Raw genomic sequence first — 72089 nt, forward strand, 5'->3', positions numbered from 1 at the left:
CAGAGACTTCACCCGGTCATGGTGAGTTGGATGCTCCTGCATCAGGCTCCCGGGGTAAAAAGAAATCATGGCTCTGGTCCATGAGCTTCTCGACTGAATAACCTGTCTGTTCAATTTTCCTGGCATCAAGCCACAAACTGTCCTCGATAGGACGATTCTTCCACTTGACCAGGTACTGCACATAATCCTTCCGCCGAGTTCGTTTCACCACCTTAGTGTTGAGAACGCTTTCGATCTCGGGAGGTTGAACGTAAGGCATCTGTCTCTTCCAAGCTTCTCCTTCATCCTGGGTATTCCGTGTAGGTCGTGTGGTTCCATCTTCTTCCTTCTCCTCTGGGTCAGCTGTGTAAGGGAACAGGTCTGCTACGTTAAAGATAGGTGAAATGCCTATTCCGGGTGGCAACTGTATCTCGTAGGCATTCGCTGAAAATTTCCGAAGGACTTTGCAAGGTCCTATCTACTTATACTTCAATTTATTGTATGTACCTTTAGGGAAGTGTTCTTTGCGTAAATGCGCGAGGAATTCATCCCTCACGTCAAATTTTACTTCCCTTCTCTTCAAGTCTGCTTGTTGTTTATACTTTAAGCTGTTGTCCTGTAATTTAATTTTTACCTGTTCATGCAAATCTCTCATCGTGTTAGCGAAATCTTCTCCGTCTGTGCTTCGCCTTTCCTGTAGTCCAAGGTCCCGCAGTTCATGCACTCCGCGAGGATGCATGCCGTACAGGATTTGAAATGGAATGAAACATGTGCCGCAATTAGGCGAGTCGTTGTAAGTGAACTATACCTGTGCAGGCGCTGGTTCCCACATCTACGAATTCTCTCTGACCAAGCTTCGTAACAGGTTTCCCAGACTCCTGTTTACAACCTCTGTTTGTCCGTCAATTTGCGGGTGATATGCAGAACTGTAGCTTAGTTGTGTGTCCATTTTTTCCATAAGGTACGCCAAAAGTGTCCCGTGAACTTCACATCCCTGTCCGAAAGGATAGATTTAGGCAATCCATATAACTTGACAATCTCATTGAAAAACAAGTGGGCCACGTGGGTGGCATCACTGGTTTTTCTGCAAGGAATAAAATGCACCATTTTTTAGAATCTGTCCACTACTACCATTACTAAGTCGTATCCCCGCTGTGTCTTAGGTAGAACTAAGATGAAGTCAAAGCTGACTGAGTCCCATGGTCTGCCTGGAACAGGTAACGGTGTATACGGTCCTATATTTTGACTGTGACCCTTTGCTAATTGGCAAAGTTTGCATTTGGGCACCAATCGTTGTACATCTCTCAGCATTTTTGGCCAAAAGTAGAAATGGTTGAGCTACTCGAGTGCCTTGTCCATGCCGAAATGTTCGGCCAAACCTCCACTATGCTTCTCTTGAATAATATTCTCTCTCATCGAGTAGTCAGGTATGCACAGCTGTCCTCCCTTAAACAGCAACTTCTCCTGTAGATTGTAGTCCAACCAAGGACTATTATCTCTCACTAAGGGATTCTAACATGCCTCATATGCTTCCTTAAAATCTATATTTGTCTGGTATAAGTCTTGTAAGTGCTCAAAACCGAGCACCTGCACAATGCTTTCCTGCAGAAGTAAAGCTTTCCTACTCAGCGCATCCGCTACCTTATTTGCTTGCCCGCTAATATGCTTCAATACGAAGTTGAAACTCTGCAAATACTCCACCCACTTGGCATGTTTGTGGTTCAGCTTGTGCTGTTGCATTACACACTATAGTGCAGAATTATCTGAAAACAACACAAATTCATTTCCCAATAGATAATGCCTCCAGTATTTTAATGTCTGTATAACAGCATAGAACTCCTTATCATACGATGAGTATTTCTGTCGACTCTCATTCAGCTTCTTGCTGAAAAACGCTACCGGCTTATCCTCCTGATTGAGTACAGCTCCAATTGTTGTCCCGTTGGCATCATAGCGAACCTGAAATAACTTCTTGAAATCTGGTAATCTTAGGATCGACCTCTCAGTAATCTTTCTCTTTAACAACTGGAAACTTCTCTCCGCTGCCTCTGTCCATCGAAAAGGCTGGCTGGCCTTTTTGATGGTGTCTAGCATAGGTGCACAAATTTCGCTGAAATTCTTTATGAATTTCCTGTAAAAACTTGCTAATCCGTGAAAGCTACGTACCTCAAATAAATTTTTCAGAGATGGCCAATTCACTATCGCTGCCACCTTCTCCGGATCCATCTTCAATTCATTCTTTGCTATTACAAACCCCAAATAAATCAATTCCTTCTGCAGAAAAGTACATTTCTTCAAATTTATTAGCAGTTTATTCTGCTGTAATTTCTCTAGCACCTTACGCACATGTTGAAGGTGTTCTTCCCTTGTCCTGCTGAAAATAAGTATGTCATCCAAGTATACTATCACAAACTTCCCAATGTACTCCTTCAACATCTCATTCATTAACCTCATGAATGTACTGGGTGCATTGCTCAGCCCAAATGGCATGACCAGCCATTTGTACAGCCCCTCATTCGTCTTGAAGGTTGTCTTCCACTCGTCCCCCTCTCGTATCCGAATCTGACGGTACTCGCTTTTCAAGTCTATCTTAGAGAAATAAGCTGCCCCGCTTAAACAATCGATCATATCATCCATCCGCGGCAGTGGAAACCTGTACAGGATGGTGATTTTATTAATGGCCCTTGAGTCCGTGCACATCCGCCATTATCCTCCCTTCTTGGGAGCGAGGACCATTGGAACAACACAAGGGCTTAAGCTTTCCCTTATCAATCCCTTGTCCAACAACTCTTGCACCTGCTTCCTAATTTCTTCATTGTCCTTGGGGCTCATTCGGTATGCCGCTTTGTTCGGCAAACTGGCTCCGAGTATGAAGTCAATATGATGACTTATGCTCCATTTGGGGGGTAACTTGTCTGGCAAGTCATCTACAACTATGTCCGTAAATTCCTGCAACATTTGTTGGATCTCCGTAGGTAAATCTGATACCTCTGTATGCAACAATACTGTCCTTGCTTTCTTTACAACTGCATAACCTATCTCACTGTCCTCAACCTGTTTTAAAAACTATTTTCCGCTGACCAACAATGTTCTTGGTTCACTAGTCTCTGTTGTCCCTTCTTCCTTGATGGGCACAAGCATATGCTTGATTCCATCCTTAACAAATTTATAACAGTTCGTCAATCCATCGTGTACCACTTTCCTATCATACTGCCAAGGCCTGCCAAGCAGTATGTGACATACATCCATCGACATGATGTCACAAACGACTTTGTCCTTATATCTGCCTATTTGAAACTCTACCTCGCTCTGTTCATCCACCAGCAACTGATGGCCTTTTTGCAGCCATGAAACTCTGTAAGGGTTGGGATGCTTCAAGCGTTTCAACTCCAATTTTTCCACCATCTCTGTGGACACTAAATTATCAGTACTACCGTTGTCAATAATTAACTTACAACACTTACCTCGCGACTTGCAAATTGTTCTAAACAAAGCCTTCTGCTGCGTCTGTTCAGTGACCTCCTTGACTGGTTTTAACAACACCTTATGCAGCACCAGAGCTTCCCCTGTCTCTGGAGCATTCTCTGCTTCTTGGGGAGGTGTCGCTGCTTCCTCTGGTTGTGCCACATACGCACCCCGTTGTCCAGCTTGATCTGCTTCTGGACATTCAAACGATTGGTGCCCCCATTTATGACACCTATAACACTAATAACCAACCCCTCTACCTCGACCATTTCCCCTGCCTCGCTAGGATGACCTACCGCCTCTCGTGGTATCACCTCTGTCTGCTGATCCGGAAGCTTTAGAACTGTTGCCTTCCTCGTTGCTATTAGTAGTTCGGCCTCTGCCAAAGGTCTGGCCCTTCCCTCTGCCGGCTCCTCATCCTCTCCGGGCATTCTGCCTTCTGGTAATTTTCTCCTTAGCCTTCATCGCACTCTGATACGCTTCCTCAGTGTTATTCAGAGACAAAATATTAATTTCATCCAAAATATATAACCTTAGCCCATTAACATACCTAGTTGTTCTTTCCGCTGTATCTTCTGTATATCCGGCTTGCAAATTCACTCGATAGAACTCCTCTGTGTACTCCCTTACCTTCAGTCCTTTCTGTTTCAGATTTCGCACCTCCCTGTGCAATGCAATCTGATAGTCTCTTGATAGAAATCTGCCCTTTAACTTGGCCACCATCCTTGACTAGGTTTTAATCGGCGTCTTGCTCAATCTTTTCCTCTTGTTCTGGACACTATCCCACCATAGGGCTGCATGTCCCTTCAATTTCGTCACAACGAACTTAACCTTGCAGTCTTCGCTGACTTCCTCGCACTCAAAGTACTTATCCATCTCACTAATCCAATCCAATAAAACTTCAATAGACAGGCTGTCGTCATAAGTCGGGAGTTCTGGCTTGGGTTTACTACTTGCTACTAAAACAGATCTCAACAATCTCACTTCTGCAAACTCACCTTCTGGTCCATCTGCTGCTACTTCAACTTCCTCTTCACTGTCATTGCCTATTTCCGGATCTCTTCGTCTACCTACCTCTACTGCCTCCAAATGGGCAGCAAGAATTCTAATCTCCTCTCTCAGTCCTTCCTCTGCCAATCTTCGAGCACCTGTGCCACGACCTCGCCTTCCTCTCTCCATTTCTCCTACTAATATAAACAATTGCTCTGATACCACTCTAATGTAACCCAACCGACACTGGGCCACACTTCCGCCTGTCCTCACCTTTACACTTGTTGCCAGACTTTATGACGTGTTAGATTTGGGTATTATTTTCAGCAGCTGCATGCAAGGTGGTCAATAGATATTTGTTTGGCAACTAGGAGTGAGTTATTGTGGCATTCAAGTTTAACCTACGAACCTCGGGCCTGGTTCCTCCGTTTGATCTTTGGCCAAAACGCTTTGGCTTCACAGTCATTCGCGATTGTTCTGTTCTGCTGTGAGGTTTCTACGAGGGTTTGTTGGTTATGCTGTATGGTTCTTGCTCTAGCAAATATGGCAATCTCTGGTTTTCCTCTGGGTGTGACTGTGGGTGAATGCCGGCCTTCCAAACTTGGTTATGTGTTTGCTTGTGGTTTTCTCCTGTGTCTCGAATCTGTTCTGGCTCTGGAGGTGTGCTCGCTCGAATTCTTTTCACACGGTAAGCTCCTTGGTCTTGTCCTGTCGTTCTTCTATGGTTTGGGTTTAGAATCTGGTCTCTCGTCCGATAGTCGCTCCTTGTTATTGTTTTATTGCCTCTGTTGTTGTTACGCTGCCTCTGGTCTCTGTTCTGTGTGTGAAATGGCTTAACTTCTGACATTTTTGGATTAAGGTAACAAGATAATAGACTTCCGCGGCTCTGAACAGGTAATTGATCCTTTCCCTGATTCAATTCGACCTTCTTCTGGCGTTGATACTGACCAGAAATGCTCCTTCTGTCTCAGCTCTGTCGATTCATCAACAACTCTGCTCCTCGAACCCTTGGTCTATCTTACTCAGGTAACATATAGAACCCTCCTGTTTCTATGTTTGCTTCGACTTTAGTTCATCACTATACAAATGTATTGACTGTGCTCTGTTTGTATGTGCAGGTCAATGGCTCGACCTGGGTACGCGGGTTCCTTTTGGTTTCAGTCTTCCAAATGTAGCAACTCTCTCTGTCGGTAGGCTCTGGCTCTTAAATCCGTCGATGCACTGTTAGGGTTTTGAGTTTTCTGTAGGGTTTGTAGCTTGCCGTTTTTTGCTTTTCGTATGTAATCTATGTCACTTTCGAAGATGGAGCTTCAGTCTGGTTGTAATTCCTATTCTGATCAACTGTTTGTTTGAATTATGGGGGTTGTTGTCACCAAACCCTATGCTAGGGTTTGTCCACTCTGGACACGACACTTGTTTTTATTTATAAATGAATGTAACACATCTATATCTTGGTCAATAGCAATAAGAACATAGTTTCGTTATATCCATTTTTATTTATGAAAATTATGAAGAACTGTTCGAAAATACCTCTGTTGTGGTTTGGTTTCTCTGGCACTCTGTTTCCGGTTCTTTTTCCTCTTGGTCGTCTTGTTGTATTTCATTGTTCGGACTGTGGCTCAATTTGTTGGTTCTTCGCTCTGTATTTGGACATTTGCATGAATTTGTTGTGGTTTGTTTGTTTGATAAGAACACAAGGAAAACACGACCTTACAGTGGTCGTTCACTGTCTGTTAGCACTGTTCTTAACAATTCGATAAATGGAAAAAAAAAATACAGTAGTACAGTAAATAGGCAATGATACTGATGGACAGTTTTGGAAATAAGATCTGTCTTTGTTTTTTTATTTCTCTATTATGAAATTGCTGAACCTTTCTCTTGTCTTACATTGCTGCTTTTATACATTTCTGGTTACAGTTAATTGAAACTGCCATTGCTTTCAGTTGAACATAAATGATATGGTTGTGTAACTACAGTTCGGTTGACATTATAAGATCTTTATTTAGACAGTTTTTGTCTTTTCTTCTTTAAGTTGACAGATCAATTTTAAACTACCGTTTATTACTGTTCGGACCATAACAGCCCTAACCGACCATTTAACTTTGACTAACATAGCAACTAAAAGTAAAATAAAATAAAATCCTACCTCATGACGTGATAAACTAATCATAAAGAAACAATCCAAATACTCAAACAACCTTCCAACCTGGCAGAGACTTCACCCGATCATGATGACCTAGATGCTCCTGCATCACCTCGATATCCACTATAGGAAAAATCTATGAGGTGGGAATATAGATTTATTACACCTCAAGACTATTACATGGCTGCTTTATACTTTTCATTGAAAACTTTTTTAATTCTTAGAATATCAAATTGTGGCTTGAACTCGGTACACTTGGCCAATTACAAATTGCCATGTTAAATTTTTAATAGGTGAGTTGTGTTAAAAATGACCACGTAAAATATATATTAGGCTCATAGGCGTTTTCTTTGCGGGTTTGGGGTGAGAAGACATTATTACCCCCAACCAATCTAATACTTCCATTTTGTCGTTCAATCAAATAAAAAATCTGACACGTGGGTGGAGGTTTTGCTTTGTTTACCAGAAAAGTTCATGCGACTACCGAGTTGTACCACTTACAACTTGGACTCTGCCTCACGCCTTTGTACCATCGTCGCCGCTCCATTGACTGTTCGTAAGTCAATGTTTTAAGACAGCGGTGCTTCAAAAGAGAGATAGTGCTATGAGAGTGAAAGCCTAGTTTTCTTCATCCAAGGCCACCATTATAGCAAGGTAAAGAATCTTTATGGGTTGTGAAGGGGACGATCCTGATTGGGGAAAGAGCCTGTAATAACAGCGGTGCTTCAAAAGAGAGATAGTGCTATGAGAGTGAAAGCCTAGTTTTCTTCATCCAAGGCCACCATTATAGCAAGGTAAAGAATCTTTATGGGTTGTGAAGGGGACGATCCTGATTGGGGAAAGAGCCTGTAATAACAGAGCTTTGGATAGAAAGTTTTGTGACAAACGATTTTCACATTATCCACTGGTTCTTGCAATTCAATAGTGGATAAATCTTCAACTTCAATCTAGGGAAGCCATAGGCCACCACAGATTATGATCCCCACATGAAATAGGAAAGCTGCAGGCATTGCACTGATTATTATCGGAAGTAAAGCTTCCATGTGCCATATGAGTTCCGAGGTGTGAATCTAAAAGTTGATGTTATGTGTGAGTTGTAATAACTATCTAAATTTTCTTATCTATATTTATCAGAGTAAATCATTTATATCCTATATGTAACTATCGTGATCAATAAAAAAGGTGAGAGAGCCTTAAGTTTATTCATCTTATCTAAATAGATTAGTTGAGTGTTTGATTTTAGTGTTTTTGTATGTAGAATTATTTGTGTGTAGATCTGGAGTCCAAGCAAGATTGTGAGAAGGAACCAGAGTGTAAAATTGTTGTTCAAGAGTATTATTCACGGTCTTCTGTCAAACTGATACAAATGCCGACAAGTTGATTTCTTGGCATGAAAACATCTGCATAAGGAGTTCCACAGATCCAATCATTCACAAATTTCCCTCTCTGGAACTATAAATAGCAGGTCGAGCAGACAGTTTGGGCGAAATCAGAAGTTCATAGGCTTTGGGTCTAACTATAATTTCGCATCAGATACCGATATGAGGGGTGGCAAGAACTCATTTAGAGAATTAAACAAAGATGATTGTTGACTCGACTTGTTTTGAATTCTAAAACTGCAGCATTGTCCGCTTTGAGTCCAGGTGTGGATTCTAATGCACCAAAGACAACGTAAACCATGCTCTCTCATATTTGCAAGGATGCGTGAAGAGGATTTGATGGTGGCTCCAGAGGAATTTGGGATAAGCCCTTCTATGACCGATTATTGTAGATATCCATGATCATGTTAGTCGAGAACTTATAATTCTGAGGATGATTCTTCACCAGAAGTCACGCAATGTTCGCAGAAATCTCAAGCTTGTAAGTTGAGGAGCGACGTGCCCACGTGCTACGAAGCATGAACCATAAAGTACACTATGATTTCAGCCTTCGACGTTCTAACAACCTTTCAATGCGCTTATTCTATTGACTAGTCAATCACATAAGGATCTATGCTAGAGAAAATCCAGATCTTTGCTTAAGTAGATGTCAATGACAAGATCTGTCATGTGCCATTTGAGCATTCAAGGAACCTCTACGCGCGTGTTGGTATGACAAGGCTCGGAAGTTAGCAGCAAATGAGCGGGGTACAATTCTAGTTTCCTGATTTCAAGTTTGGGGGCATCTACAACAATTGTTCCCAGTGCCTTGGGCTAGTAGGCCAAAAATTCAGTTTTGCCAGCGTTGATGGCAAAACGTTCCATGCTCAGATTTATGCAGGGCTCCAAAGCATTAAATTAAAAAGTCTATTATTTTGTGTTTTTCTTTTTCTTCTATTGTGTGAGTTTATTTGTATGTTTGTGGTAGTTTTTTATTCTGGTTATAAAATGGATTAGTGGTTCTTAAACTGGAAGCCTCTAGGTCTGAAACATCAATTATTGTCGTAGTAAGGTCAAGTTGTTTGATCAGCTTTTGAACATATTCAGTATCCAAACCTCCATCTTAGTAACTGACGAATAGTCGAAAGCGAAATATTGCACAGATGGTGGTTGGTCCATAGAATGGTTCATTACTTGACGAAGGGAAATATCCCACAAATGGTGGTTGGTCCATAGGATGGTTCATTGACGACTCTTATCGCGGAAGCTTCGACCAGCCGAGTTGTCAATATTTTTGATCTTGCAAATTTTATCAATGATAGTCAGAGGCGGTTATGTTTTAAATGGAGGTCAAGTGACAGCTCGAAGAAGTGGTGGTGAAAGAGCGATGTTTGGCGGTTATGTTTTAAATGGAGGTCAAGTGACAGCTCGAAGAAGTGGTGGTGAAAGAGCGATGTTTGCGAGTTGGATGTGAGTGTTGATGAAGACCAATCAAACATACATTATCCTTATTATTATAATGTGTGTTTTCTATATTTGTTACATGTAAGCTTTAATGAAGGGTATTGGAAGTAATGCTTACATGTGTCATTGTGAGTTCCGAGATGTGAATCTAGAAGTTAATGTTTCATATGTGTGAGTTGTAATAACTATCTAAATCCACTTTCTTAAGATTTATATTTGTCGGAATAAGTCATTTATATCCTATATATATGTAACTATTGTGATCAATAAAAAAGTGTGAGATATATGTGTGAAATCTCACATTCTCTCTAATCTCTCTTCATATTTCTAACAACTATTTTCATACTCTTCGTCTCCCCCTCCATCGCTTTGAAAGGGACTCAAATTACTGCAGAGGGATTGCAGAGGGGTAGTTAAGTTAAAATCCTTGCACAATGTGTTGACTTCTTATAATGGGGATGTTTAGGGCTTCATCTCTGAATCACATTCACACTACCAAAGGAGTCTGGTGTGGGCACTGACAAATGGACCTATACTTTATGATGGCAGTGATAATATTCGTTCAGTGGTATGCAAGTTCATTCTGAAATGAGCGGGGGAGGAGTAATCAACCAACTACTTAGTTGACAATCAGTTATAAATTTCTCTTGTATCTGGTTATGAGCAGGTGAGAAAGAGAGCTACATAGGCTATATTGAACCCGTGTATGTGGCATAAATATGTATATGGTGATAGATAAGTAGGAAATCCCACTCACTTGTTAGCTTTCGTGGCAAGTGGAAATTGCAGAGAGCCGAATGAGAGGGAACCAATACCCTATGATTGGTTCAGGAACACTTTAGGGTGAACACCCACCCGAGTGAAGTCCGATTCATACAACTATGAAAGGATTTCCTACTAGCTTTACAGACCCCGAATCTAGACCTTAGGCCACAAAAATGACCACCGCATTTCTGGGCGCTCGTTGCTTCTCTTCGCCGGTGTCCGGAAAATAAGAGAAGTCTGCGTAAATGACTATTAGCAGGCGTAAAGGAATATGAGTAGGAAAAAGCTCTCGATCCTACCTTTGAAAGCAAGTATCGTACCTTGGTTGGTTGGGTTGTTAACTTGCATAAGAAACTGCCCCTCAATCAACGGTTGTTGGAATTCTTTGTTAATGTGTCAAGTTAGTTGCATTTGCATTTTTTACTTGGTGAGTCACAAGATCATTCCATTGACCAATTTATAGTGGAGTATAGGATGGGGATTAGCCCTTTAAATTTTGTAAAGCTTCGTAAAAGGTAAGTTTTACTTTAATGTATAAAGTTTTTATCTTATATAATTTGATTTTTAATTTTACATGGTTATTAAAGAAATATATTTAGAGGGTATTTTGTGATTTTATATGGTCATTAAAGAATGAAGATTTATTTTATTATTAAAGTAATAGATGTCATTAAAGTTTTTATCTTATATAATTTGATTTTTAATTTTACATAGTTATTAAAGAAAAATATTTAGAGGGTATTTTGTGATTTTATATGGTCATTAAAATATAAAGATTTATTTTAATTATTAAAGTAATATATGTGAGACATTTGAATGCACATACATATATGGTTTTTCCCTTTTCATTGCTTCTTTCCACCAAATATTATAGTTACAATTCACCATGAAAGTAGTGGATTGAATATTTCAGGTTTAAAACCAAATTCTAGCAATGATTTACCTTTACAGATTTATATAGTTGCGTTAATAATTTGATTTTTATTGCAGATGACAAACAACCATAGTCATTTCTTTACTTTCATTGAATGAGATTATGACACTTTATTTTCAATTGCTCAAAACCATTTCCAAAACCATAGGAAACGTGAAAAAACAAAGTTCTTACTAAATTTGGACTCATGAAATCCCCGCTACCAAAGGGATGTAGGGATGTTCTAACCAATTGACTGAAAACAACAAGAGATGCATCAAAGTATGTGTTGGGAATTTTCTAATGGTGCACAAAGTAATCAAGGACAATTTGAATCAATTGGGTTGATGTCAATGACCGCCCAACATTTATAAGAGAATTAGGGAGGTTGGTTTATTTATTGTGAGTTTTAACTGATTTTTTAATTTGTATGTGAAATAATGTTAAATTTGATGGTTGCTTTTGGAAATATTATAGTATTGGATAGAGAGAAATAAAGTCACTTTTTTACCTCTTATTTATCTAATTGAGAAAAATTTACTAAGTAAATAATCAAAATAAGGATGAAAATTTATTAAGTAAATAATCAAAATAAGGATAACTATGAAATAAAGCAGATTTAAAATAAAGTCTAAAATAAATGCACCATAAAATCATGCAATAAACAAATAAACTTCATTGTATTACATATTTCAAAATTATTCTAAATTATGATGAATAAGGATGAAGGTAACATTTTAATCAAAGTCTTATCTGGCATATTTCTACGATCAAGATAGTTAAAATCAAAGTCAAAACAGAGGCACAATAAATAAAGGCGAATTTGAAACCCACTTAAATTGAAAAGCAATAAAGAAATGCATAATTTGACTTTGAAATTAATAGACACCAATTTGAGGGGTCTTATTTTGGTGAGTAGAATGAATGTAATGAAAAAAGAATGGTGAACACTTATTCATTAAAATCAACACCCATTTATTGAAATTAGAAAATATATATAATTAAAATTAGAAAAAACATAAAAGTATGGTTTGTATTCCATTTTACTTTCAAAATTTTGTTATGAAATTAACAATCTATTGAATCCTCACCATTTAGATAATATTTAACAATGAAAAAAAAACCAATATTTTGATTTTTGTTTGTTTGTTTGTTTTATTATTATTATGATGGTTATATTAAATAGACAGTGTTTCATTATATAAATATTCATTATATAAGTTTTAATTAAAAAAAATAATAAATTTTTAGATTTTATCTATAATTTTATAATAAAATTGGTTTTTGATTAATTCTCAAAATATTATAGAATAAATAAGTGCATTGGTTAGAGAAAATTATTAATATAATTTTAAAAAACATTTTACATTATCCATTTTAACTTTTTAAATTAGCAAAATTATAATAATCTTAAAATGCTTTTATACTTTGCAAATATATAACTAAAATTAAAATGTTAAAATAATTTTCAAAAACTCATTACATTTTCAATTATAATAATAAATCATATGAATTTTATTTACAAATACATATATTTATTTTTTAAAAAGGAACCTTAAAAAACACAACATAATTTCTTAAAAATAACATTACAATTTTTTTTTGGTTAACATGTTGATGAAAATTTTGGGCATGTGGTATTGATAAGTAGTGTATTGCTCCATGATATTATAAAAAAACCTATCTACAATCACCATAGTAAAGTGAGAGAAACTCATGAATATCTTCCATGTATTTTTAAAATGTATATACAATTAACTTATATATTAATTATTTTTTAAAGTATTAATAATAATAGTAATTTAAAATAAAGTTATAATTTTATTAGTTTTTATGATTTTTTAAAAGAGGTGATTAAGATCTTCTTTCACACAACTAAATGTTTTTTTTGTGAACTAATGTTGAAGATTTCTATTAATCAAAAATATTGTATATGAACATCTTGTTTACAAATCTTTCGGAAGATAACATCATGGCCACCAAAAAACTGAGAGACAACTTAGTCTATTACAAAAAATCACCTATTATTAATCTAGTTTTGTTGATAATCTATTATAGAAACCACTTGTTATTAGAACATAATAGGCCATAACTCACTATCCAAAAAAGGCACTCTACTTTCCTTTTACAACATATACACCTTGAGTAATTTAAATTCTATGTTACATTAATTTTTATTTTATTTTTAACTGAAACGGTTATGGATTTTATTTATTTGAAAAGATCTTGGGTCTTTGCCGGAGCGACCCCTATTACATTGCAGAGTTCTAACTGTTGTTGATTATGATCTACTAGGATTTCATGGCATTTGTACAAAGCTTTCATTGTTTACAATTAGCAGTCCTTTCATAAGAGAGCTGCCTTTGTTTGCCATCTGATCAGCTTCACTATTTGACTTTCTAAGAATATGATAAAACTTGCACGTGTCAAAGTCTAGGAGAACTCTCTTCAATCTGTCCAGTATTTTGTTGAGGGTGGCATTGCTAAACAATATTCCCAACTTTAGGTTTTTTATTATTATCTCTGAATCTCCGAAAACTTGAAGTTCTTTGGCACCTTTGTCTCTTGCAATATGGCAAGCTTTGAGAAGCCCAAGAATCTCTGCTTGATTATTGGATTTCTGGCCTAATCCCCAGCTAAAACAGTCTTTTGAAACCCCATCCGGAGAGTAGATGACCCCCCCAGCACCAGCGACGCTGGGATTACCTTTGGACGCTCCGTCGAAGAAAATTGTGGATAAGTTTTGAGACCACCACCAAGATTGAAAATTATCATCTTCGTCTCTTATGCGCCATTCCTGATTGGCCTTTTGAGGAGAGAGGAGATGCTTACGCGGGTAAGGCTCTAGCTGGCCTAGCCATCTTTTTTCTTCAGGCAGTAACAAAGGGTCTTCTTTGAAATACTGTTGTTGGGCCGCTTCCAGGAGAAAGGATTTAGCTTTTGCAGCAACTTGCAACAGAGTGTGCCTCATCTCTCTGAAGATCAGCTGATTTCAGGCCAGCCAAAGCTGCCAACAAACGTATTTGGGGAGTGTTGTCCAAATTTTTCTCCAAAATGATTTGGAAGGGATGCGCTGGGAATAGAGTAGGCTCCATGTGGCATAGAGATCTGCAACAGAGATTTGTGAAGGCAATATAATCTGAAATTCATGTAAAATAATTCCCCATACCTCTTTTGCAAAATTGCACTCCAAGAAAAGGTGCTGGGCTGTTTCGAAATTGCTGCTGCATAACCCACATCTGTGCGGCCCTGCTATATTCCTTTTTTCCAGGTTATCACCAATTAGGAGTTTATTATGGACCAGAGTCCATAAGAAGAAATTCACTTTTGGTAAGGCTAGGGAGTCCCACACATTCTTCCAAAAGGCCAGTGTTTGTCTACTGTTTCTTGAGGCCTGCAATGCTCTATAACCTGCAGCTGTGGTGTAGACTCCAAACTGGCCCCAACCCCAGCTATCTTTCATGGATCTGTTGACAGGGGTTGCTTCCTCCAGCAGATCTTCAAGCAGGGTTTGTTGATGGGATAACCGGCCTGGGACTCCATGAAAATCCCATCCTGCCCAATCTCCATGCTGATCCCAATTTGAGAGGTCGTATATGGTGTTGACTCCTGCTTGCTTCAGCCAGTCCCTGAGATCAGTTATGTCCTCATTATTATTCAAAGGTTCTTTCCCCATAATACTGTCGAGCCACAGGTGGGTGTGTTTGCCGTTTCCAAGCATCCTGTGGACCTGTTTGTTGAAGAACTTGCTGCTTCTACAGTGTAATTTCCACACCTACGTGTTGTTTACTATATTTGCGTTCTGGAGGTTGCTGAGGGATTTGTTGGGTCCGTAGTTTGTACGCAGCGAGACACTAATGGGATGAGAGGGCTCATGGATCAGCTTCCACAAAATCTTTCCTCCCAGCGCTAGATTGACGAGAGCTGGGTCTCTAATTTTCAGCCCACCTTCTGCCATTGTTTTTTTCACCACGTCCCAGTTCACCAGATGTATTTTATTTTCGTTACCCTTACCTCCCTGCCACAGGAAGTCTCTGAGTAGTTTGGATATTTTCTACGTCACATTTCTTGGTGCTAAGAGAAACGCTGCCTGGAAGATTGGTAGTGTCGACAGCATGGATTTTATTAAAATTACTTTGCCTCCCTTCGTCAGCCAATAGCCTCCCCACGCTGCAATTTTTGTTTTAATTTTCGAGATTATTTCGCTCCAAAGCGATCTTTTATTGGCTCCTGATATGATGGGAAGGCCCAGGTACTTGAATCTATCCCATGTTGCTTGACCTTTGAATCCGAGGAGAGTGGTTATGCCAGTGAGTTCCCTCTGATCTATATTCTAGCTGAAAACTTCGCTTTTGCTCTCATTGATTAAAGCCCCAGAGGCTCTGCAATAACTTCTGAGAACTGTGTCAATGGCTTTGGCAATTCTGATGGAGGCTCCGCCAAGGAGAAGGGAATCGTCAGCAAATAGAGCGTGGTTCAGGGCATCAGCTCCATGGGAAGGTTTGAGACCCGGAATGTTGTCGTTTAGTCTTTCAGCAGTGAGTTTACGACTGAGGGAATCTGCCATTATGATGTACAGGAATGGGGAGAGAGGGCATCCCTGCCTGATACCTCTCTAGGCTTGGAAGAAATTTGTGGGGCGGCCATTGACTAAAGGGGCAATCCATGGTTTGTCGATGCAAGCTTTGATAAGATTAACGAATTGGGTCGAAAAGCCAAAGGCGAGAAGGACATTGCTGAGGAAAGAGCGATCAACTCTATCGAAGGCGTTTGCCATGTCTAATTTAATCAACATACCTTTTTCATTCCATTGCTTGCTTGAGTGTATAGTCTCCTGAACTTGGATTAAATTATCCAGAATATGCCTGCCTTCCACGAAACCACCTTGAGGAGAGGAGATCAGTCTTTTTAACAGGGGCTTGATCCGATTTGCTAACAGTTTAGCCAGAATTTTATATGAAGCGTTACACAACGAAATGGGCCTAAATCTTGCGAATGACTCCGGATTGGTGTCTTTGGGGATTAAAGCAAGGTAAGTGGAGTTGGTTCCTCCACCTATCTTGGCTTTTTTCATGAACCAACCTATCATTTTGTGGAGATCAGCTTTGATAAGATGCCAACAAGCTTTGTAGAAATGGATTGTAAATCCATCAGGCCCGGGAGCCTTGTCTGCGTCCATGGACCAGATAACGTTTATGATTTCCTCCTCAGTGATTGGCCTGCAGAGAGTTGCGTTTTCTTCAGGGTTGATGAGAGAAGGGATGTTAGCGATGAATTCAGCGGCTTCCTCATTGTTGTTGTGAGTTCCTTCTCTGTATAGATTCCTAAAGTGGGTTTCGGCGGCAGCTTTGACTTGGTTAAATCCTTTGCAAACATTGCCCTCAGCTGTTTTGATTTCTGCTATGTGGTTCCTTGACAATCTCGCTCTATATTGTTGGTGGAAGAAGGAGGTGTTTCAGTCTCTAGCCTTCAGCCACAGACTTCTGGATTTGAGTCTCCAGTGTTCTTCTTCCTTTCTGAAAGATTGGTATGTGGATCGTGGGGCTTTTATTTCTTTTTCCAGCAACTCCGCTGTGATATCTTTGCTTTCCATCTCTATTTGTAGAGTCTGCAATGAATGGACTGACTCCTTTCTTTGCTCGGTAGGAGAGGGGGCTGGTCTCTTTATCCAGTTTTTCAAAGCCTGTTTTGTGGCTTTCAACTTTTGCTCCCAGACATAGCTTGGGGATACCATAAAAGTTTTGGCCCAAGCTACCTTCACTGTCTCTATAAAACCTTCTCTCTCGATCCATAGAGGGCTGAACCGAAACGGAATAGGTCCCAGGTCTTCTTCATCTTCCAAGAGGAGCTGAATAGGCTTGTGATCAGAAGCGAGTTTAGGCAGAATTTTAGTGATGATTATCTTTTTGTTCATCATTATGGAGCTTTGTACCATGAATCGGTCTAAACGTGCTGAGATGTGATCTGTTCCCACTCTGTTATTGGACCAAGTGTAAATGCCGCGAACAGGATTGAAGTCCAAGAGGTCCCAGCACTGAAAGAGCTCCTCCACCACGTCTAGCATGGGGTCTATATTGGTTGACCCCCCCCCCTCTTCTCTTTTGCTTTCATAATGATGTTGAGATCCCCTGCTATGATGATATTGCTGGGAGATGACTGCTCTAAAAAGGCGGAGAGGGAGTTCCATCATTCTCGTTTTTCATAGTAAGAAACTGGGACATAAAGATTGAAAAGGGAAATAGACAACTTACTTGCTTTGTGCATCAATTCCGTAAAGATCCAGTGTTGTGTTTCCTGATGATTTTTCAGATGAAAAAGGTCTTCGTTCCAAAGAGTTGCCAACCCTCCAGAAGTTCCCCTTGAGCTGACAGCTTTGCCTGTTCTTTTATTCCACTTTGAACTGTTGATCTCTAGAAGGGCTTGGCCTTCTATTTTGGTCTCTTGGAGCATGAGGATATCTGATGGTTTTGATTTCATAAGATCCTTAACTGCTTCAGTTTTGGAGGGGTTCCCCAGTCCTCTACAGTTCCAAGAGACGAGTTTCATTATTTACTTAAGGGAGTGTTGAGGCCTCCCTTGGAAGGCCTTGGTCTAATATTTCGCCCAATAGACATTTCTATTGTAGCTTGGCTTCCTTGTATTTTGAGTCTTTCTGCCTCCTCCTCCCTCTTTTCTTTGCGGGATTTCCTTCCTGCTTTTTTCGTTTGTCACTCGTAGGTTTCATCCTCCGAGGAACCAGAGATTTCAACTGGTTTTTTCCTTGCTATTTCTGCATATGAGGGATTAGAGGGACTGCCTTGGTTGGCCTCGATCTGAATTGCTTCTCCTTCCTCTTTGTTTGAAGGTGGAGTGTCTGCCTGTTCTACATTCTCCTGGGATAGGGTTACTTGATTGTTCTGAGCACTTTCTGTCCCATTTGGAATTGCTTCCGTTTCCTGGTTGGCTTTGGCACTGCTAGGGCCTCCATCCTTGTTGCCTTTTCCTGTGCCTTTTTTGAGGTTGCATTTTTCTAGACTAGAGTCCATTGTTCCCCGTTCTGTTTGTCTACTTGCTCCTCTGCTTTCTTTTTATAGTTCTTTGCAAAGTGTCCATGACCATGGCAATGTCTGCATTTAAAGGGTAGTTGTTCATAGTCCAACTCCTGGACATGCATCCACCCAGCTACAGTGAGTTTGATAGCTTCCGGTAACCCCTCTTCTAGGTCCACTTCTACGCAGATACGGGCGCATGAATACTGGTCTTTTCTCGCAGCTTGATCTATGTATTTTCCCAATGCATTACCTATGATCTGAAGGGATTTTTGGTTCCAGCAGTGAAGTGGCAAATGGGGGAGCCTAACCCAGACTGGGACAGCAGAGGGGATGTCCTGGGAGGGATCGAAATCAGGATACCATTTGTTCAGATAAAGACCCTGGGGTCCCATGAAATATGGTCCATTTCTAAAGATTAAGCCTCTGTCATCTGGGTTTTCGAAGACAAACACAAATAAACCCTTACCTACAAAATAACTTTTGACTCCCTCTTTGATCTGGGGCTTCCAGTTCCTTTGGGTCCATTCATCAACTGACTTGGGAGATGGCCAGAGGCCCATGAACTGACCTATGAGGCCTCTCTCCTCAAGGTTCAAAGCTGCTTTGCAGGTTTCTGCTTCTGGTAGGGCTACTGATGGAATCGTGTCCAGTTTCTTAACGAACTTCTGTTGAATAGTTGAGGGAGGGCGCTTTGGTCCAGCAGCTACCATTGATCTGAAAGCTAGCACCTCCGGAGGCGGCGAAGGAGGGGGATCGGGGTCCCCACTGGCCTCCATTGACTGAGGCTGGACGAACGGAAGGGTGCAGAGGCCAGGGGCGTGCTGGTGCAGTCGACGGATGCAAGCCAGGAGTGCGCGCTCAGAAAAACAAAAGGTGAGAGGGCTTGGCCCAGGAAATGAGTAACACCCGCGACTAGTCAACGCCCTCGCTCAGGTTTGAGCACAAGTCCTGACCGTCTTTACGAGTCCGACTTTACCAACCAGCCGTGTCCGCCGACCTTAAAAGGTGAGCGGGCTTGGCCTAAGAAACGAGTAACACCGCGACTAGTCAACGCCCTCACTCAGGTTTGAGCACAAGACTTGACCGTCTTTACGAGTTCGACTTTACCAACCAACTGCCTCCGCCGACCTTCTATGTTACATTAATTTAACTTAATATATATTTTGTTATTTTATTTTCACTTAATTATTGTTCATTAATTATTTATTTAATTAAAATATAGTTTTTGTTTTTAAAATAATAACTTAAATGTAATTTTAAATGTTTATATATTGATTAATTCTTATATTAATTAATTTAACTGATTATTCATGGATTTTTAATACTTTTGATCAATCATACTTAACCTAATGTTAATTAATGACACAATGACATAATGGTTATTGATTACATGTTAATTAAATATTTATTTATTAATATACGGTTAATTCCAGTGATGTTGTTGGCAATTCGGAAGTCGTCTAAATTCCACTTCCTTTGTTGGAAATGCCACCATTTTTGTTTTGTTACCTGAATTTTGAAACAACTAGACATTAGTTGGTGTAAAAAAAATAGAAGAGCTAATAATCACTGCCATCTTTGAAGATTATGTATTCGCCAATGTAATGAGATACTATAGTTTCTAGTTGTGGAACATCCAATGGTTTTGGCCTAGTTCGTGGGAGTAGTGGAGCATACTAAATCCATGATTAAGTTGATCCACTTTTAAATATACACCATCTGAAGAAAATCCATGGCATGGGTGGAAATGAATGTCGGCAGCCTCACTAAATTTGTTGTCACTACACATCCATGGCACTTGGTTGATTCTTTAGTTTCCACTTTGCAATAAGGATAGCATTATCTGTTGAAGCGTCATTCATTAAATCCACTTGATCTCAATGCAATACATGCTACACCAAGTTTGGAGTCATACATTTTATATATCTCATTTTTTTTTCAAATAATCTTTATATTGTTGGGTATGTATTATATTCTTTCCACGACTAGCATCAGGTGCGATAGCCCCCCTTGCACGGGGTCCGAGGCAGTGCCCTGGGAGTTTTTTTTATGCAGACCCCATAATAGTTGCACAAACCCAAAGATGGTGGGCGGACCTACCCATGGTTTTGTGCATGGGTTTTGCATATGGTTTTGGGCATAATGGTTTTCTTCCCATGGTATTTTGTAGATCCGGTCAAGGGAACTACGATTAGGTTCTAATCCAGGGTTAGTGGATCGGGGTTTGTGAAAGATTCGACACATATTTATATTTATTGTAATATTGAAAGAAATATAATGAAAATCAATTTGGTAGTCCCAATTTTGGGATCTAGGGGAAATCTCTGTGTATATTTGTTTGTAGGAATTTACATGTTAAGTTCCTTAGATAGAACACCAAAGGACACCGCTCACAAACAGATCATCAATCAGTACACCAGTATTCTTGACATGGTTAAAACCCTCAAAGAGGGAAACAATCCACGGACTGAGCCAACACGACAACTTCATGCAATTTATTAATGTAAAAGAAAGAAAATTTACAAAATCTTATCTCATGAACGGTCACCTTACAAATGACCCTCCATGCTCTTTAAATAGAGATCATGGACCAATTAGGTGTTAAGCCACGGATCAAGTGTCGGTAATACTGAGGAGAGAATGAACTGTCGAATCACTTCATGTTTAGAACATATCATGACCGTCAGATTGTAAGTTACAAAAAGTACATACTAAAGGAACACACTTTACCTAACTATACACTAGACCAAGTTATACTTAACTATTTCCTATGCGTCGGAATATCCTAACATCCCCCCTTAAGAACAACTTGGGATAGGATTGAAGGATGTACAAAGATGACACAATAGGAGAAGGAAGGAAGCATTAGAGACTATCCCCCCTTAGTGACAACTTCTTGAACTCCAACCATAAATCGAAGTTTAGTAAATTTCACCTCTGTGAGAGCCTTTGTAAAGATGTCTGCAATTTGATCATCGGTTGAACAATATTGCACTTCAAGAACATGGTCATGAATGAGCTTTCTAATGAAGTACATTTGTAGTTCAATGTGTTTGCTGCGTTGATGTTGGACTAGATCTTTGCATAGTTGAATGGAACTTTGATTATCCCACCAAAGTTTAGTCAGATGTTGCTGCTGAAAACCAAACTCTAACAGGATCTGACGAAGCCATAGGGCTTCCTTACTAGCTTCTATGGTGCCACGATACTCTACTTCTACTGAAGAAAGAGAAATTGCACTTTTTTTCTTGCAAGCCCATGTAATAGGTCCAGAACCAATAGTGAAGACATAACCTGCAGTAGACTTCTGATCATCAGGGTCACCGGTCCAATCAAAATCAGTGAAACCAACCAATAGAGGAGATGCTTCTGCACTGTAATGAATCCCAAACTAAATTGTACCTCAAACATAACGAAGTATTCTTTTAGCTGCTTTCCAATGACTTTCATGTGTGTTTTTCATAAACCGAGCAATATTTCCAACAACAAAGGAAAGGTCAAGACGGGTATGGGTTAGATAAAAAAGTTTTCCAACAAGATGAAGATATAAGGTAGCATCAACTTCAAGGGAAGTACAAGTGACTGAAATTTTGGCTCCAGACTGAAAGGGAGAACGGGCTGACTTACAGTCTTCCATGTGAAAGTGGCATAGAATATCACATGCATACTTGGACTAGGAAAGGGAAATACCTACTTTGGATTGCAAGACTTGTAGACCAAAAAAATAATGCAATTGTCCTAAGTCTGTCATTTCAAACTGCTTTTTAAGGCTAGACTTCACATGGTTTATAAGGTTGGGATCACTACCAATAAGGATAAGATCATCAACATAAAGAACAAGAATTATAAGAGACTTACCCACTTTCTTGGTGTAGACAATATTGCCACAATGACGCCTAGAAAATCCAGTATCCAAAAAGAAAGTTATCCATTTTGGCATACCAATCTCGAGGGGCTTGCTTGAGACCATAAAGTGATTTCTTAAGCTAACATACAAGGCTAGAGTCTGTTTGTATAAATCTAGGAGGTTGTTCCTTATAGATTTCTTCATGCAAGTCCCCATGCAAGAAGGTGGATTTAACATCCATCTGATGGACTTTCCATTTGAAAGAGGCAACAAGGGAAAGAACAAGGCAGATAGAGTTCATTCTGGCAATAGGGGAGAAGGTTTCAGTATAGTCAATGCCTTCAACTTGTGAAAAACCCTTAGCAATAAGACGAGCTTTATGTTTATCAACTTTTCCATTTTGTCGAAACTTGGTTCTGTAAACCCATTTGCATCTAGAAAGTTTTCGTCCCTTTGGAAGAGCAACAAGGTCCCATATATCATTTTCCAATAATGAACTATATTCTTCATTCATAGCTGTATCCCAATCTGGATGGACAGAAGCTTATGCAAAGATATCAGAATCATAATTCGTTGAAGCTTGAGCCAGTAAAGAAGAGGCTCTATCAAACTAAGAATGTGTATGATGCTGATCTGTAGGATCACCTGCAAGAGAACCTGCTGCATCCCGAGTAGCGTGGACCCATTTTTGAATATGAGGAGATGAAAGAGGATCCCGAGAAGGTGGGGGAGGATTTTCATCCTCATTGTCATCATCTAAAGAAGAAATATTTTCAGAAGTAGAAGGGATAGAGAGAGGTGGCACATTCGCCGAACTAGGCTCGTAGGCTGATATATTTTCAACAAACTTTACATCTCTTCTAATGATAAAATTTTTGGATTTAGGTTGAAGAATTCTATCCTTTGACATCTTCAGAATATCCAACAAAAATACATTTTTCACTCTTAGGTTCTAAGGCTTTATGTTTCTCATCTGGAATATGGACCTACGCTTCACTTCCAAAAACACGAAAGTGACTTACATCTAGTTTAATTGATCTCCATGCTTCTTTTGGAGTGATATTATTTAAAACCTTAGTAGGAGTGTGATTTACTATGTAATTTTCACAGCTAATTGCTTTTGCCCAAAAATTAAGACTAAGTCCTTTAGATTGAAGCATACAATTAGCCATTTCCTTTAAGGTCTGATTCTTCCTTTCGACTACACCATTTTGTTGTGGAGTATATGGAACAGTATGTTGCAATTGAATTCCATGCTCAGGGAAAAATTTGATGAATTTGTTGTTAACATATTCTCCTCCATTTTTAGATCTTAGATTAAGAATTTGATGTCCAGATTGTTTCTCAACAAAGGCCTTAAAGGCCAAGAAATACTTCACTCTTGAGTTTTAAGAAGTATACCCAAGTGCATCTGGAGGAATCATCAATGAAAGTTAAGAAATACTTGTAGCCAGAGAATGAAACAACTGGAAGTTGACCACATAAATCACTATGCACAATTTGTAAAGGGGCCGAAGGCATGCCTAGAGGCACGTTTTTCAAAACTATCCCGATGATGTTTTCTGAGTACACATCCCGAACAAACACCATCTCTGCAAGATACAATAGGAAGACTTGTCACCATATTTTCTTTACATATATTTTGAAGGGAGCGATAATTTAAGTGACCAAATCGCTCATGCCAAAGTTTTCTCACTTCATCATTATGAGAAAAAAATACCAAGGAAAGAGTTGATGACCAAAATTTGTTAAACTTATACAACCTTGTAGAATCATCAGCAATGCCAGTAGCTAAAATCTGTCTAGGATCTCTTAGGTCCTTAATTACAAAATCATGAGGTGAAAATTCAACGATTTTACCTTCACCTGAATGAGTTATCTAATATACAGATAGAAGGTTGTAGGATAAGGTAGGAAAACATAATACATCATTAAATTGACCATTGTCTAGATGAATAGTTCCAGTCCCTACAACTCTAAGAGATCTATCATCACAAAAATATAAATTTTTGATGTTACAATCATTTAAAGAAGAAAACATGGCTTTGTTTTTTGCCATGTGATAAGAAGCTCCAGAATCAATGAGTCACTCATGAGAATGAGAAGAAGAAGATACATTTAGTGCATAACCAGACTGAGATGCTTGACAACCATATGCAAAAAGTGATATTCATGAAGATGAAGTTGAAGTTGAAAAGTGCTCCAAATGGATGTTATGCTTCTTCATTGCTGCTTCTAAGGCTTCCATCTTCTTAAAGCATTTGGATTCTAAATGGCCATCATGATTACAAAAGTTTCAATGTTTATCAGTCTTCTTCCATTTGTTTTTATTTTCCTTATCATTTTGTTGAATTGATTTTTCATTTTGAGACTGAAATTGCTTAGGACCCTTGTTTCATTTAGGACCATTCTTTTTAGGATGTTGTTTCTTAGGATTCTTTGAATTTGGTTGCTACTAGGTTGCTAAGGCTTTCTTAGAATAGTTTCCAATATTAAGAAGACCAAGATGTAAGAGTCTTTCTTGTTCTCTTATTAAAGAATCACAAAAGGCATCAAAAGAGGGGGACTTGTAGGCTTGTCCTTAAGAAATAAAGGCTTCTCTAGTAGAATGGAAGGTGGAAACAAACACAGAGTAGGTTGGTCCTAACTTAGTAAGAATGGAATAGATAAGGCTACCATCTTCTTTCTTAACCTTAACACCTTCCAAGAGAAGTCTAAGGGTCTTGAACTTGGACAAAAAATGTTCAATGGAAGAAAAATTATTGGGGTCCAACGTAAGCAACTCATTTTCGAGTTGATGGGCTCTAATTTTATTTTTAATTCCAAAACTTTGTTGAGTTGTTTCATTGCTTCATCAGGGGTATCAAGTTCTGCAATATGGAATCTAAGGCTTGGAGAAATAAACATCCCTATCAACCCACGTGTTTGATATTATTTATTTTCCCATTTGGCTAGTTTATATTCATCTTTAGGTTTAGATTCTTGGCCTGAGGATGTTCTATAAAGACCTTTACTTCTAAGTAAATCCACAATGTAGGATAATCATTGGAAGTAGTTGGTGATGTCAAGAATAACTAGGCATGGAATTTCCATTTTAAAATAAACTGAAGCTAAAGATACTGAAACTAAGTGATCCAATGGAAAGATCTCAAAAAATTAGGCTGATTAAAAAAAAAGACTCTGAAATAGCTTCTAGATGAAGAAGTTATGACTTTTTGAAGAAAATTTGTTGAAGATACCGACGAACCATGTGAAAGTTGGGAAGATAATGTTATATCTCAACCCCCCTCCTTTTCCAAACTTAATCTAATTAGCTCACTTTTAAAAAAAAAATTACTTTATGTGACCCACTTTTATAAATAAGTTAAAATCACTTTTACAATGGTTTTTTATGAACTATCCACTAAATTGTAACCTAAATAAAAGATAAAGTGACTTTAGAATTATAAGTGACTCATTTTTATAATGGGTGAGAACACTTTTACATAAAGTAACTTTAAAACATAAGTTACATGTGCTTTTTGAAACCCAAGACCTTTATTCAAATAAAGTAACTTTGGACCAAGTGAGCTAGTTTAAAAGGTTTGTAATTTTTTGAAAAGAGGAAGGATTTATTTATTTATTTATTTTTATTTTTATTTTTTTTACAGAAGCTTTGGAGTGCACGCTTACTTGAAAAATGACTTTTTGCCTACAACACAAAAAAAACCACACAAACCAAAACCAACATGTAAAAGTAATCTAAGTCTTATGGCTTAAAGTTAGATTTGGCCGGAAACTATACATTTTCCTCAGTGTTTCTGGTTTTCCGAGATCACACTAAGGCGTGCTAGAAAAGAGCATACGCATGAGAAAAATCATTTCTTTATGTTTCTGATTTTCCCAGATTGCACAGAGTAGCGAGGCAAAAAGCATACGCAGAAATGAAAGATATAGATCTGGTAATAAAAAAACAAAGAGATAAATAAACCGAAATAAACAGAGAGATAAATAAATAAAACTATAAATAAAGACTGTATACCTCTAGATCTTAAAAATGACGTAGCTAGGGCTACTAGAAACCTTTTCGCGTGAAATGAAAGGGGTTCCTCACTGGAACAGATACTCCTAACACAATAGAACATTCCTATCAACCCGAATGTGGTCAAAAACAGTAGATCTAGGAAATGACAATCTAGTGTAGTTGTACAGGCTTCAGATTTGGATCACCAACGGATGCGGCCCTCAAATAGATCTGATACCATGTAGGAATTTACAGGGTAAGTTCCTTAGATAGAACACTAAAGGACACCGCTTACAAACATATCACAAATCAGTACACCAATATTCTTGACGTGGTTAAAACCCTCAAAGAGGGAAATTGTCCATGACCTAAACCAACGCGACCACTTTAGGCAATTTATTAATGTAAAAGAAAGAAAATTTACATAAGCTTTTCTCATGAATGGTCACCTTACAAATGACACTCCATGCTCTTCAAATAGAGATCATGGACCAATCGAGTGTTAAGCCACGGATCAAGTGTCGGTAATACCAAGGAGAGAATGAACCGTCGGATCACTTCATGTCTAGAACATATCGTGACTGTCAGATTGTAAGTTACAAAAAGTACACCCTAAAGAAACAGACTTTACCTAACTATACACTAGACCAAGTTATACTTAACTATTTCCAATGTGTCGAAATATCCTAACATTATTTTATGTTCTAGCCATTGTATATCTTTCTGTTTTATGAATTTGTTTGCAGATAATTTCTGTACAGGGTTAAAACCTACATATATAATATTTATTCTATTAGAAATCAAAGTTTTTATATTTAGTGATTTAGGTTTTTAAGATTAATTTTCGAAACTTCTATTCCTTGGGTGTGTCTTTGCACGCTATTCATTATCGATTATTAGAGGGTATATAATGGTGTAATTTTAATAAATAATAAAAAAACAATTGGTAATGAGTAATGGTTATCTACACTATTAATTTAAATTTAACAATTGACGAATTTTTTATAATGTAAAAATAAATAAACAATAATTTTAGAGATGAATATTTTTATGTATAAATAAATAATAATTTTAGATTAAACATGATGTCTCGGAATCTCTTTTAGTTTAGTATCACATGCAATTGATAAATATCATATAAAGATAAACCATAGAGAATATATGCTTCGAGGTTGTCCTTATTAAATCTATTATTTAGAGTCGTTATTAGTTCATATGCTTTGACGTTGTCCTTATTAAATCTATTATTGTGTATCATTATTAGATCTATTATTTAAATTCTTTTTATTATTTTAATGATTTGTATATATTAAATATTTTGTAATTATATTTTAATTTTTCATTTTAATTTTACATTAAATTTACATAGAGACATAAAATAATTAAAAGTAAAAAATAGAATATATATATATATATATATATATATTTTTTTAAGATAAAGAGGATATGTAATTTCGTGTAAAAATAATATTAGTGGGTGTAGGTTTGGAGGGGGACAACTTGTTATCAAGAAATAGCCCAAAGAGGGCACACATGAATGCATTATCGTTTGAAGGTGTTGGATGATATTGGGACCTAATGCTAGGCCCTGTCGAAGAAGATATTGCGCGAGCTAAGGGAGAAGCTTCCATGCATAGAACTCCTCTCTCAAATACAAATGTAATGGTAGAATGGGTGATTGAATCCCAAACACAAGGAAGAATAGGGGTCTTTTCAAACAATAAATGAAAACTATTGACCTTTATTGGCAAATGAAATTCTTATTGGGACCCAAGATAGTGAATCGACAACAACACCTAGAGGGTGTCCTTTCTTTAGAGGACCTTCATCACCATTTGATAGACTTGGACCTCATATTTGACATAATAGAGCAACACCTTGGCATATCCCCTATGGCATGAACAACTCCGGAAGGCTCAAAAGAACACATACAAATTGTAGTCTTGGATTCAAATCCCTTAGCATAGTTAACTCATGTTGATGTTATAATCATCTTATAATATAAATACTTCTAGGTAGTGTATCTTAGACCAAAATTACATTTGTATTTTGAATTTTGTAACCTCTTGTAATCTCATGTACCTTCTGTTTGCAAGGGTTTCTATTATTCTTGGACATTTACGTAACTGTAACTTTCTTCTTAAATTTAACCTCTTGCTACATTCCTTAGAAGACATATAAAAATGAAAATTTTGATTGTATTTCATTGCCCATATATTTTTCTTCAATATTTCCTTCTACATTCCCAGCTCCTCCTATCGACCTTCCTTTGCACCTCTCGGTGCAAATGCTAGTCATATCAATCATATACCTTCTCTCATATCGACTTGATTGACGAGAGAACATATTATTCTTAATCATTAGAACCACATGTGTATGTGTTTATATATAGGTACATGTAAATTTTCTATTTATTTATGAATTTAATTATTCTAAAAAATAATTGGATGCAAATAATAACTTGTAAATTTTAAAATTACCAATATTTAATAAGGAAAAAAAAATATTCATGAAATTTAACTACTAATAAAATTATTTTTAACAGATTTAACTAGTTTCAACTTGTAATATCCATGTTACTTTGATTGTACAAAATATATACAATTTTGGCTCATAACATTGTATGATCCCTATTACTAGCGCTGTCATATGAATTAAAGAGGCAAGAATCAAGCCATATTAAACATCAAAGCACTTCATTATACATATCTAAAATGAAAAAAATCATAAAAACTAATTAAATTATAAATTTATTTTAAATTATTATTATTAATTATAAAAATAAATAATATATAAGCTAAACATATATACCTTTAAAAAAACATGGAGCAATATTGTTAACCATGTAGATTTACCCCTACATAATATGGGCCAATACTATGGTTTATCAATAACTCACTTCAAATGACACTTGTTCATATGATATTTTTTTAATTAATCAATTTAGTTAAAAGGGAAAAAAGAGTGTAACTACTTTGAAGATAAATATCAAACTTTTATTTGTGTATACTATTATGAATATCTTAGAATATTCCATGGAGGTTAATTCACTGCTATCTACCTAAAATTATTGATAATTAAATTAAAATTTTAAAAACCATATTCTAAAATAGACATGAATATAAACTTAAATTAAAGCTTGAATGGAGGATATATCTTCAACTAAATTATTTATCGTCCACAAGCTTATATCAAAATCAATAAATATACATTATGTGTTTTTCATCCAAAATCATTTCACCTCCTCAATTATTAATAATAAGTAGTATCTTTGGCTTTGTGGGCTTATGGATTTCTTTCCCTCTTTGGGTTTAATTGTTTTGGGGGACATGTTTTTCCTCTAGGATAATTCCAATCATCTCTCTCTTTTCTCCTTTATTTCTCCTTTACTTTCCTATCACTTTGGATCTCTCAGTGTTTCCCTGGTTTTTATCTACCTCTCTAGGCTCACCCACTTTCACTCCTCTCTCCTCCCCATTTCTATGTCTCTTCCCTCCCCTGCTCCTCCTCTTCTCTCATACCTTCTAAGCCTATTTTCCCTCCTTGGCCTATCTCTCTTTGTACTTCATCCATTTTACCTACTTTTCTCTTTCCTTTCAGTTCTATCTGATTGAGAGGCTTTCATGTATAGCCCTGACCCCCTATCTTATCCACTTCATTATGGTTAGACGTAGATATATTGGATTGCATTGCAGTGGCAGGTGGGGATACCTTGGTCTCACCCCCCTTCTGATCTCAATACACCCTCTACTCATGGCACTTGATCCCAAGTAGCCACATGAAAGCTACAACCTTTAACATGAAAGAACACTGCTATTTTGTACTCTCAATCAATTTTTCAAGTGAATAGAATAAGGTTGGAGTGGTTTAACAAGGATTCATGTGTCAGACCCTGTTGGTAATTTGTTTTTATATATTGTTAATCATTTATTGTCAGTTCATGCTTTAATACATGTCTTCATGTTTGGTTTAACAAGAAAATATGTCAGAATTCACTACTTGTTGTGCTCTGTTGTATGTTAGTTGAACATTATATGTTTTCTTCTTATGAAATTTAGAATTCATCTTGTAATCTGATGCTCTAGTGTCATCATCACAACGCTTCATTCGCCCTATCTACAACAAATCAGGTTAAAATACCAGCAAACTGCCTATCTTTCCCCTACCTAAATCACCTCATCATCCCTTATTCACTTGAAACCATTAGCATAGTGTGACTCCATGCCCAATGAATGTGTCTTCTCCCACCTACCTGCAAAACATTGAAATAAACCTTCTCTTTTGATCCTCATCACCAGCCTAAGATCAGAAATCATTCACTCATCTAATTCACTGAGAAAACCTTAGTGAGAGAGCCCTCTCCAAGGCTAAAAGGGATAGATTCTAGCCTAAAAGTGGTATTTGGTTACCTTTTTAATCCTTTTTTCAGCCTAAAGGAAATTATAGAGTGCTAACATATGGCTTTTCGATGTTGAACCAAAATTTGAAGCTGAATGTGGAAGCACTTCTAGAACAAGCTCGCTTTGAGAAACACCACTATAATTTTTGGGATTCATTAAATATGTGGTCTTTGTTAAAATTTTAGTAGAGTTAGCCATGAAGCCATGTTTTTATTTTTATTTGTAGTATTCTTAGTGACCAATAATGTTATCAATGATTAGGTAGGATCTCAAAGACCTAGACTCAGCTGATAAAATTATTTTGTGGTTGTATGGAATCAGGATTTGACAGTAGTAATGTCCAGTATGAGGCATGAGACTATTCCAAGATTATGCTATTGGATTCTTCTCACATATAAAGTTGTTTCAACTTCTTTCACTCATGATCATTGTTGTGATTTTTCGTATGTTTGAATTATATCAATTTGGAAGCCTACAACTGCAATTTATAGAAACTGTTGGTTCGAGAAATCCCTATCTATGGCAAGCATTTCTATGGAATTTAGTGAAGTTCTGGAGCCATGTGAGCTATTTTGGAGTTGTGTGGACTATGGAATAACTTGTGCGTATGGAGTTGTTGTAAGTTAGCATGAAAAAGTGAAAACATTGTATCCAAGACATGTTGAGTTGTGTGTGTGTTGTTGAAGGAGCTGTGACTATACTACTAAGTTGTTGCTACATTAGTCCATTAAAATTGAATAGGTGAAGGAAGGTGGGGAGCCCCATGAAGGCTTGTTTTTATCATCAAGTGAACAAAGGTGGGGACTCCCATGAAAGTATTTTGGCATCACCGAGTAGGTGAAGGAAGGTGGGGACTCCCACAAAGGTCTATTGGCATCAGTGAGTAGGTGAAGGTGAGTACTCCTATGAAGGTTTGTTGGCATCACCATGGAGGTGAAGGAAGGTGGGGAATCCCACGGAGGTCTGTTGGCATCAACAAGTAGGTGAAGGAAGGTAGGGACTCCCACAAAGTTCTGTTCGAATCACTATGTAGATGAATGAATGTGGGGAATCCCACAAAGGTCTATTGGCATCAATGTGTAAGTGACGAAAGGTGGGGACTCCCACAAGGGTATGTTGGCATGATCGAGTAGGTGAAGGAAGGTGGGGACTCCCAAATTGGTCTGTTGGCATCACCGTGTAGGTGAAGGAAGGTTGGGACTCCCACAAAGGTCTATTGCATTAGCAAGTACAACACCAAGTAGGTGAAGGGAGGTGGGGACTCCCACAGAGGTCTCTTGGCTTCACCAAGAAGGTGAAGGAAGGTGGGTAATCCCATAATACAAACATAAGAATCATATTGATGGTAGTTTAAAGGTATGAACTAAGGTGATTTGGTCCATGTTGATGAGATAGCTTGTCACTAGGTAATGGCCAGCCTACTGGAGTTGTGGCATTATGTAGAAAATATGGTGAGAATTCTTTGATATCTTCGAAATCTTGAATGTATTGAACCTTATTGAGCCTGCTAACTAAATATAAGTATAGTTATTTGGTTAAAATTAACATCTTTAACAAATTACAGGTGGAGTAAAGAGATCCAAGAAAACAATTAATAAATATGCCAAAGATTCCTAGTGTGTGAGTGAATGCGAAGGAATACCATGTTTGTCATTTATCTCTTACTGGTATTGGATGATGGACAGATGTAGGTAAAGTTGTTTGAAATAAAGTAGAATGGTGACTATGAGTCTCACATGATAGTCATAACAACTACATGTCATGTGTTGATATGATATTTTGTAGTGGTCCTAGAAATGTTTGATGTACCTAGAAACCTCAGAATTTGGAATGTATTGTACCCAGATCTATGTAACATGAAAAGGGCATATCAATCTAAGACTTGGATAGATATGCATACCCCTTTGTCATGTTTTCCCTAGTGACATTATGTTTCTTGTCTAGTTTATATATTAGACAGTTCTTTAACACTCTAAAGAGTGTTTCATGCATTGGATGGATACACTTGGGTGGACCATATTGCTAATAGACTCAATGAGGTGATATTTTATATTCAAGGGGAGTTCATCAAGAAGTTGAATAAACCATGTACATGAAATACATCCTATTAGACAAATGGTTGCAACGGTTGGGTACCCATGCATTATGGTAGATGATTGTTCCTTTATATAGACGTTGACAATTTGATGATGTCTACATGATTGAGTTATAAAGTGTGAGTGCTAGGTTGAATGTGTGATCAATATTGTTGAATATATTGGTCATTATTGGTAGAGTTCTAGGAGTATGTTCCTATTAGTTAGGAGGTTGTTGAGGTCTGGTTGAGATATTCTCTCCAACTAGTTAGCCTCCTAGTTTGGAGTGTGTTTGAGATATTGTTTCAATAGAATAATTGGGTCCAAGATAGTTCTCATAACTTGAGACAAACCTTCTTGTGTTAATATTTATAACATTATTTGATTAAATCATAGTGTTCTCAACAAAGTTATTTTGGTATTCGAGTTGGTCTGGGCCTACTCCCTCACACGTGGCAGGAGTAGGTTTCCCATAGATTTCCTATAGTGAATTTGTGTGTCTTTTATTTGTCCATCACAATTATTTAAATATCTATTTAAACTCTATTTTAATTATTTTATAATAATCTTCTTTCAAAAAAGTATTAGTTTAGGAAAAAACATATCATATATTTTTATTTAGGTATAAAGATCAAATTAATCACAATTTTGAGGAATAAAATTAGTTATTATATTTTTTTAAATAAAAATAAAATTAATTATAAATATTTGACAATCCCTAAACACCATGGGAATTTGGATGCAAAATAATTGTATGGCCCTAATCAAAGGAACGATCTCCTATTATTTTTGTGGAAAGGCTATTACACATTCCTTTTTTGGCTAAAGGAACATATATATCTCAATTATGAAATTGAACTTTATTTTATGGGACCTTGGAAATAACCCCCATCTATCATTCTATTGTTGGAATGATGGATCTATGGTATCCATAAGAGACACTTTGGGAAGATACATAGATAAATAAGAGCCTAGGTATCCCTTATTTACTTGTTCCTTAATTTATGTGGAGGTAGATATGGAAAAATGTATCTTGAATTAATCAATTTCTGCATGGATAAATTTGATCATCTTCAAAAGTTGGATTATGACTACATACCAGTTAAATAGAGAATCTCTCATTAATATGAGTACTTTTCAAATGACTATAAGGTATAAGGCTATGATAGGATTCTTGTTTAACCTCCTCTGCCCCTTCAACTAATATGTTCCCTTCTTTGTGGATAGTGTTGACACTATTTTCGTCTTTTTGAGCCTTTGTTTGGTTGTCAAAAAAGGTCGTGCTTTTGTCTCCTTCCTGAATCCATAGGGTTCTTAATTTAATTATCTAATCCTCCTCCTCCTCTATTGTATTTATTCGATAGATTTTATAATAGAGCTCCTTTTTTTGCGCATAGAGTTATTTTGTCACTGCTTCATTTTCTAGTCTTCATTCCACTTTTTCCAACTCCCATTGAATAACACGCTTTTCCTGAAGTGGCTCTCTGTAGTTATTTTTTGCCCAAATATTGAGAGCAATCTTGACAAGCTTGAGTTTCGACTCCCAAACAAAGCTTGGTGAGCCATCAATTCTTGTGTGACATGCATGTTCAACCAACATTGTCACTTCCTTGTTTTTGGACTAGAGGGGGTTATAGCAGAAGGGGAGAGGATTGAAGTTTTCTCTTTCTTCAAAAGTTATGCTTATAGGTTTTTGGTCTGATATTGTTGTTGCTAATATCTTAGAATAGGTTGTAATGAGTTCAAATATGAGATCTGTGTGAACTATGAACCGATCCAACCATTCTTTGATGTTTCTAGGTCTGAGGCATCTATTACTCCATCTGAACTTTCCATCCCTTAGTTTGATGTCCATAAGACTGTGATCAACCATTATATTTTATAGTTTGTCTCTACTTGGGTCGGGGAGATAGAGACCTCCTCTTTTTTCTTCATTATTCATTACTATATTAAGGTTGACTCAAAGAATAGTTGACTGACCACCATCTAAATCTAGCTTAGGTGCTAAAGAGCTCCAACATTTCTCTTTATCTCTGTAGTATCCTAGGGTGTAAATGTTGCAAACTGAGAAGGTATTCCCATTTTATTTATTATGAAAAACTATCTTTATCCAATGTTTCTCCCGATAAGTATCTTGAATTTCCAAAATCATATGGTTCTATACTGTGCATATACCTCCTGAAGTTCCTCTCATGTTGATTATTATCCCTTTAAAACCTTTTCATATTTTCTTGATTATGGATGTCATTTCTTCCTTACTTGATTTGGTCTCTTGGATTATTAATATAGATGTGGGTTTTTTTTTTATCTTACTAGATCTTTCGTTGCACTTATTTTTGAAGTGTTCATAAGGCCTCTACAGTTCCAGGAGACCAAGATCATTATTTACCTTGAGAAGGGGTGGTAGAGCCCTTGACTCTCAGTAACATCCCTGGTGAAAATTCTATGTAATAATGTAAATAAATGCAAAAATAAGACCACTGGTAAGGGACACTTATTCCAAGTTGAATGTTGGGTGAAGATATCCTAGTGGGCATCAGTGGATGTGTATTTTTGGCTAAGGAAATTGGCAAAGGCATTAAAAGGAAAAAATACATTTTTGGAACATTTATTTATGAAATTAAAGGAAAATAGGAGAAAATGAAGGTGAAAGGTCACATGTTGCATGTGAGGAGGAAATTGAAGGAAAATAATGGAAAATGAAGAAAATAGAAGCCTCATTAATAAAAAGGCTTATGAGGATCAGTTGGCAGGCTTGGTTAGTGAAGTTCTTAGTCAGTGTAAGTTCTTGGCTCAAGCTTGGTTAGTGAAGCTCTTAGTTAGTGTAAGTTCTTGGCTCGGGCTTGGTTAGTGAAGCTCTTAGCCAGTGTAAGTTCTTGGCTCAATCTTAGTCAGTGTAAGCTCTTGGTCAATTGAAGTTTGGAGCTCTCTCATTATTCTCTGTCTCTCTCACTCTTGGTCACTTAGAGTTTTCTTGGAGCACTCTAGCTTTGGATCAAGGAAGGAAAAACAAGCAAAGGGAAAGGAAGGAAAGCAGGATCAAGCAGCTTCAGTAGGAATACTTGCAGGTAAGCTTTTGCATGTGTGATTTTCTAACTGGTTTGGACATGCATGGCTTTGCATGTTGGTGTATGGTTCTCTTGTTGTTGGTGGTATGGTTTTCCCGGGTCATGACAGTGGTTTTCAGTCTAGCCTTGCCTTTTTTTGGATGCCATGGTGTTGGGATGTTTATTTCGGTTTTGAGCTTTGGTTTGCTGGATGGATTTCAGAATCCAGGGCGAAGGTGGTCTCAAGGTTCATTCCCAAAGGCCTAGGAATCCCTTGACCAGATTTGGCAGGATACATGGTAAAGCCCAAGGGAGAAGTCTCGGTTTAGGGCCTAGTTATCTGGGTTTGGATTATGGTAAAGCCTGAGAGACTGGTCTCGGTTTAGGGCCCAGTGATTCGGGATTGGATTGTGGTAAAGCCTGAGAGATAAGGAGACAAAAAATTCCTCAAGGATAGTGATGGATTCTGGATGGCATTCCAAGTTCGATTCGGTTGTGATCAGAGCACCGATTTTGGTGTGATAACGGTTTGGTGAGGGTGGAGGTGGTTTAACATCTGGATTCCATTGGTTGTTCTTGGATTGTTTGTTCTATGAGATCCCACATTCATGCTTGGAATATGGCACGAGGGTGACTTGCTGAAAGAGAGATTTGGTTCAGCCATGTCTATGGTCGAGTGGTACGTGGAAATTCCAAACCTAGTTGGATTTGCCTATGATTAATAAGAGCTAATTTCTCTTACTTTTGTACTTGTTTATATTTGGATTTAATGGTTGTCATATATCTGATATTTATATGATTTAACGCTTGTTATAAGCATGGTTATGTGACTGGTTCATGTCATGGTTATTTCATGTATTTACTTGTAATTGTTAAATGGATGGATTCAATACCTAATTGATGCTATAATATTCCAATGGAGAAGGAGGTGATCCTTCTGGTTATGTTTCATAAGTTCTTTCAGTCATTTATGTTATGTCTTGTATCCTAGACCTATAAGTTGCATTGATGCCAAGTGTTTGATATAATGTCAGTCCCAATTGGGGATGCTCCTAGGCCTGAGGTTGATTTTTGATTTATCATCATTGTTATCATGTCTTTGATGGATTCTGAAGGTTGTAGCAATTTTTGGGCAGAGGCCGTGATTTTGGGCTAGAAAAGTGGCTCAAATCTCGGGGTCGCTAGCATAGGTTTGTTGAGAAAAGTCCACAGTTGCTGGCACAAAGGCCTATGAGAGCGACTTTAGGTTGTTGGTCGCTCCCTTTCCCATAGCATGAGAGCGAGTATGGCCTAAGAGATCCAGAACAATTATCTCATGAGGGTTTTGTTGATGATGTTGGATGACTATGTGTGATGTTCCATTGATTCCATTTCCTTAAGGTCACCAAGGAGATTGAATCCCTTATAGTAACCTCTCTCATCACATGTTTTCCTGGATGGTTGGATGCTTGGGTGGACCTGGGAGGAGGGGCTGTTACACTCCCCTTGCCTGGGTCTGAGGTTCTATCAGTGCTTTCCCTCTCCCTGGGAATGAATCCATAGGTTGTTGGATTCCCATTGCTATAACTTTTTGTGTTGCTTCATCTCACACCTCTTTATTGGATTTTCTTCTAGATTTTCTTTGTAGTGCTTCTGGGGGCATTGTAGTTTCTTTAACTTTTGTTTTGGTTGGAATCCCTACAAAGGTGGGAGTTGGTTCAGTCAGAGAGATCAAAGGTGGATCAGAGAAAAGTAAGATGGTTCCATGATGCAATGACTTGAGCCATTACGGGAATTTCTAGACTTTGAGGGATATTGCTTATTTGTTCAAGGAAAAAGTTTTGGCAATCATTGTCGGGTTTGAGGGGAGAGGTCCTTTTGGAGCCTCCACCACTTTTAAGAATATAGGTATACATTGATATTTGTTTCGATTTTTTTTCCACTTAGGAAACCATACTAGTAACATAAACACAATTATTTTATTTTATTTTTCATATTATTCTCTACTTGAGAGTCTGATAACAAAAAATTGTAATAGTTTATAGCATAGAAAACTAGAACTAAACTTAATAACATAAAAAACAACATGAAGTTAAAGTGTTGTTGCACAACATTGCCTTGTTGACATTCATTTTGTAGGGGTGTCCTTAGGGCCTGATGGTTCTGGATCTTTGTTGGAGTCAAATGAGGAAAGGCCCATGTTTGTTAGGTTCTTGGCTAGAAGTGTGACACTTTTTTTTAAAGTTTATCCACCTTATCAAACAACCCTTCCATGCATATGATTAACTCTTGTTATGTGTCTTTCCCGTCTATGAGAAATCTTCCCATTAATGTTTTTATATGACAATACAGGTTAATAGCTTGCATGTAGGAGGTTGTTCTGGCCCTGGTATAATTCCTAATATTCGGTATCTAGTCTCTTGTCTCCTTATCTACATGTTTGTTAGGAATGAATCTTCAAGATTTCTTGACTTGTTCCTCCATGTTAGAGATAACCCTTTAAACAATTGCACATATTATGTCCCTATATCTTTTTATTGCTACTTTGAAAGCTACTTGGAATCGAGTGCCATGAGTAGAGGGTGTATTGAGATCAGAAGTGGGGTGAGACCAAGGTGTCCCCACCTGCCACTACAATGTAGTCCAATAAATATATGTCTAACCATAATGAAGGGGATAAGAAAGGGGGTCATGGGTATACATGAAAGCCTCTCAATCAGACATAACCGAAAGGAAAGAGAAAAGTACGTAAAGTGGATGGAGGACAAAGAGAGATAGGTCAAGGAGGGAAAATAGGCTTAGAAGGTGGGAGAGAAAAGGAGGAGCAGGGGAGGGAAGAAACAGAGAAATGAGGAGGAGAGAGGAGTGAAAGAGGGTGAGCCTAGAGATGTAGATAAAAACCACAAGAACACCGAGAGAGACAAAGTGATAGGAAAGTGAAGGAAAAATAAAGGAAAAAAGAGAGGGATGCTTGGAATTAGCCCAGAGGAAAAACATGTCCCCCGAAACAATTAAACCCAAAGAGGGAAACAAATCCATAAGACCAAAAAGCAAAAGATATTGCTTATTATTAATAATTGAGGAGGTGAAATGATGTTGGATGAAAAACACATAATGCATGTTTATTGATTTTAATATAAGCTTGTGGATGATAAATAATTTAGTTGAAGATATATCATATATTCAAGCTTTAATTTAAGTTTATAGTCATGTCTATTTTAGAATATGGGTTTAAAATTTTAATTTAATTATCAATAATTTTAGGTAGATAGCAGTGAATTGACCTCTATGGAATATTCTAAGATATTCACAATAGTATACACAAATAAAAGTTTGATATTTATCTTCAAAGTAGTTATGCTCTTTTTTCCCTTTAAACTAAATTGATTAATTAAAAAAATGACATATGAACAACTGTCATTTGAAGTGAGTTAAGGTTTTTTTGAGCATGTGGTATTGGTAAACCACAGTATTGGTCCATGTTATTGTAAGAAAGTCAATTTATATATTAAGAATCTCCATAGTAATGTAGGGGTAAATCTACATGGTTAAGAATATTGTTCCATGTTTTTTTAAAGATATATATGTTTAACTTATATATTATTTATTTTTATAATTAATAATAATAATTTAAAATAAATTTATAATGTAATTAGATTTTATGACTTTTTTTCATTTTAGAGATGTATAAAAAAGTGTTTTGATGTTTATTATAGATTGATACCTACTCATTTAATTTATATTAATAATAAATATCATACAATGTTATGAACTAAAATTATATATATTTTATACCATCAAAATAACATGTATATTACAAATTAATACCAATTAAATCTATTAAAAATAATTTTATTAATAATTAAATTTCATAAATATTTTTTTGTTTTTCTTTATTAAATATTTGTATTTTTAAAATTTACAAATTATTATTAGCATCCAATTATTTTTTAAAATAATTAAATTCACGAGTAAATAGAAAATTTACCCATACTTAAACACATACACACATGTGGTTATAATGATTAAGAATAATATGTTCTCTCGTAAATCAAAAGGATATGAGAGAATGTATAGGATTGATATGAATATGTATTTAACGTGGTCATTTTTGACACAACTCACCTATTAAAATTTAACATGGCAATTTGTAATTGGCAAAGTGGACAAGGCTACAATTTGCTATTCTAAGAATTAAAAGAGTTTTCAATGACAAGTATAAAGTAGCCACGGAAGCTTTTCCCTGCGACTTGATGGTCTCCATCCTATAATCAATCTACAGGTGCGTATTTCTTAAATGAGAAGATATAGAACCAATGCATGCCGCTCATGCTATATTTGTACCACGTTCCCTCATGCCGGCTACTGATTACTTGTCTGGAGCGGTTCCCATGCATGCCTGATTTTCTCTTCATGTTTTTCTTCCCGCTACCACTACTGACATCTGGCTTGCACTGCTAGTTCATCCTGCGACACGTTCACTCCACTTTCTAATCTTTTACTGGTCCTCCATCTTAATCTATATAACCATCACTGTCTTAAGCGGGAAGGTTTTTGGCTCCTCTTTCTTTTCCCTACGCGTTCAGGCGCAGGGGTGGGTCTACTGCATTTTTCACTCGACCATTCTGGTTTTGGAAAGGCGTTCCCTACCCCTGTTTCATTTTATTCCGGAGTTTTGTTTCGCCTTCATTAGTACCAGCCTCAACTGTCTGGTTATGGTATGCTGGCGAACCTTTCAACACTCTTCACTCGGCACGCACGCGGTTTAGGTCAGTGTTTCTGCTTTTTCGTTGAATTCTATATTTATCTCTATGTTTTAACAACACTCCTGAATTTCATAAGAACTTCAAAATACTGCTTTAGTATTTTGACTTGAACTTGTTTTTGCAATTATCTGGAACGTGTCCCTATCTCCTACTGGTTTTAATGGCCTAATATGATAAAGGGATTATCCACATGATACTTAACTGTTTAATTCCTAGTGAGATTGATATCTGGCTTTTGCTATAGTTGATACTGGTGTATCCTTTTGATCACCAATGTTTGGGGTTGTTTCCTTTGAATGGTTCTGTGTTTCCATAAAAAATTTCAGAAGATTTTTTATTATTACCAAACCTTGTGCGGATTTTCGTATTAAAATTGGACAATGGTGGTGCATATATGAATTCTGTTGTTGTTGCATAGTATGCCCGGATACATCCTCATGATCTCTAGGCATTCAAAATCAGATGATCCCTCTGGTTATTCCGGTGCCTTTTTTTTGCTTCCAGGTACTTTTCCGACTAGACGATCTGGCTTTAACATACAGGTTTTGAATTCTTGATCTTTCTAAATTTGATTGTTGCCTTCTTACAACCTATCTGACATATCGGGAACCTTCCTGCTTTAGGTTTCTTAATATCTTTGTTCTTCCTACGCCGTCATTTTCCTTTTCTCCAAGAACCTCCACTCTTCGTACTGCTTTGCTCTGCAGATCCTCGTCACTTTCTTTGACTTCACTTGGCCTTTTTCTTAAATCTTTCCTTTTTCCATTAATACCTGGAGATATCTTGTCCTGTCCTGTATCTTCTCTGTACTTTGACCTGATCTTCTGGGGAATATCGTCTCTATCTTCCATAAATTCGTCAGAGATCTAAATCCTGAGGTAGCTTTTATTTCTGGGGTATGGTCCTTTTCTCCGTTTTGACCCGTGTCTCTTTTAATAATCTTTGTCAAGTCATTCTTCATTTGCTGATATGGAGATTCTCCATGTTGAATCCGACACGTCGGATTTGGTTAAAGCTGCCATTGAAGCAGAAGCTTTACATTTCGGCACCATCCGGGCCACAAACTGGCACTCCAAGTTGGCTAACCACGTGTTTCCCGCTCAACACACTTCTGATTAGGGGGAAGCTCTTCCTTCTGCGCCCCGAAGCAAGCATCACCATCGGCCGGCAAAGATTACCCCTCCCCCGTCTGCTATATGTTTGGATGGTGTTATGTTAGCAGACTGAATAACAAGTCTACAATCGCATGCACTAATTGGTAAATGGCACTTCCCCCACATGGAGGATGAACAGATTAGGAAGTGGCTAAGTTCTAGATGGCGTCCCCTCATTGGTTACACTCCAACCATTGTTCGTTTGATGAAAGACTGGTACAGCTTTCATTTCCTAAGAGACAAGGACCTCAAAACCATCTGGGGCCTCCCTTGGGTGCATGGGAGGAGCTTTCTTGCTCTCCATAAATGGTATATAGGTTTTGACCCTCTTCGAAACACGTTGCAGAACAATTTTATCTGGGTCAAACTACTTGCCCTTCCTGTTGAACTGTGGACGAGGGAATCTCTTTCCTTCATTGGAAATGCTATTGGAAAATTTATCTATGTTGATCCCAGATGTCTAGGGGCGAAAGATAAGCGTGTCGCCTGGATCTTGATAGAAAAAAATTATAGGGGAGGGTTCCCGGATCACATCAACCTATTTTGGGGTGAACTATCATCCCATCAAAGGCTTGATTACTGGGGAGTCCCATTTAGGTGCTCCTATTGTCACAAAACGGGACACCTCAAAGATAAATGTCCTCGACATCCGCATGGAAAGGTATGGAATAAGGTATATAGGGTGAATCATAAATCTCAGAATTTGGGCTCGTCCCACTACTATGAGGAAGAGGAAAATAAAAATTACAATAGTTTTTCTCCTTTGGCAGACATTATCTCCCCCACCCACTCTCACAATTTGAACATTTCTCGAGGCCTCTCAGGGAAGCCATCTCATCGGCCTTTCTTCTCTCCCAGGCAACATAAATCCCCTCCCAATACTATGCAAAGATCGAATTCCATGGATAATATATTAAATGTGGGTGTTTGTGTCATTCCCTCTCAGACACCCCAGCCCCCTGAACCATCACAGGATATTCCAGTCATCCCCCCTTCTCCTATTCCCAAATCCTATTTTCTTCCCCCTCACATAAATGAAATTACCATAATCCCTTCTTCCTCACCTTCTCCTATTAAATCTGGACATGTCCCTAAGATCTCTTCCCCTTCTTCCTCTGTTTATAAAATCCCAAGTCGCGCCTCCCCTTCCTCAAAAGGTAAAGCCCCCATGATCTCGGCTTCCCCTCCGACTTCTCCTCTGCCATCTCCCACTAACTCCATTAGCAGCGACTTGGACATGCTCCTTCAACGAGAATCTCTGAAACTGCTTCCCTTAACCATTCACAAGCCCAGGAAATCTTCTTCTCCTGTCATAAGCCCCAACTCGGCCAAAAAAATCATTGTTCGCCGAAAACAAAACAGGGGCAGTCGTAATTTCAGGGGGAGAAAGGGCATCTCCAATCTGGATTATTAGGAATCATCTCTTATTGACATACCTATTACTAATCTTCCTCAAAACGGGCCTCTTAGAGCAAATTTGCCTGGAGAGAATTACAAATGATGAACATCCTCTCTTAATATAAGGGGTCTTGGGGCCGACCCGAAGTTTCTTGCCCTTAAAGAATTATTTCTTTCTGCTCCTTACAAGATAATCCTAATACAGGAAACCATGCACGCTCGACAGGATACAATCTCTTTTTTCAGGTGGATGCTCCCGACTTGGTACATTGCTGCTACAGAGGCGACAGGTCTATTTGGTGGTTTAGTGGTTCTATGGGACCCAAGATGGATATCAGCAAAAACTTTCGATGTCTTGAAGGTATTTTTATCATAGCTAATTACCGTGGCAGAGCCGATAAGATCCATATTCTAAATATGTATGCACCATATAAGGATCGTTTTTCTTACTGGAACTGTTTCATTTCCTCTGGAATCCTGGAAATTAAATCGCTCCTCATCGCTGGTGATTTAAACTGCACGTTGGGGCCGGATGAAGTTTGGGGAAAAGGGAAAAAAGATGATCAAATTGGAGAGAAAATCAGAGAGGCCATTCTACAATTCAACTTTGTTGATATCTGTCCAAAATCTTTATTGCCTACTTGGGACAATGGCAGGACGGGGAATGCTTATATTGCTAAAAGGTTGGATAGGTTCATCATTCATGAAAAGGTTATGGAGAACTTTGGCCTTCCATCCTCACACACTCTTCCTGTTTTTATCTCCGATCATCGTCCCATCTCTTTGCAATGGTCGTTTCAGTTTTCTCGAAAGAACTATCCCTTTAAGTTCAACAGAATATGGCTTGAAGATGAGACTTTCAATAATATGATCCATGAAACTTGGCTATCTTTTGACCCTATGTTTGGATCTTCCCATTCGGATAAATTAATTGGAAAAATGAAGAGCCTAAGGACGAAGGTAAAGGAGTGGCAGGCTTTGAAAAAGCATTCAAACAAATTAGAACTTCTAGATATTAAAAAAGAACTGGAATCCATTGCCTCTGGTATGAACATGCAGTCCCTCCCATGGAGTGTTCGCTCATAGATTTGGGAACTGGAGAAAAAAAACAAAAGCTACTATCTATAGAGGAAGCGACTTGGCGACTTAAGAGCTGGGCGATCTGGTTAAGGGAAGGCGATAAAAACACTAAATTCTTCCATCGCTTTGCAAACAAAAGACGTGAAGCAAATTCTGTATGGAAAATTAGGAAAGAAGATGGTAGTTTTATATACACTCAAGAAGAGATATCCAAGGAAGCTGTTAACCACTTTCAGAAGGCATACAAGAGGGACTCCCACAGAGAGATAAATGATATTATATGGGGAATCGATCTTTTTCCTCGCATGTTTGAAGAGGTAGAAAACGACCGCTTATTTGCTGCTGTATCGGAAGATGAATTGCTAGCTGTTATGAAATCCTTTAAAAAAGACAAATGTCTTGGCCCCGACAGCTGGACCATTGACATTTTCATCCATTTCTTTGACATGATGAAAAAAGATATTTTGGAGATGGTTGAAGAATCTAGAATGAGGGGGAATATCAATCACATCATTTCCTCAACCTATATTGCTTTAATTCCCAAAAAAAGAGATTCATTATCTTTTTCAGACTTCAGGCCTATTTCATTATGTAACACTGTTTATAAAATCATCTCTAAAATAATAGCTGAAAGGATTCGCGGCATTCTCTCTCAATATCTCACAAAGGAACAACACGACTTCCTAAATGGCAGGAATATACTAGAGGCAGTGGCTATTACACAGGAATGCTTACACTCAATGCATACGAAAAATATTGGAGCTGCCATTCTGAAAATAGATCTCAAAAAGGCTTATGATTGCCTTGACTGGAGTTATCTGAGGTGTCTGCTCATTAAGATTGGGCTGAGTGACCAATGTACAAAATGGATTATGGCATGTGTGGAGGGAGTCAACTACGCCATTCTCATTAACGGATTCCCTACTCCCTTCTTCTCGGCTGAAAGGGGACTCCGACAAGGCTGCTCCCTTTCTCCCCTTCTGTTTATACTTGTAATGGACACTCTCAGCCTTCACCTAAGAAGGGTTGTTTCGATGGGGACTGTAAGACCACTTTGCATAAACAGAGGCATATCTTTTTCTCATAATCTTTTCGTAGATGATATTCTACTCTTTGCTATGCCTTGTAGGCAAACATGGCAAAATCTGCATGTCATATTAATATCTTTCCAAAGAGCTACAGGTTTATGTATCAACGAAGGCAAATCATATTTTCTTTATGGAAAGGTTAATATGGATGATATGGACTATATTTCACAACTCTATAAGATTCAAGTAATTTCTATCAATGAAGGCATGAAATACTTGGGTTATCAATTGAAACCCACGGGCTACTCCTTATCTGACTGGTCTTGGATCCCCAACAGATTTTATAAAAGGATATCAGGATGGGAATTTAAATGCCTATCCTTAGCTGGTAGGATGATTCTCACTCAATCTGTGCTTGCTCAAATTATTGTATATTGGACACACCTCTATTATATTCCTTCTGGTATCATTAAAAAATTAAATAGTCTAATGGCCACTTTTATATTGGGGGGGCGGAAAGGAGAAGAAGAAATTCCATCTCACAAAACTGTCTAATATCACCCTCCCCAAAAAAATGGGGGTTGGGGCATAATGAACCTTCGCCGTTTTGGGACAGCTCTCTTATGTAAATCCCTATGGAGAGTGGTTTTTGGAGATTGTTTATGGAGTAATGCTATAAAAATGAAATATCTAAGAAGTAGAGACTTCATATATTGGTACAGAGACAGATCACTGGGTCCTCCACATGGGTCAGCTATCTGGAGGAGTTTCCAAAAGGTGTTTCATTTCTTCTACAAGAATTTGGTATGGAAGTTTCAAACTGGAAACAATATTCTTATCGGCATTGACCCTATCATGGGAGTAGAAGTGGAATCCCCTTTCTCTCTTCACCTTTTAAACTTTCTTCATTAAAAAGGGTTATTTTTCTAGGCACAAGTTATTAAAGACTGGCAGGGAGCTATCCCGAGATGGAAATCTGCTAGTGAATTGGGTCTAGATGATATAATGACTGCTCAATGGGAAAAAGCTATATGGGAGATAAATCATGCAGGGATATACAGAACAGAGGAAAATGACAGCATGGCCTGGTGAGATGAAAGGGGAAGAACAAATGTTTTGGTTAGAGATATATATCTATCCATATCAGTAGCACAGCATGAGTTTTCTCGGAATATTTTTCCAAAAGCTTTTTGGAAATCAGGATGTCCTTTAAAAATCATACTTTTTTCCTGGTTAGTATTCCATAATAAAAACCTCGCATGGCCTAATCTTCAAAAACGGAACTGGCAAGGCCCAGCAATATGCTCCATCTGTCTATCTGAGACAGAAGATAACTTGCACATGTTTCTATATTGCCCACTCACACTGATCCTGTGGAGGCAGCTGGCTACTTTTTTTGGTTTTACTATCATTCCTCATTCCTCCATTAGGGATGCCTTTGAATGGTGGAGTGCCCAGAAAACCATATGGCGACCTATTCTTCCTATTGTTTGCTGGTTTGTTTGGAAATGGCGGAACAAAAAACTCTTCCAAAATAGCAGGGAGGATTTCAAACTCCTATATGACAAAATCATTTCTTTCTATCTCTTAATCCTTCCATATATTCACCAACGTTTGAAGCAACAGGAGATAAAAGACATCAATCACCAATCTATCTTTCCACGGGCTCATTTCGATGGTGCTGCTAAAGATGGTCGATGTGCATGTGGTTTTTACATATGTATTGATAAGGATCAACATTATTCTGTCTACTAGAATGGTGGCATTGGGACCAACAACAAAGCTGAGGCCATGGCTCTGCATGGTCTACTCACCTTCTGCTCCTTTTTGGGCATGGGTCCCATTCAAATCTTCGGGGACTCCAAGATCATTATTGAGCATGTTACCAACATACAGTCCATAAAAAATGACAATCTTTTAGGATGGCTACACAGGATTTCATCATTATGGAAGCGCTCACTCTATTCTATTTCTCGCATCAGGAGGTCTCAAAATGAGGAGGCGAATGAGCTTTCAAAGAAAGGACTGAAATCCCAATGCAGCGTGTGGTACCTGAACATCATGGTGAAATCCAAAACATACTGCATTCAACCTTTCTCTATGCCCGGTATATAGCTCAGTATTTTAACTTGGTATGTTTCATGAGCCCATCCACTCATTTATATCAGCTGAACAGGTATAAGTTTTGACTTATTTTTCTTCTATGCATAGAGTCATACAGTTTTTCAAACAACCATCTTTTTTGAACAATCATCACACATATGGACAATGAGCCTGAATAGAATGTTTTGTTTTTGATGTACAGTTTCATCTTTTTCCTTACTAACCGGTATATGGTCAATTTCCATAATTGTATTCCACTTATAGAAATATAATCAATATACAGCTTTTTCTTTCTGAAAAAAAAGTATAAAGTAGCCATAACTCTATATTCCCACTTCATTGATTGTGCCTACAATCCCACAAGCCGAAAAGTATATGCCACAAGGAAATATTAGAATTCAAGAACATTGTTCAACATGTATAAGCAAATGCCCAAATTCATTTTGAAACTAAAATATGTAAAGTAGTATAAAATTGCATTTGCAATTGATGTTTCTCCATCTCCACCTGGAAGAGATTCAAACTTCATAAGAAGAAACCATATCTTTTGCTTAACCAGTTTATGCAGAAGTAGGTATGAAACTATGGCATTTAGATACCGTTCAACGGATATATATATTGGAAGAGAGCACTAATACGCTATAATCATTTCGATAGATACTACCTCATCGCCAAAACAAAATTGACTTACAAGCAGGGGAAAAGGTAGGAGCATCCTCTTTGCTCACGGTGTGGTTTTGATCTCCAGGTTAGCCACAGTGTAGTGTTGGTTTCCAGTTTAGCCACATGATAGTCTTAGTGTTTTTTTAGCTTTTTTCCTTTGATAATAGCAAATTAAATACTTTAGTATTCATTCTGCATAGATAGGTACACATTCTACCATTTAAAACCATTCTCTTGGTGAAAAGAGTACACTTTCTTCTCAACAAAAGAATACCATTTCCTTTCCCAGAAGGGAACTAATTTTCTCTACCTGGACATGCGATTCTTTCATCATTTTAGTCAATTTTTTTTTTTTTTTCTCTTAGCCCCCATTATCTCTTCATGCCTTAGGAAGTTTAGCTAGTTTCTATAAGTAAGAAACCTAGCCCACATGCGATCACTGGTCTTCACTTAGTTTTGAGAACATTTCTTTTATTTCTTCTTTCCTCTAAAACACAGAACTAAAAACATCAACGAATGTATCAGTCTAAGGGAAGATGCAACAACTATTTTGACTCTTCAAGACATCTCAAAAGATATTGTATCCAAGATGAAAAGACCTCCAACTCTTGGCCAGATTGAAATTAATTGCAAGTAATACTTCCCCTTCTTTCGAAGGATCTCGTTTCACAGTGTTTAAAGAAAATTAGTATGTGCCTGGATGATAAACATTATTGGAATGCTCAAATGCTTTGGTTGCACATAAATGCATTTCCAGAAATCAATTTGTAGGATAAAAGAATTTGTTTGGTCAAAGGCTTCAAAAAATCCATATGTTCTACATTTAACAACTGAGAGAAAATTGTTTATGTTTCCCCTCATAATTACCTCATTCTTTTTGAGAAGCTATTCTTTCTAGACTGAAAATAAAATGACTCGTACTAGGAAACACCAGATTTATTAGATTTGAATTAGCTAAAGCATATTGGTTTTGTTCTCCTAACCTGAACTGATTGACCCAATTGACTTTCACCAAATAAGAACTTTGAATACCTTTCAAAGAAGCCATTCTTGAAGCAGTTTCCTCATATAGTTGTGATCTATGGAATAAAAATTGCACACCAATGAGGGCTTGCATAAAGTATGTTGCATGTATGTCAAAATTAAAGTACAATCTGAAAATGAAATTATCGAAATTGTATTCTAAAGAGATAAGAAATAAAGCCGTGATTTGCTTCCTTGGATGAAGAAAATAACTTTCATTAATGGAGAATTAAGAGAGATGCCAAGAAGTGTCCCAATAATTTGTAGAATCTGCTGCAACATTGGATGTTCATGAAACTCCTTCAGGAGAACATTAACCCTTTCCCGAAGTCTTAGAAGGGGTTCTACCATTAATCCCATCTCGTATGTATTTGAATCCTGCATGCAACCAAAACTTGAGATTAAGAGAAATATCACATCCTTACACTATATCCTCAAACAAAAGCAGATGTTCTACAATTATTCATGGTAAATAACCTTGTAAATATTGTATTTTGCACAGGATGACTGGGAAAGCTTCTAGTGCTCCAAACACAAACGCAACAAATGGCCTGACAAATTTTTTTCATCCAATCTTGCGGGTAAAGAATACCTAGTCCCTGCTCTCTCCTCCTTCCTATACTACCACCAACCAACGATAGTCGATCCCGTTATGTTAGACACCACACCATGGCATGCACAAAGCCACCTGGTGTGTCGAGCCATGTGGAGTGCCCTTTGTATACTATTACAAACGTCCGAAGCATCTGAAATAAACAAACATTTAATGTTTACATATTAATGTTAGCATTACTTCCATTACTGAAACAAAAATCAATTAAATAAGTCCAATGCATGCATAATATAACCTCTTTGAATACATAATATAACCACTATGCTTCAGCTGCCTCGGGGAGAGGCCAAATAAGATGATCAAACATCTTATTGGCCATGGAAATCTTGATATCAAATCTGATAGGTTATTTAAGAAATAAGAGGAGCGTGAAAGCTAAAAACTTTAGGTTATATGTAAAAGAGACTAATGCTATCATCGAAAATCGATTACTAATAGTCCCTGTTGGCAGGGACTAAAAAGATGTATACTAAAAAGAAAGATCATAATTCAAGAACACTATTACATGCAAATGTCCAAATTCATTTACGAATGCTTATGTTCATTTTTATAGTAAAATAGGTAAAGTAAATGGGTATTCATTGCTAAATGTTTATGTTCATTTTTATATTCAAATAGGCAAGGTGAATGGGTATTTGGTATAACATATGTTTGTTTTGAAATGAGAATTTCTATGATTGTGTTATTTTTAATGGAATTTTGTTATTTGAATGGAAATTGTAGTGATATAAATTTTTTGGAATGTTTGTTATTGAATGGAATTTATGATGGTATAAATTTCTTCGAAATTGTGACTAAAAACATATTATATCAATGAACTTTAACTTGATTTGTTGTAGTTTTTATTATTTTAATGAGGAAATTTTCATATATATTCAATATTTTAATTTGATTTGTTGTAGTTTTTATTATTTTAGTGAGAAAATTTTCATTTATACTCAATAATTTAATTTGATTTGTTGTAGTTTTTATTCATTTTAGTAAGAAAATCTTCATATATACTCAATATTTAATCTAGATCAATTTTTATTAATCAATCTAATTCCGAACCAACACATATATAAAAATAGAATTGAAAATTCACTCTTAAAAATATAACATTTTATTATAACTTTATGTATTTATTAACGTTCCACCATTTACGCATAAACTTTTGCAAATTAAGAGTTTTATATTAAATACAATTTTACAATAATTATTATATCTCAAAATTTAACAAAATATTTATCATTCTACTTTATAAACATTCCACCTCTAACACACACTTTTGCGAATTAATGATATTATGTTAGCCCTATTAATAGAGAAATGATGCTCGGTCAAGTCACTAAATGACCTCGACCTACTTATCGATAAGCAGGTGTCGATGTTTATGTAATGTAAATATTAAGATTATATTTAAAAAATGGTTTTTTATTTACTATATATAAAATGATGGAAGAAAGTTTAAAATAAGTTGTGATTTTTGTATGCTTTTATATAAACAGAAAGCTTAATTTTTGGGTATGGATTATTGTATAGATGAAGTAATTGGAATGGAAATATCTGAAAAAGAAAGGTAATATATGCCTATACACTTTACATTAAGTCTATTACTTAATTTATACACTTTACATTAAGTCTATTACTTAATTAATCAAGTCTATTACTTAATGATTAATTATGTTAGTGATGGATTGTTAAAAATTGTCTTCGTTATACCAATAAAACTTTAGGTGATGTCATGGGCATGTATGAGTGGGTGTGCCATCTGGTATGGTTGGGTGTTACCAATAAAACTTTAGGTGATGTCATGGGCATGTATGAGTGGGTGTGCCATCTGGTATGGTTGGGTGTTAAATTTGATGCCGGTTTACACGCTATACAATTTATCAAATGAACACATCAGCCATAATTTGTAAAAAATTTACAAAAATGTCATAATGAAGGGTTTATGGAAAAATCCCTTGTTTCACATTATATATATATATATATATATAATAATTTATTTTTATTAAGCTGGCAATACCCATCTCTAAAATAATTTATATAATGAAGGGCTTATGGAAAAATCCCTTGTTTCAAATTATATATATATAATAATTTATTGTTATTAGGCTCGCAATACCCACCTCTAAAATAATTTATATACACCAGGTTGACAGTACCCATCCTCACTGATGAAAAATTGGAAGAATCGAGGCCACTTTCTGCTTTGGATTCCCACCAAAGATTTGAAATCAATTCTCGGGCTCTCAGTGGAAGTCAGGTTACTAAATTGGAGATCGTGAGCCACGCAGTAACTGAGAATGATGATGGATCTCCCCAGGGCAGGGCTCTCCTTCGAGGTCTCCAAAGGGAGATTGTAGTGGAACTTGGAAGGAGGTTCTACAACAATGACAAGGCTTTGCGAGAGTGGCGAAGAGTTTTTTCTCCAAAGGATTTAATTATGATGGCTATTTACCACTATTGCTACATTCCTTGTTCTCCAAATCTGCCTCTTTCCATATAACAATTTTTTTTCTCCACGATATAGAGATTTAAAATGGTGTTTAGATGAATTACAACTAGAATCCAAGTCTCCCATCATTCCCGTGTTTTACAGGGTGATCGATCTTCGGTGGACATATGAGCAGAACAAAGGAGTTTATGCTCAAGCTTTACACGAGAAAGCACATGATCGTGAACAACGTTATGCCTCCACTACTGTCGAAGAGAAGAGAAAATCTCTTTCCAAAGCTGCAGATATCAGAGGCATTTAACGAGTGAGAACTCGAACTCCCCCTCTCATTTACATGGGATATAAGATATAATAGGTAAATGCTACTTAATTTTCAGTGCTATTTATTTCTTGTTTTATGATTTTGTATATTACCTTTTGTGAATATCTAAGGACAAAGAGGAGCTACTGCAGAAAGTTGTTGAATGTGTTGAAAAAATTAAAAAGTCATAGTTGGATGTGGCCAAATATTCTTATTGGATTGGATGAGAAAGTACGAGATTTTGAAAAAATATATCATTACACAAACGAAGCGGAAGAGTTCGACCTAGGTGGAGTAGGAAAGACTACATTGACTATGCTATTTTTTATTAGACCTCACAAAATATGTGGAAAACTCTTTGTATCTATGATATTGCACAACTTGCAAAAGAGGGAACTCACAAAGTAAGTTCCTTTAAATTTTTCCCTGTCCCAGTTGCAAAGATCTATATATTCATTTCGATTTTAACATTATGTATATATTTTCTAATGAGTAACAAAGTATTTGTATGATGTTAGATTTATAGGCAATACTGAAAAGTGGTAGAAAACTCTATTCTTTAATTAGAAATCTCAATTTTGTGGTTTGTAGTGTATTTTATTAAGTAATAAGTGACATGGATGATAGGTGTTTGAGAAGTTTGATTTAGTTCAAGTGATTGTGATTAATTTCATACTAAAATAGAGTAGGTTTCAAGTAACTGTGCCGAGTAAAAATAAATATTAAAAGTCATGTGAAGGGCAATTTAAAAATAAAACCTATCATCAAAAAAATTCGTGAGGGATAAAGGCACTCGTCAAATTTAACTCCTAGGTACATTGATGTTCACCTAATACCCACTTCTCCATCACGGTCCAGTTATGAAAGACAAATTTAACTCCGGGGTACTGTGTCCATATATTCTTAAAGTGTATTAAATACCTTATGGCTACACAAATATTGCTGCCCACTTAATACCCACTTCTCCATCACGGTCGAGTTATGAAAGAGACCCTTCTCACACAAATTTAACTGAGGGGTACTCTGTCCATATATTCTTAAAGTGTATTAAATACCCTATGGCTACACAAATATTGCTGTCCACTTAATACCCACTTCTCCATCACGGTCAAGTTATGAAAGAGACCCTTCTCACCCACCCCTACAGTGGAAGTGTTTTGATTTTGATTCATCTTTTAAAAATTATTATTAGAATTTTAGGTTGCATAGACTCTTTCACCTTATATGTTGTAGATATTGTGGATACATCATGAATACAAATATTTATATTATAAAAGCAAAGGAACACCCTACACAACTTACTTAATAAGATAAAAAAGAAAAATAACATGAATAAAATGTTTCAAAAAATATACATTAGAGAAAAACCTTATACAACTTACTTAATAAGATAAAGAAAAATATATAAATAAAATGTTTGAAAAAATACACCTTAAATTATTTAATTGATGGATTCACAAACACCATAGAATTCAATTATTCAAAATTTAGTTACTATTTACTAATTAATAATGTGAAAATTTTATTTTGTCATGCAATGCTAATATGATATGGTAATAGATAAATAAAGTGAATTTAAATGGGGTGAAAGAGATTGATATGGTTACTGTCAATCAAACCAAGTGGCGATGTGCTTTTCTGAATAGGCTTGTTATTATTTATTCGCGGATAAAAAAGAAATGAATTTCTTTTGTTACTCCAAAAAAACCCTTATCCATCTCGCTTCGTCTCCTCCACCAAAATTGTTCATTAGACCCACCTCACCGCCCCTAACGTCGGTTGATATCCCATGGATTCCATGTCCTCCATGTGAAATCTTTTGCTCTCGGGCCGTGAGCGTACGTTGAAGCCGAGACGACTTGCAGAGATAGCATTCAAAATGGGAGAGACATTCTTTGTAATGTTGCAGAGCTAACTGGCATTTAACTGGACGGTGAGTGAGAGAGATATAATTTTTACATTTTGTTGGATCGATATGTATATGATGATTTAGGTAGGCATATGATGACTCACAGGTTATTTTGCTCTCTGGATGAATGAATATTCAGGGACGAAGACGAGCTCTTGGATAAGATTGTGCTGCAAATAATTCTGCCACAGTTGGATGTGCCCAAATGGCAGAGTATGGAACTACATTGGAGGAAAAATTAAAAGATTTTGAAGACAGTGTGCTATTTAAACATACAGATCAACGCCAGGCCACGGTTGTGGGGATTGTGGGTCTGGGCGGAATTGGGAAGACAACGCTGACCAAAGAATTCTTCAAGCTTCGGAGATCAGATTACGCTGGATCCTCCTTTTTATCAGACGTGAGGGAAAATGCAGCTAGAGGGAATGTAACTTCTTTGCAGAGTAAACTCCTCAGCGACCTGCAAGGAAATAGAGACATCAAAATTGGGAGCTGGGATGAAGGTATAGCGATACTTGTGAAAAATCTCGAATCTTGTCATGCGCTCATAGTATTAGATGATGTAGATGATATTGACCAATTAGATGCCTTCTTGCCAATTAGGCATGTCCTTGACCCCAATAGTTTGATTTTGGTTACGTCTCGTGACCTGCATCTCATGCGAAGTGGGAGGATACTAAAAACTTCAATTTACCACTTAAAAGAAATGACAAGACGACCCTCCCGAGAGATTTTCTGTTCCTATGCCTTCTCGCAGTCATGTCCACCCCAAGGATTTGAAAGTTTAGTAGAGGAATTTTTAAAAGCATGTTGTGGACTGCCATTACTTTTGAAAGCGTTTGGGGGTCTTCTATGTGGAGAAAATGATCAATGTACATGGCAAGGAGTACTGGACAGACTCGGAAACAGTCCAGATCGCATACAGTCGGCACTTAAGATTTGTTATGACTCCCTCGCTGAAGAAGAGCAGGAAATTTTCCTAGATATTGCGTGTTTTTGTATAGGGAAAGACAGGGACACGTGGATAGGAATATGGGATGAATCCGGGTGGAAAGGTTTGGTGGGATTTCAAAATCTAATGAATAAGCAACTTGTCGAAGTGGACACTGAAAATAAGATAGTAATGCACGATCACTTAACACGGTTGGGAAGAGATTTAACAGAGTCGGGAAGAGGTATGTCAAGATATAAAGTGCCGCGGCGTTTTTGGAACGCAACCATAGAGGATCTGCGGGAGCAATTATCATCTGTAAGTGCATCCTAACCATCCTAACCTTCGTTTTCAAGTCCACAAGTTCCAAGATTTTTAATTAGAAAAATTCATTGCGTAATATGTTATAGTTCTTCATTGATTCTAACCAACCAACAGGGGATGATCAGAATGTTTCCCAAAGAAACTTTCGACGACAGCCTTGAGCTGTTCGGAATGATCAGTGACTTGCATTTCCTTGAAGCTGAAGGCAGTGTTGTAGAAAGCATATTGACAAAGGTGCGGTCCCCGAAACTAATGTGGCTCCACTGGATTAATTGTCCCCACTCTTCCCTGCCTCCCTGGCTTCCGATGCACGATTTAAGAGTTTTAGAAGTGGCCGGGAAGGAATTGAAAATATTGTGGAAATGTGAATCTCAGGTATGTAGATGTACATACAGTCGTTATGCAGAAAGGATTATTATATTTTAAGATGAGAAGCATTATGGTTTTATCTTCCTTTCTCCTTGAAATACAAACATTGCAGGCACCTATGCACTTGCGAGAATTGATCGTTGATGCTCCACTTTCGAAGTTTCCAAAGTCATTAGAGCAGCTGAAGCACCTTAAAATGATTGAAGCGAAGGATGCGTATCTGGCAACGCTACCAGAAGAATTTTGTTACCTGCCTTTTTTAAAATATTTAAAGCTAAAAGACTACCAGATTCTTCCAGATTCGGACGGGAATTTCAGCAATATCCAACTGACCGACGGAAGAAATCAGGAGAGCATTTCAGATTCCATGGACAATTTAAAGAATCTCAATCTCACCGATCTGGAGCGTTGCACAAGTTTGGAGATGCTTCTCACAGCTATAGTTTGGAGACACTTCCAAAGTCCTTAGGGAAGTTAATAAAGTTCCAACGCATCCATCTGTAGCGGCAGCGGTACAAAAATTTGAACATGTTTCCAAATCTCCAAAGCATGCTTCACATTTGAAGACGCTCCCAGCTTCTTTTGGGAGCTTTATAGATCTGCAACAACAGAGGGCATAATAGTAATGTAAATTTACAGGAGCTACTAGATCGTCAAACTCTGATATTTCTGAAGTTCTTAAAGCTACTGTCTACTCCTGCATCAAAACCTCAGGTAATCATTTTGCCCAAACTCAAGGGGGTCAAGTGGGAGAGATTCTCTATATATTTTATTCCAATAATGTAAATGATGAGGACCTGTTAGGTCCTCAAACTCTGATATTTCTGAAGGTGTTAAAGCTACTGTCTACGCCATGCAGGAGCATCAAACCCCTAGGCAATTATTTTTCCCACACTCAAGGGTCATGAAATTTTCCAAGTGGGAGAGATTCCCTATAAATTTTATTGCAATAATGTAAATGTACAAGAGCTGTTAGGTCCTCAAACTGATATTTCTGGTGGTGTTAAAGCTACCGGCTACCCAGGCAGGAGCATCAAACCTCTAGGTAACCCTTTTGCCCAGACTCAAGGGGTCATGAAAATTTTCAAGTGGGAGAGATTCTCTATAAATTTTATTCCAAGGGGAGAGATTCCCTTAAATAAAATTTACGGATGTATAAATCTAGAAATAAGCAATTTTCATGTATTCATTCATGTAATTATAGGTGTACAGATTTTAGAAAAAATCTAGGTTGTTCTAAAATTTTGGTGAGTTGGCATTTTTGACTATGTGGCACATTGTAAGACAGCCAAGCAAACAAAACGGGGTTTTTTTGTATCTCTTCTAGAAAATGGACAGTTGTAAATGCAACCCCATAAGGTAGAAGATATTTTGATTTGTATTATGCTAGTAGAAGTAGTGGTGTAGTGTAGAAGATAAGATAAAAAGGAACACAGAGCTAGAATGCCGGAGGTAGAGAAGAGGGCTGAGTATGCCCATATTGTGTACACGGTCAAGAATTTCTGTGTAGTTGAATTTGATTTATTAAGAGAAATTTTATATGCATATGTTATTGTGAATATTTCGGTCTATTGTGATGAATTTCTCTGTTGAGCATAAATGGTAAACAGACTGAGCATGTGATTGTATAGTCTGAAAATTGTATGAAATTCTTTTAATGGAATATGGAATATGAAAATTGTATGAAATTCTTTTAATGGAATATGGAATATGAGTACAGGAGGTTGATAATTGGGTGATCTCCAGCAGTCAGTAATTACAGTAGTATGTGATTGTTATGAGGAGGACTTACAACCTCTTGAGATAATGGAACAGTGGTTTCGATTTGAGGATAAGCTGATGGCATCGATCAATTGTCTGTGGTAAGTGTCTCTGTGTATTTAAATGGCATGGACTAACATTGCTCTGTGTTGAGCAATATAGCAGATCCAAGTGGTGAATTAAACCCTGAGAAATGGGCATTGGTAATGGAGGAAAAACCCAGCAAGTAAATCATTGATCCAGATGTGGTCAAACAAAGATGATGGAAAATCACTATCATGAATCGCACTAATCTTCAAGCAGGGTATTAAAGCTGTGGAACGATTTGTTTGGTAATATCCCCAGTAGTATACGGTATATTCAAATAGTCAATCATGTCCAGCTCCTGGTGAGAGTAATACATTAGTACACTCATGGTTATAAATTGTGGATATATACCTGTAGTAAGCAGAGTTATAAATTGTGGATATATACCTGTAGTATGCAAGTGCAGAAACAGAGTGGAACTAACATCCCCTGGATATATACCTGTAATATGCAAGTGCAGAAACAGAGTGGAACTAACATCCCCTGGATATATACCTGTAATATGCAAGTGCAGAAACAGAGTGAAACTAACATCCCCAGGTTGACCTTGTGAATGCTAGAACTTTTACTGTAACAGAGGTGACCTTGATGATTGAACAATCCAGTAGAAATCTGCAGATGAAGTTCAGATTTGGTAAGATGGTAGAGAATTCCGGGTAGCACATGGTATTCAAGTGATCGTCACTTGATTCCTGCAATATTTATGAAGATCTGGTTAGAGAGATCTGAACAGAGGATTCTTGAAGGTAAGCACTTCAAGGAAGAACTGTGAGCCAAATACCCCAATTAGGTAAGGGTTCTGAGATTATAGATTGTTAAAATCCTGTAGCTTACCTTTCTTTTGATAAGCTTCGGATAGTTATGGGTTCAATGAATCTAAGTTTATTCATTAATGCAGTCTGTGTTTTAAACTGTTACCATTTGAAAGAAGGATCTGACGATTCAAACATAAATGATTTTCGGTTCATAGTTATAGGCAATTTAATTGATTTTCAGTTCATAGTTATAGGGAATTTAATTTCTTGCAGTTAACAGTTGAGGAAAGGAGTCGTTCTCCCAATTTTTTTTTTTTTTTTTTTTTTTTTTTACGTTTTAGTGTGGAGTTTTGTGTGAGTTTGTAATAACATAAATTCATTATGTGAGCATTGGTAGATTAATGTTTTTTAATCTAAATTTTTATTATGGTTATATATAAGAGGTAGTGACATGTTTCTGTATATATATCATTTAGAGTAATATCTTTTTAGATTAATATATAGAATTTTCAATTATTAATTATTAATGAGTGAATATTTTTAAAATTAGATTAATATCTTTTTAGATTAATATATAGAATTTTCAATTATTAATTATTAATGAGTGAATATTTTTAAAATTATGTTTAGTTTTTTAAATTTAATTATTATTATTATAATTATAAAATTATGGTACACATTATCAAACGTTACTTTTTACATTTATTTAATATAATTATCAACCACATTAATTAATTAATTAATTGTGCTAGTATTACCTTCCATCCTCAGTCTGGGCAAGCGGCACTTCCACATTACTCGTAATGAAAGCTTTTTTCATATTTTGCATAATAAAAGCTAAACCTTAAGACGTATACATTTTGCAATTGCAATCGTTGTTACAGCAATTGCCCCAACTCACTAAAGATATAGAGAATTAAGTAGGTGGTAGATTATATGGAGGCCATGAAAATATTTGGCAATATTATATAAAAAGAAACTATTGTTATCCATAAATTAAGTAGCACAAAATTAATATATCAATTTTATTGTGCTTTCAATTAAGTTACACAAAATTAATATATCAATTTTATTGTGTTTTTTTTTGCACTTTGCATAACAAAAGTTTTTTTTGCACCTCTGCACTTCGCAAAATGAAAGCTTTTTCCGCACTTTTGCATTCCGCACAATGAAATTAATGTCCAAAACAAGCAAATGCAACAAAATCCTTATGTTGCCAAAATAAGTGGCAGATGGCAGTACAACACACTAGTGACATGAGACTTATTTATTTGTTTTCGTCACGAATTTAGAGTATCTTTTAGAGCTGATAGAGAAAACAACCTAATAGAATTGTTTGCGTAAGCCACAATCTCACATTGCTCATGATGAAAGCTTAGAATTGTTTGCGTAAGCCACAATTTCACGTTGCTCACGATGAAAGATTCTTTTGTACCTCGACATCTTCGCACAATGAAAGTTAAACCCTGAGATATGCACACTTTGCAATCGTACCTTTGCACTCCGCATAATGAAATTAACACCCAAAACAAGAAAATGCAACAAGATGCTTATGTTGCCAAAATAAATGACAGATGGCAGTACAATACACTAGTGACAGTGAGACTTAGTTATTCATTTTTGGCATGAATTCATAGTGTATCGTCTAGAGATTACAGAGAGCGTGACATAATAGAATCATTTGCACAAGCTGCAGTTTCATATTGCTCACAATGAAAGCTTCTTTTCTACCTCTGCACAATCAAAATTAAACCTAGAGATATGCACACAATCGTTATAGAAATTGTCTCAGACCTCTAAAGATATAGATAATTAAGTAGTTGAATAAAATGGAGGCGAGACAAACAATCAACAATATTATATATGAAGCAAGTGTATAGATCGAAATTTAAGTCGCACAAACTTGATATATGAATTTCATTGTAATTTCTCTACACCTCACAACAAAAGCTTCTTCTGCACCTATGCACTCTGCATAATGAAATTAATTCAATTAAAAACAAAAGATTTAAGTATATATTTCTCTTGAAAATAAAACATATAACTACAAAGTTTTTATAATCAAAATAATAAAATGTGTCATACGTTATGTATTTTTATTCTATTTTTTATTAATGACTCTCCGAACCTATAGCAGCTAATATTGATTGTGGTGTAGAGAGCTCCACACCTAATATTAAAAAATTAATTATGGTTTGGTTGTAATATTAACATCTATTTAGTGCTTAATAACATTTATTCTAAACATTATATAACGATTACTAGTTGTAAACATATCAAGTTGACAATTATTAGTGAATCGACCCACTACAACAAATCCATGTGATTAACTCCTTTTTCTCCTTCCAAGCACTATTATAGTATATTTTTCTCCAATTCTTTGAAAAAGTCAGCGTTATTTATCAGGATGACGTTATTTTTGGTGTTGTTTGCGTCGAGAAAAACATTTAGGCATTAAATCAGGCGCTAATAACGCCAGAAATACGCCAAAAAATTCACTAGAAATTATGCTAAAAATAACGTCGGATTCAGCTCCCTTTTTAGCGCCTAAATTAGAGCCTTGGTTGGCTCCCTTTTTAGCGTTAGATTTAGTGTTGAATGTGACTAAATACTTAATTAATTGAAGTGTTGTGGGTTAAGTGGATAGGGGCTTTGAGGATTATGGGATTTAGCGATTTGGGGTACAGGGATTAAGGGTTATCGTTTAAAGGATTAAGGGTCAAGTGCTAAGGTATTTGGCACTTACGGGGGTTACGTAGTTTAATCGTTAATGGATTACGAATTATGGGTTAAGGGATTAATTTTTAAGTGCTTAGGGAATAGGGGTTTATGGATTTAAGGATTAGGGATTAGGGCTTAAGTGTTTAAGTGTTTATGACTTAGGGGTTTGGGTATTTAGGGATTTTGCGTTAAGGGACTGATGATTAACTATTGTTGAGGAATTAAGGGTACTTTAGTGATTAGGGCCTAATAATTTAAAGGTTAATGCAGGCTTAGGGGTTAGGTGATTTAGGGATTTATCAAAATTCTCTTGAAATGTCATGGATTTGTTGGAAAATCAGAAAGGCCATAAAATTTTTCTTGATCTTGATAATTGCTTAGCATGTTTATTATTATTATTATTCTTTATATCTTCCTTTTGTAGTTCATCAAGCAATTACCAAAAGCAGTAGCACATAAAACAATAGAAACCAGATGTAGGCACATGCTAGGGAAAAACCCCTTCGAGGGGAAAACCCAGTCAAGATAATTCTTCCTTTCAATAGTATTCGTTGTGACTCTTCACCCTAGACCAAGATGAAACCTTCCCTCCACACCATGTCAGCCTCCCAAAATTTTGACCTCTTCCCAAAAACTTTGACTATGCAACGACTTACAACAACTGGCAGCTTCTAATAGCAACGAAACTTGGAAGACTTCAATCTCCCAATCTAGGGCATGAAACAGAGAGTGAAACACTAAAATTTCGATTTTCCTTGTCTCATTATACTTCCCCAAACTCACATTCACTTCAGCTTCCCGACAACATACTTCACACCTTTTCCAAGCTACAAGAGAACTTCACACTTCTGCCCAACAACAAGAGAGTTCGAACTTGATGAGAGAATGATGCTTCAAAATGAATTCGATGTGCTTCCTCTTATAGGCTTCTTGTGGGGTTGAGTGGATCCTTAGGCTGACTTGATCTTCTCTTAGGTCGACATGATGTAGAGGTTACATAATTCATATTTGACTCAATACTTAACCTTTTTACATGTTTCAAAAGCCCAAGAAGGGTCTCTTTAAATGTAAAATACTTATATAGACTCCGAATAAATCTTAGAAGTCCTCAATGGGGACTTTGACCTAAAACATGGTGACCCAAGCATGAATCCCATGCTTTAATAAGTCACGATAATAATAATAAAATTCTTTTCTTTATTCTTTTGATAAGTACATTACATAACGACTCAAGTACATTATTGAAGACCAAACATAGTTACATTTTCCAACACTCTCTCTTAACTAGGGAGGTATTCATAATGCACAATGTAAGATCTCAAACTATGTGAACCATGAAGAAATTTAGGCACCACAATTTAATGGACTAGATTCTCGACTAGGGAAATCTATCCAAACAATCACTCAATAGTTTAAGCACCACAATGCCATGGACTAGATTCCTTACTAGGGAAATCTATCCCAACAGTCACTCTATAGTTTAGGTACCGAAAGGCAAAGGACTAGATTCCTGAACAAGGCAATCTATCCAGGTGGGACTAAGAAGGACTCAACCTTTCAGCCCCTTTGGGTACCCTCAGGCTTACTTGCTAACCATCAACCCAAAAATCTAGATGTGTATCCAAAACAAAGCTCAATAATCAACACCACATTTCCAACTTTGGGACTCAGACATTAGCACAAAGTATTAGCCAAATGTCTTCGCATGAAATGCTTCACTTGCAAAGCCTCAACACCCCTTGATCCAGTAGATCAAAAATGACCAATCTCTCCCAATCAAATTGATTGGTAACCAACATGCTATCAAATCCTTCGAGAGATTCCCCTGTACAAACACAACCCCAATCAATAATATGCTTTCACATGTACATAATAAAATACAAACCTTTGGGGTCTTTCAAGCAACAAATGTTTCTTCTCAACTTTCCATAGCAGGACTATCAACCAAATATTTGACAGAGGATTTCTCAATCATACATTATTATTCCTACTTCATATGCAACAACATATTCTTTAATCAGATCCTACTTTCCTTCCATTAGCAACACCTCAAAATTCATTCTCCAATTTCCTTCTCCTACTCATGGCCCTCACTAAAACTTACAGTTGTTAGTCCCGGTCTAGTACATAAAACATGAAGCAAAGAATCATATCTATCGCTCCTTATTAAACAGAGAGGATCTAATCATTCCTATACAAGGAATATTCTCAACCATCCTCTTATCCTAGGGAGGTTCATTCCATTCGATCTCCCTCTTAACCTAGGGAGTTTTTACTTCTTCTTTTCGTCATTGGAGAATCTTTTGTGGCTTCTAACCATTTCATCAGAGTTATTATCATCCTCATCATGCTTTTCGCATCAAGCATCTTCACCAGGTTGAAGATTGTGTACCAACAGAACTTGTTTGTCACATCTAGCATCTTCACCAAGTTGAAGATTGTGTACATGCACAACTTGCTTGTCACATTGAAAATCTTCACCAAGTTGAAGATTGTGTACCTACATAGCTTAGATAGAAAGTATGACCAAATCTATAGAAGCATGATGTTAGCCATATAAAAAACACGGAAGCATTTCAACTCTATTCATATAACATACCCAAACTTAATTACAAAAAAGAGATATATACTCTTCAACATCTTGCTAAGGACTTTATACACCCTAGAATACAACATTCAGTTCATCTAGGGTCTCAATGTGCCTTCCAAAGGTATGACATACTTTACTACAACATATAGAAAACCCTAGAAACAATTAAAAATACATATAGATCTACAAAGCATCTATCATTCTTTCAAAATACATATGTTAGACTTCTCACTAGGGATTCATACAAATCCTAGATTTCATACAAAAGAATCAATCAAGGTCAATCACAACTTAGTCATTAACCTGACCAGCTTTCAGTAGGGTTAGTTCCAAACCCCTAGATTTTTTAATCAACCATCAATCAGTCATTAACATGGCCAACTACTACTAGGGTTAGTTGCAAACCCTAGATTTCTGAGCAATCATCAATCTCAACCAAAAATTAAAATTTCAACAAAACTCTCACAAATATGAAGTTATCATATAGTCAATATTCATCAGATATTCCTACTTCGACTAAGGTTCAACTTCAAAACCCTATAATTCCATTTTCTCAAACTCAACAATCATTACAAATCTCAAATCATCATATTCCAGAGATTTTACTTTGACTAAGGTTTAATTCCAAAACCTTAGAATTCCATTTTCACAATATCAACAATCATTATATACATAGATCTCAGATTGTTACATTTCACACTAGACAATGTCACTACTAGGATTTAACTACAAAGACCTAGATTTTCATTTCCAACAGTCATCTAATAGACTTCATATTGTTATATCACACATACTAGACAATTTTAACTTCACTAGGGTGTAGATATAACACCCTAGATTTCTAGATATCATCATCCTAGAATCAAGGACTTCCATTAAATCCTAAAACAAGGAATTCCATCAAGTCCTAAGACTTATGACCATCAATAATTATGTAAACACACATATCTAGGAATTCATAACCATACATAAGCATATCATATGTCCAATAACATAAATACATTTGACCTAGACCAACCTAGGACTTCAACCAAAAGGACATATCTATATATGTCTAGATTTCATCATCATGCAAATATATATTTCATATCATGTGTTAGTCAAACCCAACTTCGTAACAATATCAAACAAGAGTTAGATATGCAATCAATTTGATTACACTAAGGTTTGATTGGACATACACACCCATACTAAGGAAACATTTCTAAGACAATGTAAGGGTTTTCTCACACATTCCACAAAATCCTAATGAGCTATGATTCCAATGTAGAAATATAGCAAACCCTATATTACCAAAACTTCAAATGTTTCAGGATTTTAGACCTTATCATTGAACCCTCATAAGTTAGGATTTCCTGATCACACTAAAATCCTAAACGTCACATTATCAATAAAACTTCAACTAACATTTTACAATATCCCTTATCAGCTTTAGGATTTCAGAGATTCACAATATCATACCCTTCGGTTAGGGCTTTCCATAACCTATCTAGGGTTCTACATAGTCTATCAAGTATATGAGTGGGGTGGGTAGATTTATCAAAAGGATGAATCACCCAAACAAGAATCACTATGATTCAATACAACTAGTCATAACAAAGTTAGCAATAGATCATCAAATGAATAATCCTGTTAAACAATGTATTCAAAGCATACCTTTGTTTCTTCTAACCTTGTCTTAAGAGATCCTCCTTCATTCAGATGTTTTCCCTTGTCTTGAGAGATCCTCTTCCTTGCAAATGTTTTCCCTTGTCTTGAGAGATCCTCCTTTCAGATGTTTTCCCTAATCAAGACAATAGAGGGAGAAAGGTGATTAGTATTCAATCTAATCAAAGCTAAATGAGTGCATGAGCCCAAAACTAAAAATACATGTAATACTTATCTTCAAAAATAAGGTTGCCACTGTATCCTCTTTAGTCATCTTTGTAGTCCTAAACTCATTCTTCAAACTTTATACTTGACCAATGTTCTTAATAGTGAGCATCTTCGACAAGGTTTCATACATGTCCTGAGCATGATCGATGTTAGCTATGAATGGGACAAGCTTTTATTTTATCCCTTCTACCATTAGAGTCATATCCACCAATTCTAAATCCTTGAATTTTTATTTGTCTACATGAATGGATTCTTCTATAGGCTTCTTTACATTTCCCTTTACCAAATCCATCACCTTGTTCTTCTCGAGGATTAGGTCAATCCTCTTCTTCCAGGATCTAAAGTTAGATGCTCCTTCAAGTTTGTTCTCACCCTTGATTGAGTTAGACACCTTCCTTGAATATACTAGACTCCTTCCCTAAGACAGTACCTATGAATGGATCAAGTGCTTGAGATTGCCTTTTTCTTTCTTTTTCACCAAAGATTTGATACCATGTTGGAAAATCAAAGAGGCAGTAAAGAATTTGTTGATCTTGATAATTACTTGTGTTGTTTCTTATTATTATTATTCTTTATATATTCTTTCTGTACATCATCAAGCAATTACCAAAATCAACAACACATAAAACAATAGACACTAGATGTAGGCACATGCCAGGACAAAAACCCCCTCGAGGGGAAAACCCAGTCAAGATAATTCTTCCTTTCAATAGTATTCTTTGAGACTCTTCACCCTAGACCAAGACCAAACCTTCCCTCCACATCATGTCAGCCACCCAGAATTTTGAACTCTTCCCAACAACTTTGACTATGAAACAACTTCTGGCAACTTGTAACTTCTTGCGACTGGCAGCTTCCAGCAGCAACAAATCTTAGAAGACTTCGATCTCCCAATCTAGGGCATGAAATAGAGAGAGAGAGACACCAAATTTTTTATTTTCCTTGTCTCCTTATACTTCCCCAAACTCGCATTCACTTCGGCTTCTCGGAAACAGAGTTCGCACCTTTTCCCAGCTACAAGAGAACTTCACACTTCTTCCCAACAACAAGAGAGTTCGAACTTGATGAGAGAATGATGCTTCAAAATGAATTCGATGTGCTTCCTTTTATAGGCTTCTTGTGGGGTTGAGTGGGTCCTTAGGCCAACTTGATCTTCTCTTAGGCTGACATGATGTGGAGGTTACATAATTCACGTTTGACTCAATACTTAACCTTTTTACATGATTCAAAATCCCAAGAAGGGTCTTTTTAAATTTACAATACTTCGATAGACTCAGAATAAATCCTAGAAGTCCTCAATGGGGACTTTGACCTAAAACATGGTGACCCAAGCATGAAACCCATGCTTTAATAAGTCACGATAATAATAATAATTATTGTCTTTATTCTTTTAACAAGTACATTACATAATGACTCAAGTACATTATTGAAGACTGAACATAGTTACATTTTCCATCAGGATTATAGGTTATGGGATTAAATTTCAAGTGCTTAGGCATTAGGTCAAGTGTTTGAATTGTTATATATGTTAATTTAAAATATATTATTGAGATTGAATGTTCATGTGTTGAGATGAAATAGGAAATTAAAATTTAGCTATAATTTATTAATTTTTAATCTAATTCTAGGTTATTACAATATTTTATTTTGTTTAATTATTTTATGTTTAGTTCTTCATAAAGCACAATACATAATTATGCCAACCAACATTAAAATGCAAACAATATAAAAATAATGAAGTTAACAAAGTTGCTTATTCAAATAATTGAGAGATATGTGTATTAATATTTTATTAAATTTTATGTCTTCACAAACATATGTTGATACAAAATGAATAGAAGAAGCATTGAAGTAATCCTAATTTTTTTTGCGCAATAATTCATAACACATGTTGAACACTTTAATGATATTGCAATAGGTAATTTGTACTAACAAAAATAATACTGAAGCATTTCAAATTTTAGGCCATAAGAATCATCATTTTTTAAACATGGATTACAAATAATTCTGAAAATTTACGACTCTTGGTCATTAACATCATTGTCTGCAACAATGTCATCTAGCGTATCATTGTCAATGTTCATATGATCTTTTAAGTAGTTAATACTATCATCATTCTCATCTTGACCTGCATCATCTTCATCATCATTGAAATTTGACTGTAGACCATCCATATTGTTAGTAGATGTATTTGGATTATCATTTTCTATACCATCCATATTGTTGTCTTCCATAACACCATCTAACCTTGTATTGTTGTCTTATTGTGCTTGAACATAACCATCTTCAGAATTATCATGGATGTCAATTTTTTTGATGTTCTCTAATCCCTCTCTCTCATTTTGTTGTTCATCATTGTTTTGCTCAGTATCCACTAATGCATCATGAAATACATGTCTTAATCTTGGATCATAATGTATGACAAATATCCATTTCGAGTCAAAAATATCCTCATAGAAAAATACCTAGACATGAATGAGCACATAGATATATTAGATGTATGTTATAATAATTTTATTGATTAATAAACACATGTATAAATTCACAATGAATAATGTATTAATAGATTATTGATCACTACCACTTCTTCTTTGAGTTAAAGAAATACTTGCTCACAATGAATTGGTGGAACATAAGGCTCCTTATCCTCCATTAGAAACTTTGAGGAATCTATAGAAAACAATCCACTATGGGTATCATGTCTTCATGTCCTCTCAAATGCTTCATACCATCTACACTTAAAAATACAACATTTAAAAGAACAGTAATCCAACTCAATAATTTTTTGTATTTTCCCAACATATTGTAGATTCCCTTCAATAATATTCCTATCTTTTGAGCTTGAACGATTGAATTGCTTGAATTCAACCATTATGCCACAATCGAAGGATCATCTCTTTACATCTACACGTTCTACACGATAATGTTGACCATATGCCCACATTGTTAGATATTTCTTTGCCTGTGAAAGACCATTTATTTTGGTTAAAACAAATATAATGACGAATATTAAAATAGTTAATAGTGTCAAAACTGTAAGGAAACAACATTCTATAAAATTCCAACTATACCTTTCTTTCACATCCTCTAGACATGTTGAATTCATCTTCTATTATGTTTGAATATATACCTGCATCTTCTATTTGATTTGGAATTTGTTTAGTAACCCATTCTAGTGTGAAATATTTGCCCCATTCTCCTTGCAGATCAATAGGAAATGGGGTATTCCATAAGGTTGGTCTCTTAAATTATTTCCTTGCTTCTAACATTTCCCTCTCTCTTTTTATCATAAAAATCAATCCATTTGTTCATAAAGTCCATGTGAACTTGTCAAGTATAACACTTTTGTCTACACCTATTACATGTCAACATGTTTATTTCAAAATTCAAATGCCATGTTGTTATTTTGACAAATAAATTATTGAATAAATTAATGATTGTAATAAAAACAACCACAATGATCATGAGTTTACTTACTAATTTCTACTTGAACACCATTAGATTGTGGGTTTTATCCATCAATAATATATAATGCTCATTCTTTGTCCTCGAACTGTGGCCCATTTTCGAAATCCTTACCAAGGAATTCACATAGGAAGAAAAATGTTTCGTTCAATACATACCCTTCAACCATGAAACTCTCTATATGTGTCTTTTGTCGGACATATCTTTTTAGAGTGTTCACATACCTCTCAAAGAAAAAATCCACCTTGTTGATATGACACCTGCCAATTCAATGTCATTGACTAGGTGTATAAGTAAATGGACTTGTAGGTCCATGAAATTTGTAGAGAGCTCTTTCTCAAATACACACAATTTCTGCAATTTCCTTCTTCCATTTTGGCACTTCACATTCGTGGATCTCCTTAGATGTCACCCACCTAATGTAAGAATATTAAATTAGTATGAACCCTTAGGAATAATTAAAATGCAATAAAATATCTCTATGTCTCTCACAGATGAACATCCCATACCACATACATTGCAAATGCTAACAATCGACTTATGGAATTCCTCAAGTCAATGATAAGACATGAATTCTCCCTAGTTGCTAATGACATGATATGTTTTCAAACAAATTTCTCAAAGGTCATTAGTCATTTTTGTCACACAATAGAATATCAAAATATATTTAGTACCTAAATAATTTTACAAATAAATGTTAAATGATGATATATAATACCGTCATAAAATTATGAAAATCATGTGATTCAAACTCTGTGATGTGTCCATCAACTGTAAAATATTTATCTAATGATGACCCATAGCCAATATGTGTCCTTATTGAACATAAGGCATCTTTTAGTTGTTCTAGCTCTTTCTTTTTCAAAATCCATGGAGATTCTGCATTTTTTTTCATTTCCCCTATTTGACCACAAATGTTTTCTATAAAATTTGTATGCAAAAGAGAAATATCTCTTCTTGAAGACAAGGTATCCTTCTTTTTTCCTGCCATATGTTGAAATATTGAATTTGGGACATTTTTGAAGATGTGCATATGATATAATAGGTGAGATATTAATATATCCTTCTAGTATGGGAGCTCATAAATTATGGATTTCCTTTTCATCCCTTATGGCATCTTAATTACAAATTGTTCTCGTTCTTCAATAGAATCTCCCCCCATAAAAAAAATCATGCCAAGCTTTTAATTCAACATCTTCATACTTATTAAGCCAATCAGTTGGACCCATAAACATGGGAGGGACTCTATTTTCATATTTTCTATCAAACTTATCCTTATGGTGGTTTCTGAACAGATGATCTGGTGGTAGGAAAACCTTATTGTTTGCATAAATAAATTTATGTAGATCTTTTATACTACTAGCCTTGAATTTGTTCTGCAAACCTTGGACATGCAAATATCCCCTTTGTTTGAAGCCTTGAAATTCAATAACTAAAGTTAATAAAATAAAAATAATAGTATAAAACTAAGTATGAAGGTTGGGATGACAATAAATTATGAGTGTAAATACATAATTTTTTTTTATCTTACTAGACAAAACACCAAGTCTTGGGAAATCATGAATAGTCCAACATAGCACACCATACAACATGAAGGAACTATTTGATGGAGGATGTGACATGTCATACATTCTTATGTCTTTCCATAGCAGTTGCATCTCATCAATAAAATGGGCAAGATAAACATCCATGCTTTTAATTTGATGTTTTCTTGGATTAATGAGAGTCAACATAAGGTGCTCCTTTCTAACACTCATCCATGGGGGAATATTGTATGCTATCAATCTGACTGACCAAACACTATAATTTGAGATCATGAAATAGAATGGGCACACTCCATCATTTGCAAGACCAAACCTGATACTACGAGGTTCATCTTTGAATTTTCTTGGCCATTTTTCCTTTAAGTGTTTCAATGCTTTGGAGTCGGCCGAAATTCACATGAATCCATCTTTACTCCTATTCTTTGCATGCTAGTCTATAAATTGTGCAAGTGAATTGCAACGAAACATTCATTGAAGTCTACGTATAATTGGCATATGAGGTAAAACCTTCTTTGGAACTATCAGACATTATACATTTGTATGATGTCTCTTCTCTTTGCATATAGAGAATTCTACCTTGTCTTGATATTCATTTTTGTATAAAATGCCATCATTTTTACGTGAATGAATTTTCTTATATTTGATCCCTAACTCGACCAACAACTAACACGTCTCTTTGCAAATTGATGGCAACATATTCTCTTGAGGAAATATTTTAGTTTTTAGTGCCCTGTAAGATGGCCAAAGATTAGATCATTGAATGTTTGACTTATGATGAAAATTTTTGATATGTAAATCTATATTATGAATATTCATATACAATATATGGTTTTAAAACCCCCTTAAAGCAATATAAATGAAGTTGAATAATTTTTATGAATTACATGCACCGATTGACAATGCATTTTAAGAAATATATTTCAACTCACTTCAGTATGGTGGTGAATCCTTTGTCTAATCAACCAAATAGTGACTTGATTTCTAATAATATTAATGTACATGCTATTCTTGAGGTTCTACTTGCACCTGATTTGAACACAGGTGTCTTTTATTCTTGCTTAATGGAGTCTTGTAGATTTTTATCGTCAATGTTACGTTGGTGGTAATTACTATTGTTTTCATCGTTACTGTCAACCAAATGATCATTATTGTCATCATTGTTTCCATCCACAAAGAAACCTGTAAGATTTTCATTGAATCCTTTTTCATGCACTGCATTTTCACTATCATGATCATCATCATTAAGGTTAGGTGGAATGTCATCAATGTATGCTAATCTCTTCAATTGTTCAAATTTCTCAGGAGGTAGAGTTCTCTTTAAATATGCTCTTTTTTCCTAGGTATGGTTTAAAGGATGACTTGGATCATCCCGTCCAAATATTAATAGCCTCGTTGGATCTTGGGTATTAGTAATAATTTTTTTGTCATCATATTCTACCTATCAACAAACACAACTACTATTTAATGTTTGGGAAGAATTGGATAAATCATAATGTATCAATTTCAAAGAAATATAATCAAATATTTCTTAACAAATCTCATCCCTTGTATTATAGTCTCGATCAACCTCTTATTTAGTGCAATTATTTGTTGTGTCTGTAGGATCCATTGTCATATCCTCTTCCACCCACTTTGCTCTTCTGGATTTAACAGTTTTATGTCCACGCCCACGTACATATATATTGTTTTCTTTTGTTAGTTGAACGTTTAGGCTATGCACTTGCTACAAA

The 72089-nt window shown here is 36.3% G+C and overlaps 3 protein-coding genes across 3 annotated transcripts; 1 reads left to right on the plus strand and 2 right to left on the minus strand.

The window, feature by feature from the left end:
* Nucleotides 1-16532: 16532 nt before the first annotated feature.
* On the minus strand, nucleotides 16533-17141 carry LOC149216604 (uncharacterized). Its single transcript, XM_089390022.1, has one exon. The coding sequence runs from the start codon at nucleotides 17139-17141 to the stop codon at nucleotides 16533-16535; it is 609 nt and encodes a 202-aa protein (XP_089246148.1).
* A 945-nt stretch (nucleotides 17142-18086) lies between these two features.
* On the minus strand, nucleotides 18087-18884 carry LOC149216605 (uncharacterized). Its single transcript, XM_089390023.1, has one exon. It carries the CDS (start codon nucleotides 18882-18884, stop codon nucleotides 18087-18089), a length of 798 nt encoding a protein of 265 aa, XP_089246149.1.
* A 34921-nt stretch (nucleotides 18885-53805) lies between these two features.
* On the plus strand, nucleotides 53806-57574 carry LOC149216606 (disease resistance protein Roq1-like). The gene is made up of 4 exons (XM_089392804.1): nucleotides 53806-53961; nucleotides 54077-55186; nucleotides 55307-55567; nucleotides 55674-57574. The coding sequence occupies exons 2-4, from the start codon at nucleotides 54143-54145 to the stop codon at nucleotides 56028-56030; spliced, it is 1662 nt and encodes a 553-aa protein (XP_089248930.1). The 5' UTR covers nucleotides 53806-53961; nucleotides 54077-54142; the 3' UTR covers nucleotides 56031-57574.
* Nucleotides 57575-72089: the final 14515 nt, after the last annotated feature.

The sequence above is a fragment of the Pinus tabuliformis genome, chromosome 1_1 (assembly GCF_031772625.1).
Source record: "Pinus tabuliformis cultivar Carrire ecotype Pingquan chromosome 1_1, CPIR1, whole genome shotgun sequence".
Classification (NCBI taxonomy): Eukaryota; Viridiplantae; Streptophyta; class Pinopsida; order Pinales; family Pinaceae; genus Pinus; species Pinus tabuliformis.

Excerpts from the sequence above, each read along its gene's own strand:
- LOC149216606 (XM_089392804.1), top strand. The coding sequence starts at position 54,143 with ATGGCAGAGTATGGAACTACATTGGAGGAAAAATTAAAAGATTTTGAA. Across the intron at positions 55,187-55,306 it reads TGCGGGAGCAATTATCATCT|GGGATGATCAGAATGTTTCC; the intron begins GTAAGTGCATCC and ends ACCAACCAACAG. Across the intron at positions 55,568-55,673 it reads TGTGGAAATGTGAATCTCAG|GCACCTATGCACTTGCGAGA; the intron begins GTATGTAGATGT and ends CAAACATTGCAG.
- LOC149216605 (XM_089390023.1), bottom strand. The coding sequence starts at position 18,884 with ATGGAGGCCAGTGGGGACCCCGATCCCCCTCCTTCGCCGCCTCCGGAG.
- LOC149216604 (XM_089390022.1), bottom strand. The coding sequence starts at position 17,141 with ATGCTAGACGTGGTGGAGGAGCTCTTTCAGTGCTGGGACCTCTTGGAC.